A 70669-nucleotide genomic window follows, 5' to 3' on the forward strand; every position below is an offset into this window, starting at 1 on the left:
TTTCTCTGGAATAAATTCCCAAGAGCACAAGTGCCAGGCTATAAGCAAAGCCATGCCTGGCCTTGAGAACAAGGCTGTGCTGCCTCAGGTCCTCGGTGACATGGAGGTGATGCGCCTGCTCCAGCTTTACCAGTACTTGTGCTGTTTCTGTTTCTCACTCTAACCTTTTCGACAGTCCTGCATGATATCTCGCTGAAGTCCTAGTCTGCATTTCTCTAAGGGCTAATGACGTGGAACATGGTGTTCCCACTTGTAAATCTGGCGTCTCTAGCTCCCCTTTGGTGAAATGACTGTCCAGGTCTTTTATTCATTTTCTAATTGGATCGTTTGTTTTCTTCCTGCTGAGTTTGAGAATTTAATGCATTCTAGATGTAAGCTTCTTGCCAGATACCTGATTTGAAAATATTTCCTGCCACCTGAAATTTGTCTCTTCACCCTTGTCAGGGGGTTATTCATACAGTGAAAGCTTTTAATGCTGGTAAGTACAATTTATCAATTTTTCCTTCTAACTGCATCCTTTTAGTGTCCAGTCTAATCTCTGCCCAGCTGCTACAGTCTGGGTCCTGAATGTCCCCAGAGGCCACGTGTTGAAAAGCCTGGTCCCAGCCCATGGATACTGGAGGTGCTGGGGCCTTTGGGAGGGGGGCCTGGTAGAGGTCCTTAGGTCACTGGGGGCGTGCCCTTGAGGGCACAGCTGGACACTGGTCCCCTCCTCTTCCTCTTTCACTTCCTGGCCATGAGGTGACTAGTGTGGGGCTTCCAATGGTGGCCAAGAACCTTGTGCTTCTGCCAGGGTGCTGCCTCCCTGCAGGCCAAGTCCAGAGCACCCATATTCAGGGGCTGGAACCTCTAAAACAATGGGCCAAAGAAGCCTTCCTCTCCTCTCCCTCTGTGTTTTAAAATAGGGTCTAAGTTTCTAAGGCTGACCTTGGCTTGCAATCCTCCTGTCTCAGCCTCCTGTGCTACTGGGATAGCAGGACTGTGCCACTGTTCCTGGCTAAACTTTTCTCTTTTTAAGTTGATTATCTTAGACATTTCATTATAGTGATGGAAAGTTGACTCTCATAAACTAACAGAGCCTTGTTCTAGATACTGAAGATTTTCTTACATTCTTTTCTAGTCCATGAAATATTTTGAGTTAAGTTTTTGGAAGGCATAAGGTTTAAGTAAAAGTTTTGTCTTGTTTTGTTTGTGTTTTTTCCCAATAGATATCCTATTATCTGCTGGCTTTTTAGTCGATCTTATATCAGGTAAATTTGCAGAACTCTGTTACTAGTTATTAGTTGTTGCTTCTGGTGCCTTTTCTACAAAATATTATTATCTGCAAATAAGATTTCTATCTTGGCCAATACTTATGTATGTCCGTGGGGCTTTTCCTTGTAGCCCTGGCTGGGACTGCCACCCTACACTGAATGGTCACAATGTGAACAGGCAGCTTGGTCACACCTCTGCTGCTAAAGGGACTAGATCTGAGGCTCTCTGTTCAGAATGGTATTTGCTGTAGGGTTTGACACATGCCTGCATAGTCAGGTAGTTCCTTCAATCCCTAACTTACTGAAACATTTTATTAAATTTTAAATAAGCATTAAACTTTATTCAGTGTGTTTTCTGGGTCAATTGAGATCATTATGCCATTTTTCTCCATTAATATTTTGTGTGATGTACTGCACTCAACAGACTTTGTGATGCAGCTTGTCCCTGCATTACTGAAGCTGAAGCCACTTAAACATGAAGTACTCTGGTTCAGACAGCTGGATTTGGCTTGTGATATTTTATTTAAGATTTTCAACTTCATCAGTGAAATGAGTCTTTAATTTTCCTGCATTTCTTTTATTTGATTTGGAAAACATTTCAATGGTCTCACAAAAAAATTGAGCAACTTAGCTTCTTTTCATTTTCTATAATAATTCAAATAAGAAATTGTTTTTCTTTAAAAATTAGCAGAAGTCATCTATAAAAATTGTTAGGTTGGAAATTAGGCGACTGTAGGGGGCAAAGCTGAGCAGCTAGAACAAAGACCAGCCCACCAAATGTGACCAGAAAGTTCGCAGCAAGGTGGATGGAAAGTTCCACTGACCCTTTTTCCACTGACCCTTTACACCCACCTGTCACTCAACAGAACCCCCTCCCATCCCAGTCTATAAAATCCTGGGCAGCCGGGGCCACGTGTGATTTTCTCCGGGTCCCTATACCCCCTGGGGTCTGGGAATTTCACCTGAGAGCCAAATTCCAATAAAGCTTGCTTCGGCCACTTTCTGTCCCACTTTATTTGGCTGCTAACTGTGCCCACCAAGCCCGCCGAGTTTACATTTGGTCCTGCCATAGAGCCCCCCGAGCCCGCCAGACCTTACAAAAATATCTGAGTTTGAGATGTCTTGATTCTAATTTCAATTTGTTTCACACTTATTAATCAACTGAAGATTATTTTTTCTTTCTTTTTTTAAAAACTTTGATGACCTCTCTTCTGCAAGAATGTTCCTCAGATTCAGTCTGTTATTCAATGTGGTCAACTCATGGGAAGGCCAGTTCTTCTAGGTCTCGATGGGATTATAGAAAACATAAGAAGAATATGCCCCATTTGTTCTTCCAGGGCTACAGAGTCATCGTCCAGAGCCTGCTCAGGGACATGGGGGTTTACCTGGATCAGACATGCTCATCAGACCCACAGAGTCTGCTGCCCTCAGTGGAGGAAGCAAGTGGTTGATGGGCAGAGTGAGGCATGCTTCCCTGCCATTGCTCTGTGTTCCTCTACTGTAGTGTGCCGGTCATTTTTCTGTCTCTGTAACTTATACCTGATAAAATAAGCTCATAGAGAGCACAGGTTTATTTTGGAGGTTTCAGTCCATGGTCAGCTGGCCCTGTTGCTTTGGGGCCTGTGATGAGGCAGCAGCCCATGGCGAGAGCAGGGGGTGAGGCAAAGCTCCTCATTCTGTGGCTGGGACACAGAAGAGAAGAGGAAGGGGCTGGAGTCCCACAGTCCCCCTGAAGGGCACACCTGCAGGAGGTGACCTGTGCTCTCCTAGTAGCCCTACCTCTCAGGCACCCAGCCAGGGACCAAACCTTCATCACAGGGTCCTTTGGGGACATTCTGGACCCCAACTCCAGCATGCAGCGTGTCCTTCTTCTCGCCTTTCCCCGATGGTTTCCAGCCTTCTTTCCCACCCACACTTGCCTGTCCTGGCTTGTAGTTTCTCTTGTGCTAGGCTAGCTCATACGTGAGGTAAGGGCACGGGATCCAGACTCTGGGAGTTGGGTGGAAGCAGGCTTGTGGCAAGCAGCCTGCAAACTCATTTATTCCGGAAAAACTATACATTTTATAGGTTTCTTGCTCAATCACAATGTGCCACAGGGGATCAGACCACCAGGTTCCTATATAGATTCCCTTGAAAACACCAACGTTTAAGTATGTTACCCCCTGGAATTTAAGGAGTTAACAGTTATTTAATAATTAGCATTTTAACTTTGCAAATTAATGAGATGTCTCTAACAAACACATTTGAGTAATCTTGTATATGTTGTCTAATTTATTTATTTTACTGTAAAACCAAGATATCAGACAAGTGTATTGAACAGTATCTGCCAGCTCTTTCCTGTTGAAGAAAAGTCCTAGAAACAATTGATATTAGACATTTTATAAACATCAACATTTTATTAGTTTGACCGCCTCAAGACTTGTGAGTTAATTTTAAAGACATTTACTTTGTTATTAGTGTACCCAATTTAAATTGAACCTTTTTAAATCACGGGAATTAAGAGTATTTGGATCCATTTTTTTAATTTTTATTTTTTAAGCACTTGTTATTCATGTCAATTTCATTATCAGGTACATACATAGATAAAATGACATTAGACAACACAATATGCACATAACACAAAAGCTAAGGCCTTGAAATGTTTATCTCCATTGCAATATAACAGATGTTCAAATATAACTCGAGTTGAATTAAAAAAATAGAACTGATCAAAAAAGTCAGGAGCTGAAAAACATATAGAATTTAAGGGAAAAAACAAGAGTCCTGGAAAAATAACATGGCTGTTAATTATTACAGTAAACTAGTGAAGTACCATACAATTTACTTTTGCTGGAGTTCAGGTAAGGCTCTGTTTGCCTTTTTTTTTCTTTTTTTTCCGGGGGTGCGGGGTTTGAGACTGGTCTTTCCCTGGGCCCTCTGGCTTCCTCCATTTACATTTCAATGTAAGCCTTGACAGATCTGAAAGGAGCTCAGGTAATAGGCTCTAGCAGAAACTTGATGCCCAGGGCATTTTAACCATTTCTCTCAGGACAGGTTTGAATGTCAAAGAAAATTATGAGACCTTATGTTTCATTACTTTTGAGAATGAAATTACTATGCTAAACTCCTCACTGAGATATGCCATTGGCTATTGAGCTACCTATGGCTGCCTATCCAGGATTTATTTTCCTCTCAGTGACAAACAGTTTAAATCTTGCTTCATAGGTAAGCTGAGGACAGAAGCTTGAAGTAAGCTCCATTTTTTATATTCCTGAGGCAGAGGATATTGTCCTATGGTGGTTATTTTCCTGCCCTAGTTTGTGGGTTCCTTGAGACAGTTGCAATCCTTAGTATTGAACCTGTTGGCATAATTATGCTTTAATCTTTGAAATCTTATAAATCCTATCAGCTAAGAAGTTTATGAACCCTGTGATGGCCTTTTGATATTCCTCCTTCATAAGCAAATCTTTGACTTGGTCAAAAAACATAAGGTTACCAATTTACGAATGAGCTTGTAGGCTAACGTAAGCATCACACCCCATAAGCATGTGCAACGTTAAGGGCATATTACAAGCCAAATTATTTCGTGCTGTTTGTTCTGCTTCCTCCTATATAGGAGGCTTTCCATTGCAAAAAATGTAAGCAAGTTAAACAGGCTTTAAGAACATTAAGCCGACTGAAGGGAGTTTGAGATTAGCAGCCCATTGGTTGAGTACTTCTTCAAAGTAAGGGGAGTCGGGACCAGAATCCTGTGATGCCTTCCTAGGAGGGCTAGGTCTGGGGGTGGGGTGGGGATCCCAGGCCTTCACCCACCTAAGGGCCCAAATTGACGGGGTGTGCTGCTAATGGGTTCTTGAAAGAGAAAGAAAACCTTTTAAAGTTCCCGGCTTCACAGAGGTAACTCTGGAGGGAGTGGGAGAGGGCAGTTCATTCCAAGAGGGGCAGAGGGGCAGGGGCAGATGGTGGGAGGCCTTGGCTATTATCAGTTTCCTGCTCCTCGTCCTCAGAAGTCACAAGGCTTGAAGCGGGGGCTTGGAGGGTCATGTTCTTGTCATTGAGAGAATCACTGTGATTCTTGCTATCTTCTGCTGAGGAGCCCTGAAGGCTGGCGATGATCGCTAGGAGGACTGGGATGGAGGACACTGGCGGGAAATGACCATCATGGGCTTCTCTTTTCCTAGCAAGGTAAAGAACCCTCATCCAAATATGGGGGTCCCACATGTTTTCGGGGCTGATCCACCGAGCGATGACTACCGATTCATCCCCAAACAGTCGAGGTCTTTGGTTTCTCTTTAAGCCCGTGCTGCAGAGAAGTGCCTCTCAGGTGAGTCGTGTGCTCGCTGCAGGGGCAGGTTTCCCACTGTTCCGGAGCGGAGTTAGGTGAAGGGGTGGTGCTGAGTTGGGGAGTGGAGTAACGGATCTCTCAGGACAAAGAGAAGGACTGTAAGGCAACCCGATGAGCATCCCTAGGCCTGAGACAGGACCAGCGGGAGGACAAAGGGAGCCTGTCTTCCACACACAGAGAGGTGTTTAGGACCCAGTGTCCTTGTGCTTAGTGGGGACGTCGTGAGTCGTTAGGTCACAGCCGGATGCCCACACGGTGTCTCCGGTACCATCTCCACAGAGGGAGATGTGGTTCCAAACTCAGGGGGATCAATGACTTATGTGAATTCGCCGGGAGAACCAAAAGTGAAAGTGGAGCCACGGGTGGGAAGGCGCCCAGTATGAGTGGCGGTGTGTGCCTATTCTCGGGGTCAGGGCGGTACAAGGAAGGAAGCGGGGAGGGGACCTGTGCGCACCCTCACTGTACCGTCCGCACACCAAACACAAAGGGGCCCTTAGGAATCGGGGACTCCCAATCCCAAATGTAATGTATAAAGCCGCGCCCCCCACCCACCAGGTACAGCCATTTTGCCCGCCTCCCCACCACCTGTCAGTCTGCACTGTGCCCGCCTCTTACCTTATGGGAATTTCCGGCTTACGCTGCCGCCATCTTCCTGCCTCCCACTTAACGTCCTAACATGCTATTGGTTCATCAGTCAGCTTGCAAGAATTCTCCTCCGCTATTGGTTCCTTCCAGCCCGGAGATTCCAATATCTGGGAGAAGCCACAGCCATCTTTCTCTTTTGCCCTTCTTTTCGACCAGAGCGGACGTGTTAATCGCCGCATAAATAAAGTCTCTTGGGTGAGACCTCTTGTCTGCGGAGCATTTTTTCTGGGAGCTTTGGGCGAGCTGCAACTGAGACAAGCAAGCTCCCGAGATGTAAGGCAGCCGCCGCTGTGGGATCCCGCTGAACTGCCGCTTGCTCGCTTGGTTCGGTTGCAACTCGCCCATAGCTCCCAGAAAAAATGCTCCGCAGACAAGAGGTCTCACGCAAGAGACTTTATTTATGCGGTGATTAACACGTCCGCTCCGGTCGAAAAGAAGGGCAAAAGAGAAAGATGGCGTGTGGCTTCTCCCAGATATTGGAATCTCCGGGCTGGAAGGAACCAATAGCGGAGGAGAATTCTTGCAAGCTGACTGATGAACCAATAGCATGTTAGGACGTTAAGTGGGAGGCAGGAAGATGGCGGCAGCGTAAGCCGGAAATTCCCGTAATGTCAGAGGCGGGCAGAGCGCAGACTGACAGGTGGTGGGGACACGCGGGCAAAATGGCTGTACCTGATGGGAAGCGGGGCAGCTTTATACATTACAATCAGACCACCAGGTTCCTATATGGGTTCCCTTGATAACACTGAATCAGTTTGGGGCAGTTGTTTACTTCCTGGGTGGCTGAAGCAGAATGCTCCTCCCCAGAGGTTTACACACTTGAGATGTTCACTGCTGCCAGCCAAGAACTAGAATTTCTCCCAACACTGGCTGGCATGGATAACTTCTGTGGCTTTATAGGCATTATGTACTGCTGGCAAACAAAAACTTCTCTTCAGACTTTAAATGTCTCCTGCCTCTGCGTGCGTCTCGGCAGAGGCTGTGTGGCTCGCTGGAGACGCTCAGCTGGAGAAGAGTGACATTGCTGCTTCAGGTTCCTGGCCCGTCGCCTGGGCATTGTCCCCAGCTTCACTCACTGAGCCACAAACAGTGGAGGAAGACATGTTGCTCCAAACAAAATGTCTCTTTACACTTCCACTGTTTCTGGTAGGAGAATTTAATACCACAGTAATTGTTCTGCCTACGTGAAAACGTGACTTTAGTTCATTATTTGTAATCTGAAATCAGGCATTTTTCCCTGAGATTCCCACTGACAAGAAGTCATGTGCAGTTCATGTAATTTGGGGGTATACACATTTACTTGATTTGTTTTACAGTAAACAAAATTATATGCAAAAAAATTATAAGCAAACAAAAAATTATGAGTAAACAAAATTATAAGCAAATTTTGTTACCTTATAATTTGCTTTGGCATTGAACCTTACCAAATTGCTATTCAACTCCATATATGTACATATATACACATATAGAGAGCGAAGGCATCTGTAGAGAGCTTAATGGAGAAGGATATACAGTAGAGTGCTTGTAACTTTAATTTTCTGCTTTTGACCTCCTGAAGAGACTCTCCCTGAATAGACATTAATAAATAAACAGATCTAGAATATACAACATTATTAATTTGTTCAAAAAAGTCTAAATATTGCTTATTCTCAATCATAAAATCTACTATAAAGTATACGATTATGCTGATAATCATTCAATCAAAACTTCATCGAATTCCCTTACTGATGGCCCTGTGTCAAGTCTAGAAACTCAGATGAGGGAGCGCTGCCCCAGCCACCAAAAAGCCTGCAGCCTGATTCAGCAGGAGGTTGAGGAATAGTAGGTGTGATCGTGTGTTGTGTCGGAAGGGGAATGAAGTGGCGGAGCCTCTGACCTCATGTCCTCATGGACACGGGAGTTGGGGACAATGAGCTGCCCGCTGTGTTTCCCAATCACCCGCTGCCATGCCAGAGCAGGGCCACACTATGGCTGCTGCCCCAGCCCTGAGGTCCTGTCCTGCCCCCGCAGACGTGCCTCGCCGCCTGCATGGTGAGCCTTGCTTCCCAGGGTCGTAAAAACAAGGTGATGTGGACTGAAGTTTGTGACCCCCAAGTTTATATGTCGGGCTCCTGACCCCATGGTGGTGGGGTCGCAAGGCTGGCGCCCGTTTCTCGAAGCCCTGGCTGCGTTTCAGGCACGTACAGTGCCGCGGGGTTTCGTAAAAGCCTCGAGCTGCCTTCCCCAGAGGAAGCCGCGGGGTTCCCACCAGCGCCAGCCAATGCCTCCACCCTGCGGCCCGCTCACATGGCAACGGCAGCCGAGCATCGACCCTGTCTACCAGGTACCCGCACAGTGTTCACACTTAGAGTTCTAGGAAATGTTAACGGCTAAGCCAAATGTGAACCTTCTCTGATGTGAGAGTGGACAAAGCTGATACGCGTGCCAGGACGGGCGTGTTACACTTCCAGGTTCAGGGTGCGTTCACGCGCTCCTTGTATCTTCCCAGGGCTATATAAGTATGTGAACTCCTTTCAACAAGAAGGCGTTGCATTTTCACTCAGGGAAACTATCCATTTCCTCTGAGGCAGAATTCACTACGACAAGAGACTGAGGAGAATAAAGAAGGACAGCAGCAGATGAATCGGGAAAGAGCTCTGAGTATAAAAATCACCTGATGAGAAAGGGGCCACACAAGAGGCCACAGAATCAAGGAACCCTCTGCATGCTCTGCAAGTTCCATTGACATTCGGAGAGCCCAGCAGCCATTCCCAGCACCACAATGTCCATAAATAACAGTGTTCTGGAGACTCCTGAGTCTGGATAGCCTTCCAAACAAGAGAAGGTCCTCAGACCTCCACAGGACGGTCCCACGCATGAGTGGAGAGCAGGCCCTCCTGGACAGGAAGGAGCGCTGGAGCAGCTGTGTGGCTCTTTACATCCAATCTGAGCATTACATGCCTATTCAGCCCCCTGTGGTACTGGCAAGAGAACAGGGGGTCCCCTCCGCCACCCAGAGCTTCTCAGCCTGTGAGCTTATGAATCCTGTCACACACTGCACTTCTTTGTGAAGAAATGTTGCCTAATGTCCTTCTCTTAGGTTGCAAAAGATTTCCTGTAGAAGGAGAGGGCAAAGGCCAAACGAGGGTGGACCGTGAGCTAAGTGCAAAGCAGCAGAGACTTTACGGTGGAGTCCAAGGATAGGGACACAGGGCCCCTCCAGTGGCCAGTCAGCCAGGAGCACTCAGTCTTCAGGGGAAGCACCAGCAACATCCTCCCCCAAGATGAAGAAAGCACCCAGCACACTGCACCTGAGGTGCTCACTCCCCACCCACCCGCTGTGCAAGCCAAGCAGAATTGACGGGCAGCAGCAAGTCATCCAGGGACCAGCCCGGCAAGCCAGGCCAGGGCCAGCACCAGCACAGTCTTGTCCTCCGAAGGCCTGCTAATGGCCAGCTCCAAGGACATGGCCAGGAGTGCATAGGCCCACGATTGACAGGAAGAGGCTCCAGGAGGTGACAGCCAGCACTCTGGGCTCAGAGGACAGGAAGAGGCTCCAGGAGGGGACAGCCAGCACTCTAGGCTCAGAGGACAGGAAGAGGCTCCAGGAGATGACAGCCAGCACTCTGGTCAGAGGACAGGAAGAGGCTCCAGAGATGACAGCCAGCACTCTGGTCAGAGGACAGGAAGAGGCTCCAGGAGGTGACAGCCAGCACTCTAGGCTCAGAGGACAGGAAGAGGCTCCAGGAGGTGACAGCGAGCACTCTAGGCTCAGAGGACAGGAAGAGGCTCCAGAGATGACAGCCAGCACTCTGGTCAGAGGACAGGAAGAGGCTCCAGGAGGTGACAGCCAGCACTCTGGTCAGAGGACAGGAAGAGGCTCCAGGAGGTGACAGCCAGCACTCTGGTCAGAGGACAGGAAGAGGCTCCCGGAGATGACAGCCAGCACTCTGGGCTCAGAGGACAGGAAGAGGCTCCAGGAGATGACAGCCAGCGCTCTGGTTAGAGGACAGGAAGAGGCTCCTGGAAGTGACAGCCAGCGCTCTGGTCAGAGGACAGGAAGAGGCTCCCGGAGATGACAGCCAGCACTGGGCTCAGAGGACAGGAAGAGGCTCCAGGAGATGACAGCCAGCACTCTGGTCACAGGACAGGAAGAGGCTCCAGGAGGTGACAGCCAGCACTCTGGGCTCAGATGACAGGAAGAGGCTCCAGGAGATGACAGCCAGCACTCTGGTCAGAGGACAGGAAGAGGCTCCAGGAGGTGACAGCCAGCACTCTGGTCAGAGGACAGGAAGAGGCTCCAGGAGGTGACAGCCAGCACTCTGGTCAGAGGACAGGAAGAGGCTCCAGGAGGTGACAGCCAGCACTCTGGTCAGAGGACAGGAAGAGGCTCCAGGAGGTGACAGCCAGCACTCTGGTCAGAGGACAGGAAGAGGCTCCAGGAGGTGACAGCCAGCACTCTGGTCAGAGGACAGGAAGGGGCTCCAGGAGGTGACAGCCAGCACTCTGGTCAGAGGACAGGAAGGGGCTCCAGGAGGTGACAGCCAGCACTCTGGTCAGAGGACAGGAAGGGGCTCCAGGAGGTGACAGCCAGCACTCTGGTCAGAGGACAGGAAGGGGCTCCAGGAGGTGACAGCCAGCACTCTGGTCAGAGGACAGGAAGGGGCTCCAGGAGGTGACAGCCAGCACTCTGGTCAGAGGACAGGAAGGGGCTCCAGGAGGTGACAGCCAGCACTCTGGTCAGAGGACAGGAAGGGGCTCCAGAGATGACAGCCAGCACTGTTTCCAATCTTAGTAAGGTGCTCCCATCACCTGGACTCAAATGTTGGACGGGACCCTGGACTGGCATCCATGCGCCCAGGTCAGCGTAGCCCCAGCTGGAGGAGCCCGGCGGTGTGCACCTGACTTCTAGCTGGTCGCCCAGGGCTCACTGCCGGTGTCTCCAGGGCAGGTCCAGTTGCGTCCTTGAGGGCTGTAGAGTCTGCCAGCTGGACTCATCGGCTGTAAGGATGTGGCTCTGTGTGGCGGAAGAAAGAGACCTGTGTCGTTCCCCTCGGATCCCGGGTGGTAGCTCACAGAAGGACCTCCCGCCTCCCGTGTCCTCTGCTTCACACTTCCCTCCCGTCCCCCGTTGTCAGGGTATACGAAATGGCGAGCAAAGAGAGCCTATGTGCAAACGCCGTCCTAGCTCTGCAGGGCAGATGGCGGGATCGGCCCTGGGCAGTGCTCTCGACCCTGCGGACCCACCGCTGGCACTCTGCGTCCACGTGCATCTGGCCTTGCGCACAGCAGAGGCCGCCTTCTGCACACTTCCTGTCCTGCGGCTCTCCTGTAGAGGGGCGGGCGTCCTCCTCCTCTCCCCAGGACACAGCGCACGGCCTGGACCTCATGGCAGCCCCTGGGCTACTGACGAGCCTGCAACCAGCCATGGCCGCCTGCAGCAGTCAGTGGTCTGAAGAGTGCAGGTATGAGCGGGCCTGCTGAATCCCACTGTCACGATAAAATGCACCGATAAAAATCAAAGCACCTTTTAAAAAGAATGAAGACTATGTCGTGAAGTCGACCTCTAATAAAGTTGGGCCAGAGTGCGAACAAGAGGAAGTAAGGAGGCTGTACGTGTGCAGAGAGAGGGAGGGCGGAGGGCGCCCTCTTGGCCGTGGGGGTCACGCTCAGGCCCCAGAGGCATCACTGGCAGAGGGGAGGACCGTGCCCGGGTTGCTTTGCTGTGAGATGGCTGCTTAGCCACAGAACACAGACTCTAAGTCGCCTGAGCCTGGCACCCAGGCTGGTCACGCAAATCCACCTGGAAGGCGGGCAGGTGCCCGGCCATGGTGGGGACTCCATCAAAGGAGAGCATTCAGTGTCCCCTGGGATAGGATCCCTTAGTATTGTCCACTTGAGTCTCATCACAAGTTATCGTTCAGTCAACTCGGCTTCAAACTTGGGCTCACAACCCCAGCAAAACAGGAAGCAGGTGACACATGAGCACTCTGTAAAATGACTCGCAGTGAGCAACGCGGCGAAGGGTGCTTTTAAAAGATGTCCGCACTCAAATGTCAGCGGCGGTCGCTTCTGACTGACATGATTTCTAATGTCTTATTTTTTATTTTGCTCTGCCTCCCCTCATTTGCTTGTTTCTCAAACACCCTGCCCTAAAACGTGTTTTTAAAGAAGTTGATGGAAGTTACTGACGTCACGTGCTTAAGCCATAGGACTGGAAGTACCAGAAGGACAGAGCCCAGAGCCACCAGGACAGCCGGCTCCACAGAGTGCCCTGGAGTAGAGGGTTCTCGCCGGAGGCCACTGAGGACTCAAGGGAGAAGCCTTCCTGGGAAGCCAAGTGGACTGCAGAGGACTCAGCGCAGGACCTGCACTCAGGACACCAGGAGCTCGGCATAGGGTAAAAGCACCACCACTGCAGGAAGAACTGACAGATCGCAGGTCGCCCGGGGCTTCGGGCCATGCCCTGCCTGGTCCAGCCGTGGCAGACATCACTGTGCTCCTAGTGCTGCCCCACCCCAGCGCTGCCCCTGCCAGCAGAACACGGGGCACCGCCTCCCCGAGTCCAGGCTGCCGTGGCGCAGGAAGACCCAGAGCTGGTCGCTCCCCGGTCCCCGGCTCTGAGAGGGCTTGGCTCTCTGTCCCTGACACGCGACTGGGTCTGCCCCGTCAGGGAGACTTTCCCGAGGATAAGCCTCTCCCCGAGTTCCCGAGCTTGCCCTCAGGCTTGCCCGGAGGAAGGGCCACAGGAACACCGTGGGCGGCCTGTTCTCCCCCTTCCTTCCAGAGGGAACCCTAGGGACTGATGCGGCACCCCAGAAACACCTGGCCAGAGTTCACTCGGTGGTTGGTGGTGACGGCTCATGGGCTCAGCACCAGCGGGAATGGAGGCTGTGGAGCTGCCGTTTCCTTCCTTGACCTTCCCCTGGAGAGGGCAGTCCTGAGTTGGCAGGAACGAGATTTAAAAGTCCCCTGAGAACAACAGTCACATAAAACCCGGCCTTCTCCCTGAGGCCAGAATGCAAGTCCTCCATGGGAAAGGTACAGGTGGCGTAAAGAAGCCACGTTCTGAAATCAAATGGCAAGAGAAGAAAGAGCAAGAGAGGACCACAGAGAAAGCAAGGATCCAGCAAGACTTGCAACTCACGCTGGAAGAAGAAAAGATCAGAATCAGCATCACAGACTCTGGGGACATGAGAGGGCAAACTCGGACTTTCCAAAGCACAGAGGAAAAGCAGGCCAGTGAGCACGGAGAGGAGAGTCGACCGCGAATCATGATCATACTGCTGCCTCAGGAAGAAACCAAAGTAATTGGAAAAAGTCAGACATATAATTAAAGAACTATTTAAAAGAACTATTTAAGTTTTTTTGTTTTGTTTTGTTTTTTAAGTCTTGAGGTCACAGACTAAAGTTCTTCACTTTATTCTGGAAAAAAAACAACCAAAAGAGATCTGTAAGTAAGCATATTTTGATTTTTTTTAAGGTCATGATAAAAAAAGAACAAAACTTCATGAATTTCCAGGGGTGGGGTAGAGGGGCAGGAAGCTCACAGACTGGCCTCGTATTCTTCCTCCACAGGACTGATCAGAGAGAATCGTGGACAGCTTTCAACAGAATTAAACTTCACAACCAACCAAGTTGCCTTTCGTGAGGGAAAACAATAAAAAGATCCTCACAGATGCACACACTTGGAAAATACCTCACAAATATCTGTGTCCACAGAACTCACTGAAAGCCAGGCGTGGTGGCCCACACCTGTAATGCCAGTGGCTCCAAAGCCTGAGGCAGGAGGATCTCAAGCCCCAGGCCAGCCTGCACCAAGAGCAAGACCCATCCCCAAATAGAAAGTAAGAAATAAAGAAGGAGTGGGAGTGTGGTCAGGGCTGAGCAGCCTGCAGTGAATCCACAGCACCAAAACGCTCACTGAACATGCACTGTCCAGGTGAATCAAGACAATAAACTTTGGCATCTGGAAATCATATTCAAAGAGATCAAAGACCCCAAGACTGGAATATTTTAACTCAATTTTCTTTCTCTCCTACACTTGAATTGCAGGTTATTCTAGGTAAATAAATGAAATAGAAATGCAGAACAGTACGCAGTCTTCCAGTACTTATGTAAAATAATACTTCAGAGATAGAAAGGTTATGTTAAAGTTTGACTCAACTCCACCAATTTCTTTTCTTATTACATTAATTACTCACTGCCCAAATATTTTTGTGCTGAGTTTCAAGTCCATAGATTGTGTCTAATCTACCCCCAGAAGAAATATTCTGCTGCTATTAAGATCTCTGCCTGGAACTTGCAGTGGTATGGAAATTCAGAAGGCTGGTTACGTGGGCTGTGAGGGGAACTGTCAAAGTCAGGCTTGACTGGAGGAGCAGAGCATAGGAAGTCCACCCAGGACGTATTTACCACGGGGACTGTACCTGCACATTGGCAGGATCTGGATAAACAATCCATTTGAGTCTCTGGTCTCCATGCCTGGTGACTGAAACCCAGGGAGCAAGCTGTGACAAAGGGAGGACGGGCAGAGGGACAGCAGAATGAGCCGGCAGACCAGGGCTTTACCTGACTCACACTCAGGCACAAAGGTCAACAGAAGAGGCAGACTCTCCAGAAGAGGCAAAGCACCTCAGAGCCACCCTGTATATCCAGTTCCTGCTGAGCTCCAGGGTCCCTGGGGGTCTGGAGAAGCCCCAGCTGATGCCGCTGCGCAGTGAATCTGCACTGAGTAGGGACCCACCTGCCGGCCCCCCAAGCCAGCAAGCCTGCAGGACATCCACAGGCGCCTCCGTGCTCACAACCCTGGGGAGGCCCAGGCGACGAGTCAGGTGTCCATGGCGGGCTCAGCAGAAGGTGCAGGGCTCTCCAGCCCTGGGCGGGAGCCTCTGCCAGTGCTTGGGGGGCTGAGCCCAGGCCACTGAGGACGGGCCAGGCCTCCATCTCCCACACTGCCAGCCTCCCCCTTGGTGACAACTGTGTCCTGCAGGAGACACCAGTGGACCCATCTTGGGGAGACACGTGTGGGGCTCAGGAGCAGCAGGCAGAAGGAAAAGGAGAAAGGACTTGGGCTGAGGCAGGCCGGGCCCTGCACCGTGCGCCCAGGAGAGCCGCAGAAGGAGCCGGTGCCCCACCTGCAGCAGCGCCTCAGTGGACTCAGGGGAGGAGCAGGTGCCTGTTCAACCCGCTTTCCAACAGAGGGCATGTGCCTCCTCAGCCCGCCCTGCCAGGGCAGCAGAGGGAGACTGGACCCAGCCACCCCGAGCCCACCCTGCCAGGGCAGCAGAGGGAGACACAGACCCAGCCACCCCAAGCCCACCCTGCCAGGGCAGCAGAGGGAGACACAGACCCAGCCACCCCGAGCCCACCCTGCCAGGGCAGCAGAGGGAGACACAGACCCAGCCACCCGAGCCCACCCTGCCAGGGCAGCAGAGGGAGACACAGACCCAGCCACCCCGAGCCCACCCTGCCAGGGCAGCAGAGGGAGACTCAGACCCAGCCACCCCGAGCCCACCCTGCCAGGGCAGCAGAGGGAGACACAGACCCAGCCACCCCAAGCCCACCCTGCCAGCAGGAGAATGGGACTGGAGACCATGGTGTTAAGTGAGATCAGCCAAACTCAGAAGGTCAAGGGTGGTGTTTTCTCTCATGTGGAAGCTAGAGAGGAAACAGGAAAGAAAGTGGGGAGGGTTTCATGAAGATCAGAGGGAGGTCAGCAGAGGAAGGGGCTGGGGAGCAGGGAGGGGAGGAGAGAGGTAAGTGCTGGGGAGCGACACTGGCCAGATTACACTGCCACACTGTGTCATGTGTGAATACGTAACTACAAATTCTGCCATTGTGCACAACTGTGATGCACCAATAAAAATGTGGAAAAAAGAAATTGAAAACTGCTCATGGTTGCTGTTTAGCTGACTGGATGCTACGCTGTGTGTGTTTTAGTTGGAGTCCACACCTCTCCATGAGGAGAGTCGGGGACGGGGAGGGGTCACAGAAGCCAGGACAGAGCTTCTGAGGGGCTTCCACGTGGCACCGGGAGTCGGGCCAGACTAAGACCCAGCTGCTGGCGGAAGGCAAGGGGACAGCTGGGCCGCAGCTGCCCCTTCAAGGGGGCTTGCCAGCTACACACAAGGCAGCAGCCTGGCCCCCAGGGAGCACGTCTCCTGGGTTGTGCACCTTAAAACTGCACATTTACAGAGCAACAACTGTCATCAAAAAGAGGCCACTTAGAGCTGGGATGTAGCTCGGTGGTGGAGGCTTGCCTAGGTCAATCCCCAGCACCAAAAAAAAAGGATTTTTTAAATCTTTCTTTTAGGTCCAACTTTGGCTAATTTGCAGCTGAACTGAATGCTATGGATAAAAGGCAGAAATTTCAACTGCAGTGTTCTCTTCTACTTACGTCATTGGACCTGAATCTAAACCCCTCATCTTTCATGTTAGTGAGATCTCCAGCTTCATCGTGCTTGGGAGCCTCTCTGCCTCTGCTGATGCCACACAAGAAACTGGTAGGGCTTAGGAATAAAAATGGAGGAGGAGGAGGAGGAGGAGGAGGGGGAGGAGGAGGAAGGGGGAGGAGGGGAGGAGGAGGGGGAGAGAGGGGGAGGGGGAGGAGGAGGAAAGAGGGGGCGAGGGAGGAGGAGGAGAAGATGGGGAGGAGGAGGGAGAAGAGGAAGAGACAAGATGGGGAGCAGGAGGAGGAGAAGGAAACTCAAGGGCTCTGGGTAGAACCGTGACGCTCTTTCTCCTGGAAGGTGACCACGTGGGGTCATGTGAAGGAGCAGTTCTGGGCACCCCTGCTGTGGGACCCCTACTCCTCCAGTGGCTGCCCCATCAAAGGTCCCGCACCTGCCTGGCTCCTCAAGGGAACGGGTAGTGGGGGACAGGCCAGCACCTCAGGAAGGGACCCCTGTTCCCCATGACCCACCCCACTCCATCGGCCCTGCATAGCTCCCCACATTCCACCCCCACCACCCCAACCTCGTGAACCAGGGCTCCCCCAGCTCCACTGCTCCAGTCTGGAGGAGCCCGCGGGCCCCCGCCCCTCCCCTCTCAGCAGGGAGGTGACATCTCTGTTCCCTCGGCTGAGGCCTCAGCAGCGTGGTGTGAACAGCGGCAGGACAAGCAAGAGAGCATCAGGAGGCCCCTTGCAGGCCACGCCACATACCCACGAAACCCAGCAATGGACGCCAGCAAACCAAAACCGCTGTCTGGCTTAGGACTGCGTTTCCATGGAGAGATGCCGGCAGCAGGGCCTTTCCTCCTGGCGCCCGGACCACCGCAGGGGAGCTGGTTGGCTCCCTCACCCAGGGCACATTGATCATTCAGCAAAGAGCGGCCACATGCTCCCTCGTGCCTCCCATGCACCGCTAGTGGCCCCTGGGGTGGGGACATAAAAGCCCGTGCCCAGCACCTCCTCTGCCCAAGGCGTCTTCCGAGTCTGGCGCTCATACTTCTCAATGAGGGGCGCCCATGCCATCTTACATACAAAGGGACCGACATCAAGCCAGCGGCTCAGAGCACGCACTAGTGATTGACGGGGAAGGGACCCCCACTTGCGCAGTCTGGCTCAAGAGCCATGCTCCCAATTGGTACCCCAAGGGGATTCGTGTGTGTCTCCCCGCACAGCATCCACACAAGCAGGTGGCTCCTCAGCCCCAGCCAGCCCTGCTGCTGGCCCCTGGCATGTCCCTTGCACCTAACTCAGATGCACCAGCACCTGGGCCCCTCTAAGACCCTGGTCCTCGCTCCCCCAGGTGAGGCAAAGGCCTTTAGCATGCAAAGCACTGTAAGATTTGGGTGGGCGTCCACACCCCAAATATGCTGGGAAACACAACTTTATTTTTCAAAATGATCGAAATTTAGCTAAGCTTAGAAAACTGATCTGCTCTAAAGTCTCAGACAGAGGGGTGGAGATGTGACTGCGGGTCGAACACCTGCCCAGCAGGCACAAGACCCAGGCTCAGGCCGCAGAATGGCGACAAATAAGTTTTCAGACATGACAATCCCACCAAAGCGTAGTGAAGCCCAGGGGACATCTCCGCTCTCCTCCAGCACACACAAGCTTAATCCTCGTGTGGGTATCTAGACCTGTACCAAAAGTGACCCGAAAGGTCTTCAGGCAGCCCGCCAGTGGCTCCCCCATCAGACCAAAGTCCCTCTCAGGCAGCAATGGTCCTGGTGCCGACGGGTATTGGAAACGCCCTGGGACTGCTATGCTCTCTAAAATCCTACTTGGCTCTTACAACAGACAAAAGCAGTCTTCTTCGCTGTTATCATCTATTGTTTTTAATAAGGAGAAGTGGAAATACCATGACCTTACGGTTCCTATAATTTGGGCTCAGGTCTGCAAAATACTGAGTTCTGCTTAATGATAAATGTACTCATTATCTTAATTGGAAGATAAGCAGGGCTGGGGTTGTGGCTCAGGGGTACAGCACATGCCTGGCATGCGTGAGCCATTGGGTTTGATTCCCAGGACCACATTAAAAAAAAAACTAAATAAACAAAATAAACATTTTAAAAAGATAAGGGATTATACTTCATAAACCACATGTATCTATTCTTTTCACCATCAACAAAATTTTTGCCACTGTCTTTCTCCAATACATGTGCTGGAGCTTATTATTAATCAAAATTGAATTAAATCAACTACCAAAATTAGCAGTGCCAACTGCACAAGGACTATTTTAGGTAGAGAGGGGCACACGGCCCATAAATGCCCCTGAAGGAGGATCAGAAAGATGATTCAAAGTGCAGAGTACAAGTTCCCTCCACTGCAGGCAGGCGGGAGCTACCTGGAAGAGAGGGCCGTCTCCTCTGGCTGGGAAGCACAACGAGGCTGGATTCTGAACGCTGAGTGGGTTTTCCTAGGGAAAGAGCAGAGTCCCTGGAGGACGTTGAGCAGCAGGCTGAACAGCGGAGACCAGGCGAGACCCTGAGGAGCCGTTCAGCCAGGCTGCGAGATCTTCAAGGGAGGAGAAACCAGGGCTCCGGAGGCTCAGAGGGGGACAGACGTGCAGAGCTTTAAGCCACAGGGATGGGGCCTACAGGTTGAGCAAGGGTGCACCAGGCGTTTCTGGGAGTGGAAGGAAAGTGGTGTCTGGGGTAGGTGGCAGACAGCAGCAACGCTTTCCAGGTTGTCTTTACCGTTGGCACCTGCCCGTGTTAGTCAGGGTTCCCCGGAGGAAGAACCGGCAGGAAGGGAGGATGGAGAGAGAGGAAGGGAGGGAAGGAGAGAGAGAGAGGGAGAGATAGAGCTAGACAGAGATAGGGAGATGGATGAAAGGATAGAAACACAGGTGGATAGAGAGAGAGAGCGAGGGATGGATGGACAGGTAGATAATAGATGATAGATGGACAGATAGAGAGATGATAAATAGAGATGGATGGGTGGATGGATAGATAGACTAATAGTCAAATGGATAGACAGATGAACAGACAGAGGAATAGGTAAACAGACAGGCAGACAGATGGACAGACGAATGGACAGAGAGACAGACAAGGACACAGACAGACAGAGAGATGGACACAGAGACAGAGAGACAGAAGAGGTGAATAGACAGACAGGCAGGCAGGCAGGCAGACAGACAGACAGATGGACAGATAGGCAGACAGACGGACAGGCAGACAGATGTTTGATTATAAAAAGGGGACTACTGAACTGGTTCGCAGGTCCAGAAGCTGCAGAGTCCCACGGTGGCCCTCTGCAAGCTGGAGCTCTGAGGACCAGCAGCTGTGCAGTCCAGGAAGCCAGACAAGAGGGACCCTGGTGCGGCCCCAGGCCTGAGCGCAGGCCTGGAACGCCCTGGAGAGGCAGCGGTGGGAGTCTGCTCGGGAAGAGGAAGGAGCGTCCCTGGAGATCACCGCAGTAATGGAAGCACCTGCTCAAAAAGAATGGAGCTAGTGTCTGCACTGCCTCCTAGTTCCCTGCGTGCTCCGTCCAGGCCCCGACCCACTGCACTGTGCTGCCCCCACCTGGGGCGGGACCCCTCGGGGTGCTGTGCCACATGCCAGTCATTCCTAGAATCACCCTGGCGAGAGCTCTTCATCCAAGTTGACAACTCAGGTAACCATCAGCCCCCTGAACACTCAGGCATTTTCTCCTAATGGTCACCCCCCCCCAAACTTTAATCCTGCAAATAAGCCATGCATCTGTCCACAGACTGGGCGTGTACATGTCTGTTTTATAAACGAGAGAGGAAGACGCTTTCCAATCCTCAAGACAACTTCTCCCTCCTCGGTGTGATGCGCGACAAGGGTGGCAGAGTGTGGGATGGGGAGAACTGGAGGGTATCCTGTCCACCCAGCAGCCAAAACAAAGTACCAAACAGCACCACAGGGGAAGATGTTGGCAGGCTGGGGTTCTGCTGAGGGCTGACTGCAGAGGCTGGCGGGCCACAGGTGGGTGGCCGGTCATTCCCTCAGTCCTCACTACGGCCCACACGAGCGAGGGAGAAGCTGCCTGACCAAGGAGGTCACGTCAGGTGGGGAACCCCGGAGACAGAGGGACCGCAAACAGCAGGGAGGTCGCCGGGAAGGCTGGAGTCAGGAGGCATCCCTCTGGGTAGTCAGGCGATAAAGTCCCCAAATGCCAGCCAGAGCAGGGTCACAGGGAACCTGGAGGGGTGCCACACCATGAGACTGCCACAGCAAGGTGGCCGCGCAGCTGTCCCTGAGCAAACTCTCCCAAGGAGCAGCTGAGTCCTGGAGCCCAGGCCCCATGGGGAAGAGGCAGTAGCTGAGCACTGACCAGGACCAGAGATGACAGCAGGACCTGGCCTCAGCCAGCAGGACAGCAGCTGATCATCCCCAGTGAGGGAGGCCCGGGTGGCTCAGATCCCGCCTTTGTCCTGTCCAGCTGAAGTGGCCAGCCACAGGAACAGGGCTGAGTCTTCCAGAAAGGAGACGCCCTTGTCACACAAAGGGAGGGGAAGCAGGACCCAGGGGAGGCCCTAGGCTGCAGGACACTGGAGCCAGTTCGGAGCACTCTGCCCAGGCCCTGACTGAGAGCCCACCCTAGACACCTCCCCGGGGACGGGAGGGCAGCCAACCCCACCGGCACTGAGACGTCATCGGGGTTCCCAGGAGGGCGTGCAGAAGGCACAGTCCCTCATGAAGGCCTGGCCAGAACCACACAGCAAGGGGCTGCTGGTGCAGAGGGGGCCAGGCAGCCCTACCAGAGCCCAGGCGGCCTGGAACAAGGAACTCCAGCTGCCCCCTTCTGCCAGCTCCCAGCCAGCGAGGAGAGGAAGCAGGGCAAGTCCCTTGGAAGGCTCCAGGTCCTCCCACACTAGGTGGCTCTCCTGACTGAGGCACCGCATGCTGACAGGGGACCTAGTGTGGTGGCCTCAGCAGGCAGAGAAGAACATCGGCCCCATGGAGGCAGGAAGGGAATCCCAGGAAGAAAAATGTGGGGCAGGCACCACCGATGTCCCATGAGGCTCAGGTCTCACAGACACCCAGGAAACAGGGAGTGCAGGTGCCACCAGGTGGGAGCAGTAGGCAGGAAGGAAAGGAAGCCATGGACGCAGCTGCCCATCCAGCAAGGACTGAGTTTCTAATTCCCAAACACAACACCAACCTGGGACCAAAGCACTTGCAGAATGGATGCCAACTGTGGGCAAGCAAACAGCAGTGGAGGAGCTGGAGGCGGAGGCCAGAGAGGGAGGGCAGTCTCTGTGAAGTCCCGGATGCCCTGGCCTCTCAGACCCAGATCCAGAGAGGCTTCCGTGCTCACCAGAGCCCGGAACAAAGCTCTGACGACACTTTACTGTGGCACTGGAGAGGTGCTCAGAAAAGCCACCAGTCTGCCGGGGAGGGAAGGAAGATGGGGGCGCACTCACACACGGAGGGCAGAACCACCAAGAAAGCAAAACCCTGAAAATAATTAAAAGGTTAAAAATCCTTGGCAACTTTTCCCACGGGGAAGTGGGAAGTGAGAGGACAATTCCTGGGAAGACGTCCATGCCATTTGACCCTTAAACCTGGATCCTCATTCATTGCCTTATAAAGATAAGGGGACTGTTCTCTTGAAGGGGGTCATTTACAGTCCAGGCGCAGGGATCGTATCCAGACTCAGGGAAGCTGGCGCTGCCACACCGGGAACTGCTCTGGTTCTGTCCGCAGCCTCCCAGGAAGGCCACTCCAGACTGAGGCAGTCACCCCAGTTCCGGAGAGCAGGGGACAGGCGGGGAGCCTGAGAGGCTGTGCAGCAGAAGGGGCAGCAGGCAGAGCTGGGCTCAGGGTTTCCTCATCCATGTGTCTACCTGCCAAGAGGCCAGGGCACGCGCAGGAAGGTTTTCCCCACGTGCGCCCAGGGCGCGGCGCTCACCGCTGCCAAAAGGAGCCGCCCCGCCTGCAGAGCACCCGCAGGACCGCCCCGGCGCAGGGGCAGCGCAGCGCCGGTAGAGCCGGCGGGGAGCACCGCCCATGGGCTGGACCTGCTGGGCGCCCACCCGCCCTTGCCCGCGCTGCAGGGAGCACCGAGCTCGGGCGTGACAGGTGGCAAATCGGTGCCTGTACAAGCGCGGCCTGAAGGTGCCAGAGGTACGTGAGTGCTGCCAGCGCCACCCCGTGGGCGGACAGCAGATTGCCCGACCTGTGCGGAGGGTGCAGGGAATGGCCACCAGGGGACGCGCGCGGGCACACGCACACCGCTCTGCGCGCGCGCGCGCGCACACACACGCACACACACACCAATGCCTACACTACACACACCACTGACCACACTACACACACCACTATGCACACACAGGAGGTGAGCACTGGGACTCCTGCAGACGTGTGATGGGCATTCCGGTCCCCTTGGGGGGTCCCAGTCACCACTGAAGCCTTAGAGGGAGAGGGAGGCTTCGTGGGGAGGAGGGAGGAGACGTCCAGAGGTCGGGAAGAAGGCTGGTTGGCCTCCAGGCGGGGAGGCCCAGGGCCGAGGGGCCTGAGGAGCTGGGCCAGCTGGCCCAGCCTGGCTTCGGGCTCTGACCCCAGAACACCTGGGCTGTGAGCCCCAGCACGACTCCAGTCTGCAGGGGCTGCTTATTCGGTGTGTGCAGAGGAGACCACACATGCACACGGGCAGCGAAGGCCCCCGTCAGTTCGAGCTGGGTGTTTCCACAAAACACAGATGACCACAGGACCCAGCAGTCCCCTCCTTAGTCACCCAAGGAAGAACGGTCTGACCCCATAAAGCTGTGCGTGTCTGTGCGTGACCTCATTCGTAACTGCCTGAGGACGGTCCCCACTGGCTCCAGCCAGCCCAGGAGGCCGGCTCAGGACACTCCAGCCTGACCTGGCTGAAGCGACCCGTGCAGAGCCTCCTGCCCAGGGCTGATCCGACTCTGCTTCCTGGAATGTCGTCTATGTTCCCAGAGCTCCCGACGACTCGAACTGGCCCCTCCCCGTCCTCGAGCGGCCTCACCTCCGTGACCTGTTGGACTTTCTCAGTACCAGGCAGCTCCGCACGGTCTACACCCCTGAGCGCAGGCATTTCTCCGGAGGTGACCGCCTTCCCCTTGAATTGCCTGCTGTGGGCAAGTCACCTTTCCAAGGTCAGCCTGCCCACCAAAGGACTCTGTTCCCTCCAGCTCCCCTGCGGCTGCACGGAGCCAGCTGAGTCCCCATCCCTACAGCAGCCCTGGGCCCAGTGGCGCTGCCCACCTCTGCCAGGACGATGGGCCTAACAGGCTCTGCCTTGGGCCAGCGGGTAGGTGGTCTCCTTCCCACAGCCGAGTGCTGCCCTTCATGTGCCACATGTCTTCTGCCCATGGCCTCCAGCTGTTCAGACCCGGGGAGGGACCCCAGCATGCTGCTCTGCGCCTGGCTCCTGTCACGGGGGTGCGACTGGGAGGCCCTCCCGCCACCCAGGGAAGAAGCCCCACGCTGTGGCAGCGTGCCTCCACGTGTGTACTGCAGGATGTGACACCGCCCCCTCCCCAGGTCACCCCCATGCTGCCGACACTGTCGTGGTAACCACCCCGGGCATGCGTCACTTCGTAGTGCAGGCCCTGGAAGAACGAATGCAGAGTGCCATCGCCCAGTCAGAGGTCACTGCGTCTGTGCTTCTGATCGTGCTGCCAAGGGACACTCTGCAGGGCGCGGGTCACAGGCCACCTTCCAGCCCTGTCGAGTTCTGGCCAAAGGCCACTTGGGGCCCGACATCTGGATTTTTGACAACCTGATGGGCAAAGAGGAACCTCAGGGTGGCTTGAGGGTGCCTTCCCTGCGTTACAAGCAAGTCCGAGCACCTCCGCTGTTAGAGGCCTCGTGCCCCGTGTCCGAGCAGTCTCTCTCGCCTGGGCGCCTGGAGGGACTGAGGGGACGCTCTATCGTGCACGCGTCTTCCACCTTAGGCCTGCTGGTCCTCCGGCTCCCCTCCTCCTCCTCCCTTCCCTCTTGGATCAGGCGATGGTTCTGCATCTTACAGTCAGGAATACCCACCTTGGCTCTGTGGCCTCTGGACCTGGAAGACCGGCCCCTCGCCTTAAGGTCATTGTGGTAGGAAAGGCGGCCCTCGCAGAGCCCCTCCAGCCGTCACCCCCCAGGTGCACCATGCTTCTCCAGGAGGCCCCTGGACAGGAGCAGTCCAGGGCGGCCCGAGCTGCTCTCCCAGGCACCTGCCCAGGCTCCATGCCGCCTGGCCCGTGGTCAGCTCTCAAGGCAGCCTGAGCGAGGACACTGCCCATCCTGCTACTGCGGCTCCCCTTCCACAAGCCTTCCACGTCCCTGAGGCACATCAGCTTCCCCGGAGCCTAACGGGTATCGCCGTGAAAAAGTCCTCCCCGATCCTTCCTGTCTAGGTTCCATTTTTAAGTCTGGTCCGTTTGGAGGAGGACCTCATCAACACCTGAGTTATGTCTAACTTTGTCTTCTTCTCAATGGCTACCAATTGTCTTCACACCTTTTAAAACAGAACTCCTTCACACAGCAAACCGAGACCAGTCTCTGTCACGTGAGGTCCACCTGTGTGTCCACAACTGGACCTGCTGCTTCGCGGTCTGCGGGTGCCATCAGCTCTGCACGGCTGAACTCAGGCCTCAGGGTCCGTCACCACGTGTGAAAGGACCGTTGCTGAGTTTCACTAACAATTCTTTTTCACATGAAATCCAGAATCAGCTCATCTAGTTCCAACAGCAGCTCACTGGCTTCACAGGGAGTTCGCAGGAAGAGCCCGGCAGAGGCTCACCTGGTGCAGCCTCACGTGGGCAAGCTCATGAAAGCATGGAACGTCATCCAGGGCCCCGAGGTGGAGCCAGGGAGCTAGCCGAGGTCTTAAAGACCTCCTAAACACCCCCGCTTCCCGGGAGAAGGCTGGAGAGGGCCCGCCCAGGGGCTGTGGGGCAAACTGCTGCCACACACATGGTACGGTTCCCCAAGCTCCCCCAAGCCCCGAAGGCAGGGAAGAGAACATCATTACCACTTTCAAGCTTTCAAAGGGACACTGTCCATTTGTCTGTTTTATTTAAAAATGTCTTAATGGCAGTCGCTTTGCTTTAAAAAAAAAAAAAAAAAAAAAAAAACGCATCCATCAGGGCTTAAGCACAAAAAGGAAAATGTTGATGAAATGGGAAAGAACCAAAGTCATGCCGTTCTGTTCTGACCCGATTCCACTGTGTGCGTACCTTGTTTTCCTTTCGGCCTCCTGAAGCTGTGTCTGTGTTGACAGTACAGTGGGCCTTCCCGCCCCCCCCGACTATGACCAATGTACAGAAATGTCATCAAAACTGTTCTCTGATGTAATTAAAATATGTCTCAATAAGGTCTTGTCTGACCTACCTGTGCCTCAATCATCCTTGTGGGTTTTGTTGACTTTGCGTTTATAAATTCTGTACATCCAAAATTCGGGGCGATAGCCTGCTCCCAGCTGCTTGCCTGGCGTGCTAACTAAAGGGCCCTCTTTCCCTTTCAGTGTGGCTCGGTACGCGTGGTGGTTTGTGATTCTCCCGCACTAACAGTTGACAGCGGGAGAGGCAGCTCGAGAGCAACGAGCGGGAGGTAAATGCTGGAAGACATAAAACCTTTCTAAATGGGTTGTTTATTCTGATCTCACAGGTGGTATTGGTAAACGGAAAACGAGCCCCGGGTTTGGCACAGAGAGCCAGTCCCCTGTATTCTGGGTCAGGCCCTAGAGTCAGCCTTTCTGCTGAGCAAGTGGCAGCAGGCCCTTGCCTCACCAGTGCCCCCAGAGACCGGCTGCAACGCGCCCCACGCCCGAGCAGCTCCGGCGCATGCCGCGCTTCCGCCAGCAACGGCAGGTCCGGTTCTCGGCCTGTGAAGGACGGCTCCCTTCAACAGACTCGTCAGCTTCCTAACACAGCCACACACTCGGGAAGGACGTCTTTATTTCTCATCTGTGGAACACACCACCATGATTCTGCAGGTGTAATCAGTCGTACACTTGATGAGCAGCGCTTCTAGGGGTTCTCAATTTCAAGGCTAAGGTTCTGATTACGGTAGTGGGTTATCAAATGAATATAAATGAAGCTATAAAACAGGGTAAAAGCAACGTGGCCTCCCAGGGGAAGATCCGAGCGACTCAGACACTGGACCAGGGCCCTAGGAACACGCAGGACTGCAGACGGCTCGCAAGGGAGGACCAGCGGGGAGCTCGGCTGTCCGCATGTGGTCACGGGCTCCAAGCGCAGGGCCGGCAGGTGCTGGGCAGGGTGCGGCTGGACGGGCTGCAGCAGGCTAGGTGGTCAGTCGTCCTCCCCACCACAGAGCAGCAGCAGGGCCTTCTTATAGTCCCCAGAGGTGTCGCCCTGAAACCAAGGACTCCATTGGCCTCCACCATGGGGAAGGCCAGGACGCCTGGCAGGGAGTCCTGCTCCTGCGAGGCTCGGCAGGCGATTTCCCTGCGGGACTCACATGGGGAATGGTAACAGAGTTTCCTACCATGGTGACCGTGTTTGACCTTCCGACTTAACTCCCTAAAGGCAGGTTTCCAAAGACAGTGAACCATGTCTCTCTAGCAACACAGAGAACAGGGAAGCTTTTCGACTACACTGAAGTCAAGCTTTCCAGAGGTTCCCCGTCTGCCCTCATACTCCTGCCTCCAGAGGCCCAACGCCGAGGCAGCCCGGACGTGAAGGACCAATGTCTCATGCTACCAGAGCGTGGGCAAGCTCCCCATCCTCCTCTGCACAGCCTCCCCACACTCGTTACCCAGAGCTTTGTGGTCAGTTGAAATTCTGCTCGGCTCATGGCCAGTTCATCTTTATCCAAAAGGGGAGCAAGGACAGGGAGTGGGAAGACCTGGGGACAAATCTGATGAGAGGCCACAAAGTGCCTTTCTTTCACAGAAGGGAACATAAGCCCAGGCTGCTCAGTACTCCAGGCGTGACCTGCCTGTTCTTTCCTGGACTTCAAACCAACACCAGAGACAAGGAGATGGCAGACGAGAGCGGAAGGAAGAACTGGATTGAAGAGAGGAGGGACCAGACGGGGGAGACGCAGGAACTGAGGAAGGATGGAAAACACCCCGACAGGCGAGGGGCTGGGCTTGCTGAGCCACCTGTTTCCACCACCAAATCATGCTCTGAGGTCGCAGCCATCCGGTCTGCGAGGGCCACGCCACACCCAGGCACCCAGGGCGGCCCTTGGGACCCCACCCCCAGGCACCCTTCTGAGCTTCTGCCAGGGATTCTGGACTAAACACAGCAGCCCGACTCCCCTTCCTGTCCGGCACACGCCCTGCGGGTCTACTACGGACTCTGACACGTGAGGCAAAGGGCAGTTCCCCTACCTTGATCATGGAATAAAGCGAGGTGGCGAAATTCTTGCGGAACTCCTTCCTGATGTTGAACAGATCGATCTCGCTCCTGGACACCACAACCCTGATGAGGGTGTGGTCATCTGTCCCCGCTCCCTTTGGGAAGGAAACAGAGCAGAAGGCATGTTACCTAAAACCTGAAGCCCAGCACTGAGCCTGAGTCAGACACCTGCACGAAGCCCGGCAGTCTGGCAGCGCTGGCCAAGGAGTCCTAGGACGAAGCTCCTGAGGCCTGTGCCTGAGACACGCTCAGAGGTGAGGAAGGTACTGGAGAGGGTGGGCATCAGAGGCGCAGCCTCCGCTCACCTTCATGGCGTAGTAGAGGGTCTCTGCAAGGTAGGCAGGGATGCTGCGAATCGACTTCACTGGAAAACAAAGGACGCCAGGTCAGAGCTGCCCAGCACGCACAGGCTGGGGTGAGCTCAAGCTGCTGGTGCGCAGCTGCTTCCAGAGCAGCTGGGGCAGCAGGGCCGGGCTCATCTCACCACAGCGGCCCTCAGAGACAGCCGCTGGGGTCTCCCTGGGAGCCGGCTCTAGGAAAGGCACATGGACAGGAGAGGCTTCCTGTGGCCCTTTGTTCTGTGAGCACCGCTAGGCAGAGCAATCTGGGTCGCAATCACGCCAGAACCTTCATCACCGAAAGTTACCTAAACAGCATGGAGGTTTTCTTTTCAAGACATTCAGGCAAACGTCTCTCATCTTTGGAAAGCCCTGGCCTCTCTTCCTGCATGGTCTACGTATTCACATGAGCAGCCCGAGGTTCGTTCAGTTCTGGCCACTCGGACACTCTGACGCTGGGATCTTCTCTGAACGCGCCACAGCTGACGCAGAGGCTGCTTGGCCCAGGGTCCACTCTGCCTCTGGAGAGCTGGCCTATGGAAACTCCTTAACGTTCCAAAGTAACAGTCCTTGAACGCAAGGTTTATAAACGCTCCCTTTCCCAATGCTTCCAAAAGACGGCCTCTAGTAACTAAAAGGGAAAATTCTATGTGTATTCTAACGATGAAGGAGATGTCCGAGTTTTCAATAGAAGTTCATGAAGTGCACCTCAAAGGAAAGGCTACTCAGGGCTCCTGCAGGCCACCTCTCCTCCAGAACAGGACAGCCTGACCTCAACACCAACAGCAGACAGAGGCTCCCTGCAAACCCGTGTGGAACCAGGACCCTGGGAACCACTCACAGCTGGGTCTCCCGGCCTGGAGGGATGTGATACTACTGTCAACTGCACAAACTCAGCACCTCAATTTTCCAGATCATTCTGAACATTTGGTTGAAATAAAACTCCAAAATTTTTAATAGGGAAACCACATCTTCTATTACGTCATGAGTCTTTTTTCTAACAGACGGTGGTTTCCAGTCAGCCTCAAGGCTGTGAGCATTGTATTTGGGAGAATTCTAAAATTCCACAGGTATCAGAACACCGACAAGCCTCTGAGACCCGCCCTCAGCGCACCAGCTTCCCCAGGAAAGAGGGAAGTTTCCGCTGTGGCTTCTACGGACTTCGTAACCATTTCCCCAGCATCCCTGAGAACAGGCCAACAGGCCGGAGTCAACACGGACTGCTGAATGGGAAACGAAGACTCTGCCTCTCCTGGCACCACGTCAGGCTCCTCTCCATGAAGAATGCGCTGCTTCCAGGTGCAGCCAAGTGGGCAGAATCCATGAGCTCTCAGCACCGCTATGCCGCACACTGGAAGTCACCTACCAACAGCCAGGAGCAGCTGCTCCAGGTTGCCAGAAGTCTCCCGGTCGATGGTCTCCTCGATCTGAAACCCTGATATGGTCATGTACTTGTCAAACACTGGAAAAAATGAAAAGGACTTTTTAATCACACGAGCATGGATCCTTCCAGAAATCAGAGATCTCTGCGGCATGGGCATTCTCCTACTCAGCCCTCCTCCTGACAGCACCTGTGCTCGGGCTCAGGCGCCAAGCCCGAAGCGACAGTTCACAGCGCTTCTGCCCACTCATTTCCCAGCCCCACTGCCAGTCACAACCACAGGGACCTCAAGGTGAATCTGCTGCAGGGAACTCTGAGAATCCCTCCTCGTCTTTATAAAACGTGACGGAAACGACTGGTTCACCCCTTCCTTTCCTCCTGCTGTAAAAATGATTACTTTAGAGTTACTGCAACCGTCTTGTGATGACGAGCGGAGGGCATGAGAAAGGAAACCAAGACACTAGGACAGTGGAACAGGAAGCAGGGCGATCCCGGGTCCTGCCAAACCCCTCGGAACCACCTACAGAAATAAAGCCCAACACTTGAAGCCGCCATCCAGCTCCGTCACTGCCCCTGAGCACTCTCAAACTAGCTCAAGTCCCATGACATCCCAGAGAGGGGCCTCGGGTCCACTGGAAACACCCCAAGTGAGTCGCCACTCTTGGTCTGTGACAGAGAAACCTTCCAGAACCCACCCCTCACCACCCTTGGCTGAGCAGCTGGGCTCAAGGCCTATGGTCTGGAAGGCACAGCGGTGGTACAGAGAGCCAGGAGAGCCGACCAGTCACCGCGCGTCAGGAGCCCCAGCAAAGCCACACAGCCTTCCTCACTCACCCCTCCTCAGGTGCGACACGCTCCGTGTTCCGAAAATGGTGATGAACTTCTCTTCGTCCGTGCCCCACTTGAGCTCCCCAGCCTGAAACAGCGCCTGCAAGCATGCCCACAGGATCAGGAGGGATTCTTCACCCCAGGCCTGGCCCACCCAGGCTGCTTCCTGCAGAGCACACACCTGGCCCACCCAGGCTGCTGCCTGCAGAGCACATACACCTGGCCCACCCAGGCTGCTGCCTGCAGAGCACACACCTGGCCCACCCAGGCTGCTGCCTGCAGAGCACACACCTGGCCCACCCAGGCTGCTGCCTGCAGAGCACATACACCTGGCCCACCCAGGCTGCTGCCTGCAGAGCACACACCTGGCCCACCCAGGCTGCTGCCTGCAGAGCACACACCTGGCCCACCCCAGGTTGCTGCCTGCAGAGCACACACCTGGCCCACCCAGGCTGCTGCCTGCAGAGCACACACCTGGCCCACCCAGGCTGCTGCCTGCAGAGCACACACCTGGCCCACCCAGGCTGCTGCCTGCAGAGTACATACACCTGGCCCACCCCAGGCTGCTGCCTGCAGAGCACATACACCTGGCCCACCCCAGGCTGCTGCCTGCAGAGCACACTCCTGGCCCACCCAGGCTGCTGCTGAAAGAATGGACATTTTTTTAAGCTGTCTGTTTTATCTCAACTCCCTAAGGTTTCCCTCCCAGTAATGGGAACAAAGCCCTTAAAGCTGTTCCAGGAAACAGCCCCAAACAGAGAATAAAAGAGTAAATTGAGCCAGATAGCTAGATAGTGCTCAAACAGTAGGATTACCAGAAACTATTGACCAGAATCTACACCTGTTGTAAAACATTGTGAAACATGTTGTCAGCAAACCCAGACCCCCTTTGAAATTTCCTGGCAGCTTTGTTCCCCCTTTTCCCCCTTTCGTGTGTGACCCCTCCCGATGTGTGGTTTCTGCCTTTATAAACCTACAAGATTTTCTGCTAGGGACTCGACTCCTCGAGTTGGGTCCCAGCGCGCTGGAATAAACACCTCTTGCGGTTTGCATCAAGTGACGCCTCCTGCGGCTGATTGGGGTTGCCGTCCATCCATGGGACAGAGTTGGGGTTTCCTTTTTGGGGGCCTTACACTGCCTGCAGAGCACACACACCTGGTCCACCCAGGCTGCTTCCTGCAGAGCACACACCTGGCCCACCCCAGGCTGCTTCCTGCAGAGCACATACCTGGCCCACCCCAGACTGCTGCTTGCAGAGCACACACCTGGCCCATCCAGGCTGCTGCCTGCAGAGCACATACACCTGGCCCACCCAGGCTGCTTCCTGCAGAGCACATACACCTGGCCCACCCAGGCTGCTTCCTGCAGAGCACACACACCTGGCCCACCCCAGACTGCTGCTTGCAGAGCACACACCTGGCCCACCCAGGCTGCTTCCTGCAGAGCACATACACCTGGCCCACCCCATGCTGCTTCCTGCAGAGCACATACACCTGGCCCACCCCAGGCTGTTTCCTGCAGAGCACATACACCTGGCCCACCCAGGCTGCTTCCTGCAGAGCACATACACCTGGCCCACCCCATGCTGCTTCCTGCAGAGCACACACCTGGCCCACCCCATGCTGCTTCCTGCAGAGCACATACACCTGGCCCACCCAGGCTGCTTCCTGCAGAGCAGGGCACCTCCCACGTCTGGCCCTCTTCATTCTTCCTGGCTCCAACTCTACACTGGCCTCTGGGACTTGGAGCTCTGGTGGAGCTTGGTAGAGACTCACAGGTCAGGCAACAAAACCCAGCACCAGGCAAGATTAAGTCTCCCCAAAATGCCTACCCTAACTTCCAATTGTTTGAGAGGAGCAAATTTCTGATGGTCTCACTGCAGTACATCCACTTACAGACTGGGAAATCGTTAGACAGGTGCTCAGGCATCTGCACCTCCTATCTGGCTTGCACTAGGCTGTTCAACCACCCGACAGAGGCAGGCTACGTACCTTCTCTTCACCACTGAGTTAACCAGGGCTGGCTAAGAAAAGCTTTCATATTTCCAAAGACCACAACAATAGATCCTTCAAGGCTGCAGGAGTGGCATAGTGCTTGGCATGTGCCACGCACTTAATAAACACTCCTTGAATCATCTAAGGGCCCACATTTATTTTGTGACAAAATAAGGCTCTTTCCAGGGTTTATATAACTCTTCAAAAAAGGTACAGAAACATTTCATTAAGTCCGAGTCCACGTACTGAGTGGACCTGAAGGGTGGATTCCTGCCACCTGCCCGTGCTGCCCTCCTGGCCGCCTAGTCCCTCCCCGAGCTGGCTACACCAAGGCAAGGCCACCTGCAAGCCGCCAGGAGTGTGTCGGCTGACATCGGATGCAAGTCCAGGCCAGCGTGCTAAGATGGAAACCATAGTGGTCTAGACTATTCCTTATCCTATTTCCAGAGAATTAAAAATAGGCTCACACATCTTTACCCTCAATTTTTCATTTATTTTAATGATAGAAATAATACCAGGCTGGCAGTGGTAGAGACTTGCCTAGCACACATGAGGCCCAGGCTTGATCCCCAGCACCATAAAAAATTAGGTGAAAAATAAACTTCAAGATTATAAAACTAACCAGTATCAATTCTGGTCATGTGAGCACGCTCTTCAAGACCAAAATCAGAGATAATCGCTTTGAAAGCCATACCTGTATCTAAATTTTAGAACTACATAAACCTGCCTTAACTTTTTAAATCTACAACAACACGTTCTTTGAGAAATTCTACAAAATGGAAATCCCATATAAGAAAATATAAGCATATGAACACCACCAGCTCAGGACGCAGGACTGCCCTAGTGCCTTCTGCGTGCAGTCAGGACTCGGGGCACACTCACACCAGGCGCTGGCCCTGCGAACACTGGAGGACTCGCCGCGGCCCCGGCCTGGGTGCTCCCAGCAGGCAGAGCAGCTAGGCTGTCACCCGGGACAACTTGTGAGACACCAGCTACTCTATGCTACGATCTCGATTTCCCTGGGAGAATGACGTCTGGGATCAATGTCCACACAAAAGTGCCAACAAGTCGAGCAATAACATCTTCATTCAGCGCAGTGATGGTCAAGGGTCTCTTCTGCTTTGATCTGAGTGTCCTCTCCTCCAAGTGGAGGTGCCCGGGACCCTGGGCACTGCTCAGGATGAGGAGCCTCCACACCCACCCCCTTGCCCCTCTCTACAGCTCCCGCTGAGCAGCCTGCTGCCCGAGTCAGAGAACACCTGGCGTGTTCTTATCTGTGAGGTCTCAGATGAACGGGGGTCTCTTCTGCAGCCCAGTACCCTCACCTCAGGAGCACCGTCCTGCAAGGGCGTTAATGGAGGTCATGTCACTTACGTGACACAAACACCTTGTAGTGAGCACAGGCGCTCGGGCAGTACCGTTCCCTTCCCTTCCCTGAGAGTCCAGCTCTCCCTCCAGAAAAAGCACAGAACAAGGATCTGAAAGGGAAGGAGATAAAAACAATTCTGCCACTTTGAAAGTCAAGGGCTTGCCGGAGGCCCTTTCAGCCACCTCCTCTTGCGCTCAGGGAAGAAATCCTGGATTCCCATTAGTGACCATGGGCCACGCGCTTGACCAGGTACACGTGGGTCTCCTCTCCCCAACATCCGGAGCACGACGGTCTCCACGGGGCTGAACTAACACTAATGATTTTAAAGAATCAAACCCAGGCAGTGTGGCGTGTGCTCTGGTGTCCTTGTCACGGGAAGGTTAAGAGGAGCCTGACCTGCTGCGTGGCAGGTCAGCTCCGCCCACACAGCTGGCTGCTCCAACTGAGGTCAAGGAGGAGCAGCCGCATCCCAGGGAGCCTGTGAACCACAGACCCCCGGGCCCCACGCAGACGGTCGTCAGGACCTGAAGTCTAGGGGACCCCCAGGTGATCCACCTGCCCGGTCACGAGGCCCACCACTGCTGGCCCTCCTGGGTCCCCGACAGTCCTCTGAGAAGACCCGCGCCTGCTTCTGACGCCAGCACTGAAAAGCTTCCAGAACTCCCACTCGCGGAGTCGGGACGTGAGTCGGCCCTGGCTTCTGCCAGACCACAAGGAATCAATGCTGGGAAAGCAAGAGGGCCTCCCAGTCCCGAGCAGAGCCTCACAGAAGGGAGAGCGACTCTGGAGCGGCGGCTCCCAGCACGTGTGATCCACCGGCAGACGGCAGAGGAAGCGAGGAGCCAGGCCGGGAACTGGCCAGTTCAGAGAAGGCGGGCAGGGCTCCCAGCTGCTCTTCAGGAGGCCCGCGGGCTTGCCTCCTACCCACAGCAGGGAAACTGCCCCTGCCAGAGTGGACCACCCACGCACCGTCACCTACGCCCTGTGGGCCCACTACGTGCTACAATGGGGATGCACTGAACCAATGGCTCTGCGTGCCCCAGAGGGTGGGCAGGGGGCTTCACCATGAGGGGCAGCTCAGTAACAGAAGGCCTGGGGTGCTGCGGGGCTCCCTGTGAGGGTCACCTGCCCCCTGGAGGGTGAGACGGGGCTACCTGGAAAGTACCACGCTGGGTGACCACGCAGAAGAGCCTGCCAGGAGAGGCGGGCGTGGGGTGCAGGGAGAGTGCCCAGAGGAAGCTGGGGCAGGAGGCGCCCACGTCCATGTTTAGGGACAGGGCTGCACCCTGAAGGCCGAGGACCTGGGGGGTCTGAGAGCTTCAGCAGGAACACGGCAAGCACACCTGAGTGTGGCCAGGGGGTGGGCACATCGACACATAGCCAAGCGCCCCCCTCCTCCCTGCAGCTGGCCATCCTGCCATCAGCCACCCCAGAGGAGGGTGCTGCTCCCTCCCACCACAGCCACTGCAGGAGGCCCTGGGAGGGTGCCCACAGCCCTGCCTGCCTCCCTGAGGACCAAGAATACTGCAGGAGGGGCAGGGCCACGCCGGGCGACCCCTGGGTTCCCAGCCCAGCCCAGGCTTCCTGACACTGTCCTGCCCTGAATACCTCATAAACACATGAGAGCACACAGGGATGGAAGTCCCCCAAGGGCAAAGGAACCTCGGGGAATCACCAGAACCAGCTGACAGGACACCATTGCAGCCGGCATGCCGCCGGCACAGGAGGCGGAGCCCGGAGGGCTGCAGGTTCCAGGCCAGTCTGGGCAACTGGTGGGCCCTGACCCAAAATGAAAAAGGGGTCTTGGGGTGCAGCTCAGTGGGATGCAGCCTAGCAAGTGTGAGGTCCCAGCACCACAAAGAAAAAAAAGGAGGGGGACAATATTGTTTAGAATTCTTTCAAAGGAAACGCAGAAAAACTGCATAATGCTAAATAACTTGCCACCATTCGTGTGAGAAAACAACACACACCTTCCAACACAGTCCTCTCACCCCAACCTAAGAACTCTACTGCACTGTTACCAGTGGGATCAATAACACGGCATGGTTGCTTTCTGTTTTTTTCCCAAAATTCTCTATTTTCTGAATGTTTCGTAATCACAAAAAATGAACACTATGTCTAGGTGAAGCTCACCACATTACTACATTACTTCACTTCAGGTTTCGGATGAAATATTTTGTCACCAGACCAGCATGAGAGAACCCTGTCTCGGCATGCCTTGTGACCTGTAACAGACACATGACCTGGGCCGTCTCTAGAGATGCCCACAGCATACGCGGTGATCTCCTTACGACATCCCCTCCTCTCCAGATCCCAACAAAGCCGCCGCATGGTAGGCCTCACTCACCTGAGCATCCTGTTCGACCTGAGCTTCGTCAATTCCAGCGTCGGGATCTCTGTTGGCCTGCAAGGTAGGAGGTCCCCTTACTGACAGCATAGCACCTCATTCAAGAGGAAAAAGCTCCACCTGGCGGGTGTGCACAGAAAGCTTTTCCTCGGAAGAACGGATGACTTTTCAAGGTCGCCTCCATCCCTCAATGCATCACCCGCCACACAGCACGGTGCAGACCCTCCTGATCTTAAACACGGTCAAAGAGGAGGAGGCAGACTGCCAAGGGATGAGGTCCCCATTCGGAGTTTAGGTCACATGTTCTGAAACTAAACAGCACAGAGGGCATACGCCCACCAAGCAGGAATCAACAAGTACCAGAAAGCATCACAAGAATTTCAAGCGACCTCACCAGATAATCAGGCCACTCCACGTTCAGACTTTCTCCCCCACCCCCAAAGCACTGGGCATTGAGCCCAAGGGCGCTCTATCACTCAGCTATGTCCCCAGTCCTTTTGCTTTTTATCTTTGAGACAGGGTCTCACAAAATTGCAGAAGCTGGCCTTGAACTAGCAATCCTGCCGCAGCCTCCCAAGCTGTGGGGATCACAGGTGTGCCACTGTGCCCGGCCAACTTCAGACTGTTTAGATCAAGCTAGGGTCAGTCTCCACCCAATACCTGAAGGAGGACCACCAACATCCTCTGGTAGTACCCCGAGGTATCCCCCACCACGTCGTCTTCCAGGCTTGAGCCATACTCTGCAACAGAAGTGTTTCACACGTATTTACAGCTGCTTTCAAACAGAAAAAGAGACCCTGCCCCATGCATCAGAGGAAAGAGACACAAAGTAAGAAATACTGTGTTGACTGACAAATTCTCTCTATTCTAACTCTGAGTGCTCTAAGACTGGAGGCAGATGCTTGAGTGGCTGAAAGAAAGAAATTAAAGCCTCCCCAAAGCACATGATCAGGCTGAACCGTGACTCACCACCCGGAAATGCTCTGGAAAGCCTCAAGTACTATCGACCGTAAGACTGAACTTCGTCTTGCTTTCTCGCCAATGCTGCACATGACTGGTTTCTCAGCGTCTTCCCTCCTGAGTCCCTTTCTTTGTGCATGGCCATATCCCCCACACCCAATAAGATATTTTGTCTCTGCAGCAAAGTTACCTGACAGCCATGATGTATGCAGGTATGCCCCCCCCGCCTCTAGACCACAGGAAAGGGGAGCAGCAGGATCTGCAGAGGTCACAGCCCAAGCACCCTCGAGCCGCTGCTCTTGAAGGACATGGGGAGGGTAAGTGCCGAGGACTGAAATGAAAGCTCAGCCACATGCACTTACGCACGTCCCCAAGCCCACTACCACGTACGACTGCAACGTGCTGATATGTTCACAGAAGGAGAAAGGAAGGAGGGTCACACTAAGGCCTTAAAATGTCCGATCCCTGCTTGAAAGCAGGCAAACTTTAAAAGCCCAAACTTCTACATTAAAAGACCCCAAAAATTATGTTTATTTCAACCAGTGACCCAAATACAAAACCTGGCAGGAATCCTCAATTTCGTCCTCTATTTCAACACCCATGGATAACTAGCCATCAAATCCAACCACAGGCCTGGACCTCTCTGATACCCCTCCCACCTCCTATCACTTGCAAGGCTGAGTCCCAAACCCTGGCTCACCTCCCCATGAGCAGCTGGGGTCACACCAGGCTCACCTCCCCACACCAGCTGGGGTCACACCAGGCCCACCTCCCCATGAGCAGCTGGGGTCACACCAGGCCCACCTCCCCATGAGCAGCTGGGGTCACACCAGTCCCACCTCCCCATGAGCAGCTGGGGTCACACGAGGCTCACCTCCCACACCAGCTGGCGTCACACCAGCCTCACCTCCCCACACCAGCTGTCGTCACACCAGCCTCACCTCCCCACACCAGCTGGGGTCACACCAGGCCCACCTCCCCATGAGCAGCTGGGGTCACACCAGCCTCACCTCCCACACCAGCTGGCGTCACACCAGCCTCACCTCCCCACACCAGGTGGGGTCACACCAGCCTCACCTCCCCACACCAGCTGTCGTCACACCAGCCTCACCTCCCCACACCAGGTGGGGTCACACCAGGCTCACCTCCCACACCAGCTGGGGTCACACCAGGCTCACCTCCCACACCAGCTGGGGTCACACCAGCCTCACCTCCCCACACCAGCTGGGGTCACACCAGGCCCACCTCCCCATGAGCAGCTGGGGTCACACCAGCCTCACCTCCCACACCAGCTGTCGTCACACCAGCCTCACCTCCCACACCAGCTGGGGTCACACCAGGCTCACCTCCCACACCAGCTGGGGTCACACCAGCCTCACCTCCCCACACCAGCTGGGGTCAACCCCTTCCTCAGCAGCTGTGCCCTCAATGTGCTGGGACCTGAAGCAAGCCTGGATCTATAACCTGCCACACAAGCCCCCCAACCTTGCCCAACTCGCCTGTCGATTGCCCCCTCCGTGGACATGCCCCCTTCACGGTGGCAGGCTCTTCCTGCGCTCCTGCTTCCAGTGGCCGTGCCCAAGGACAGTGGCCCTGATCCTAAGACACCTATCTACCAGTCCACCACGCCTGGTACCCTGCTCTACTGAGTGACGGGGCAAGAGCAACCACACCTTTAACGTGTTCTGATATTCAAGGCGATGTCCTGATACACGTGGTGAAATGACCGCCACGCTGACCACAGCCACCCCTCGCCCAGCTTCCCGCGTGGTGAGGACACTTCTTCCTCAGAAGATCTCAGGTCCGCGGCAGGGCTCTACTCAGTCACCACCCACCCCACGCGGAGAGGTGCCCTTGGCCGCCCTCCACCCAGCCCTCCATGCCCCGGGCTCCGAGCCTCTGCGTGTTCCTCGCGGGCGCCCACAACCGCTGCCTGCCTGCACCTGGCTTGTTTCATTAGCACAAAGGGCCCAGGGTCACCAGTGCTGCCACAGCGGGCAGCAGTTCCTCTTCCAAGGCTGAATGGAGTTCGTGTGTGTGTGTGTGTGTGTGTGTGTGTGTGTGTGTCAAGGCTGAATGGAGTTCCTGTGTGTGTGTGCACGTTTTCTTGAATTGCTCAGCAGCAGCGTAAGGCTGCCTAGCCGTGAACCTCAGAGCGTCTGGAGCCTCCCTAACATCCAACATGGAGGACCCTCGCTTGTGGCCCTGGTTTCAAAGAGACTACCCTGTAACAATCGCGGTTGCTCTGAGTCACCTGGGGCCTGAGGCTGCATGCAATCTCCCTGAGGACAGCAGCTGGGTCAGGCACACCCCTTGTGCCCCTGGTGACAGTCAGTGCCCCTGGTCCAGCTGGGTAGCTCAGGCCACACAGTCACTGTCCCCTTCCAGCATCTCACTTGTCATTCGCAACACAAAGGCTCAACAGTCACTGTCAATACCCAGACGGAGAGCTGGATACCACATCAGGCAGAGCTGCAGGCCCCCCCGCCACCTCTGCCTCTGTGACCAACACACCTCACTGTGAGAGAAGCAGGAGACCAGCGCTTTGGAAAGGTGAGTGTTCCGCTGCCCCACATTTCTCACCACTGACTCGGTAGAGAACGAAGTCACCTCCAAGACCAACAAACTAACCAAGATGGCACTGCACTTCCCTCGCCCAGGGCAGTCTGAGAACTTTGCTGACCGCCTGGAGGCCTGGCCCTCCTCTCCTGGGTCAGGGGAAGATCTGCCCCAAGGAATAAACAACGCTCTGCCTTGACTTCCATTCTCTGAATTCCACTTACAGATACTCTAGACTGGAATACAGACTTTCTCCCAAAAAAGTAAGGCACACTAAAAAGAAAAATCGAAACAGAGTATTTTATCCCAGCACTGCCATTAGCTAAAACAAAATACGTTTACTCAAACATTTTTATTAACTCTGACCGAGAAAGGGGTTTGGGTTTCTTTTCCCGGGTCCCCAAAAGGTCTTTGAGATAACTCCACTTCCACTAACACAGAACTGAATGTACGTGAAGAAAATTATTCATACATAACCGAAAGTTAATGTAAGAGAAAGACAACCTGTATAATTCCCATATTAGCTGCAAATCGTATGCAAACCATCAGCAGCTTTTCCTGAACTACTGAAACAGCTAGGGGTGAAAAGGCAGGATTTCCAACTGAAGGAGGCAGCTGGGTGCAAGGTCCCCTCACCCGCTCACTCACAGCCCTGAGCACCGGCCTGCCCGCAGCATCTGTGAAGGCTGCAATCGTGGCACAGGGATGGGGCGGGGACAGTGGAGACAGGCAAGATGCACATCAAACTACGCACCTTCTTCATAAACTTGCTTTATGGCTCTTAGTTCTTCAGGTGTCCTTGAAGCAATGATTTCTGTCAGTACTTTTTCATCTGTACCAGCTCCCTATTTAGAGATTTATTTTTAATAGAAAAAACATGTCAGCAGTAAGATTAAAAAGGAAGTTATTCTGCCAGAATAGATGTTACCCAAATTCCATAACTACATAAATATTCTCCAGCATAACACGACTTCTCTATACACAAACTCTACGAGTTATAGAGATAAGAAATTTCAAGTTAACTTTTTCTCCAAAGACAATCTTATTCTTTTCTTTTATTCTATTTGTCTAGTGTAGAACAAGATCCGTTTGTATATATGTGTGCATACGTGTTTACATTCACACAAAAGGTTATAGAAATTTGCAATTTATAAATTGATCAGCTAATTCTAGTTTAAGGTGAAATATTTTAATGGAACTGAAATAGTAGAAAACATAAATAAATGTGGAAGATAATTTATACTCTATCTGCACCTCAAAGATCAACTTCTGCTCCGGAGTCACATTTCTCATGGAGCCACATGGAAATTCCGCATTAAAGGCAGTGCTGTGGTTTGGAGCTTAAATGTCCCCAATCCCCTGTGCTAAATAAAGGCTCTGCTCCCGCAGATGCACTCTTGGTGGAACGTCCAGGAGGCAGGCCCACGGGAGACTGTAGGTCACTGAGCACACCCTTAAGGGGGACAGGAGGCCCCACCAGCCCCTCTCTGCCCGCTGGCCTCAGGGTGAGTGGCTTCACTCCACCACAAGCTCCCAGGATGCACTGCCTGGACACAGATCAAGATCACAGATCAAGAGAGACTTTAACACCGTTAGCCAAACAAACCTCTTCAGATTGCCTGTCTCGGCCCCGGGGAGCCAACTAACACAGGTAACCACGAACACAGCACTCAGTGTTTGGGAATTATATCTGCGTAAAGGAACTGGAAATTGCTTCTGTATTTTTCAAAAATAATGTTTCCTTTTTCTGCTTTTAAAAGTCATATTTATGCCACTAAATTAGAGCTATAAGCAACAATTGGCTGAAATTAAGTTTTCTTAATACTTTGGCATTATGTTCTTTTTACTTCTGTTTCTTTACCAAAGATCAAGCCCTGCTGTCCCCTGGAAGAATGTCAGCTGCTGCCGACACTGAGGCCCACTCTCAACAGCCCACGGCTCTGCCTGCACCAAACAAATCTTACGGAGATGAAGAGAATCAGAGCAAACGAGCTACTAACTCAACAAGTCTCCTCCTCCCACTCCAAGTTAGAATCCCTGGGCCACCTTATCTGCTGTGGCGGAATCTCAATTTCCCACTCAAAATCAAACTGCTAAGTGAACTCTTTCTTGTCCCAGGAGTGTACCCAAAGGTCCCCAGGCAGCCACATGACGCCGTATCCCAAACCCCAGTCACGGGAACACGCGTCTGGTTTCCGCCATCACTGAAGTATAGCAAGTTTACCAGCGACCTTGTTATTCCCTAATCAAGCAGTGTTTTGTTTAGAGAGTTAAAATATTTCATCCAATTTTAAAACACTTCTCAAAATTAGAAGACAGGCATGGAAATAAAAAGTAATAATTTGAATTTTAAAAAGCCAGTACTGGTGAGCTTAGGCATGCAGTGATGGGAGGTCACGCTGGTCCCTGCCCCTCTCCTGAGCACGGCCCAGAGCCGCTCTCAAACCCAAGCCAGACAAGAGGAGTGACGCACACGGGGCAGCCACAACTTCACCTTCAGAGCGTGCTTCAGCTCGTAGGCGTCGTAGAGCCGCGAGGGCTTCATCAGAGCCACGATCAGCTTTTCAAATTTTCCAGTCAGTTCTGATTTCAGGTCATCCAGAAGATCCTGACTCACAGAAAACAGAAGCGTTGAGATTCTTCCTACGTATGAACGGCAGCCTCCGCCCTCGTGCATTCCCTACATTGCTGCCTCCAGGTAGGCGCGTGGGACCCGCAGACCTGCAGCCTCCCCACACTCTAAAGGCTGGCCTCAACCCTAGGGTGAGGCCACACAGGGACCAAGTTCACTTCCTCATTTCTGGAGTCTTTTTTTTAAAGCAGATTAAAAGTATTTTATTTAAAGAATAGTATTGAGAAACACATGTATCTTTATAAAAATTCCAAAAGAAAATCATAAATGTGTTTTTAACATTGTAATACATAGTATATTATGGCACTTCATGCTTCTGACTACTGCAAGACACCAGTGCAGGGATCCTGGGCCTCATTATGGAAAACGGCACGTCCTCCGGTCAGGGTCTGCACGGCAGGGACCGGATGCGGTTACCAGAATACCTTCTCAGGGCTGGGGTGCAGCTCAGGGCAGATCTGGGTCCACCACTAGCCTGCTTCCATCGCTAGCCCCAGAAAAAGGGGGAAGGGGGACAATACTTTCCTTTTTGCTCTGCGTCACGTTTCTCAATGAATGTGAATTTTCAGAATAACATGACTACAGTATACACTCATTTGTTTGTAAGGAATCTAAAAATCTTCACTATAAGATGTTAATTGAATAAGAGCACTTAGACCAATTAATCAAAAGTTCCCTTATTAACACTGTGCTATTGCAGCAGAGCTCACGGCATGAGGGGCTCCTGCCAGGCAAGGGTGACAGGGCGGCCTAGTGGGAGGCGCTGAGGGGAGGGGAGTCCCACCGTGGTGCCACAGCCCCCACGGGAGAATGGGCCACAGCACGTGGGCCTTCAGAAGGCAGCAGGGACGGGTCGGGAGGACGTTGTCACGGAGAAGGCCACGCATCCCTCGCACCAGCACCGCCCTCCTCACCCTGCGGGCCCAGCCGACCTCGCGGGAAATCCTCAGGAGGAAACCGCGCAGCGCTGACATGCACGGGCTCCGCTGGCAAGGTCTCCTGAACGTCGGCGTGTCCACTGACACCCCACCTGCCGCAGGAGGCCGCAGAGCTACCTCCACCACCCGGGAGGAGGCAGCAGGCTGTGCTGTGTCGCATGCACGAGGAGCCGAGACCGGCAGCTGGCACCTGCACGGTCCCAGGGAAGGCTGCCAGACTGCCACACCGAGCGCTCTCGCTCCACCTGGGGACCAGCGCCACTCACCCTGCCAAACAGAGTCTTGAAGGCCTCCGCGATCTCCTGGCGCTGCGCGTTGCTCCGAGACGTCAGCAGAGTCAGGATGCTCTCCTCGTCGGTGCCTGCGAGTCAAGGTCAGGGTCAGGCTGGGCTCCCTTGGCGGCCTTCGGCCCAGCTCCCAACCGCCTCCCGTCCCTCCTCTGTCTGAGCGTGTGTAAGATGTTTCATACATTTTAATGAACAACTGATTGAGTGATATTGATGATATATAAAATGCCCCATTTCCTGTACACGTTACTCCCCATTCCCAACACATTTTGAAGTAGACAGAAAAATACTCCTGACTTCTTAAAAACTGGATGGAGTTTTTCAGACAACAGACAGTCACTCGAATATCAGCTGTTCCCAGGGTACAGTTTACGGCAGATAGAGAGCAGAGCCCTGGCTGGGAGCCACATGTAGTCTAGGGTGGACTGTGCCCACCCTCAGCAGCGGCGGCAGGCGGCACGGCCGCCCGAGGCCCGCCCAGCGCCAGGCGGGCGAGGGACCCTGGCAGGCAGGGCCAGGAGCAGGACAGCAAGGGAAACGCAGCAAGGGAAAGCTGGGTGACCGGATGAGACACGGGGCTCCCGCGGACAGCAGACCCACCAGGCTGGGCAGGGAGCACACCAAGCGCAACGGGGACGCATCTGAAAGGGGCTGGGGGGACAGAAGACCCGCAAGGCCAGAAAGCAGTGGCCCTGGCGAGGAGGAGCCTCAGCCACGCAGGGAGGCCCTGAGATGAGGGCTGCCTCCGCGGCCAGGAAGAGGCTGCGGCAAGGGCAGAGGGTCTCGGAGACAGCGCCTGCCGGGAACTGGAGTCCGCAGGGCACCCGAGTGTTGGGTTCCGTTAATTACCGTTCCTTCTATCAATTTCGGATGTTTTCCTTTTTTAGAATAAAAGGCAGGACCTACCCAGGCCCTTCATGGCCTTCCGCAGAGTCTCCGCGTCAGCCCGGTCGTCGAATCCGGGGAAGTCGGTCACCGTGCCTCTGAGGGCCTGAGGGGAAGCACAGTGGCGTTATTCACGTGGCACCAACGTGCAGAGCAGCACGGCCCTGGCAGGGCACGCTCGGCCTCTGAGCGCCTCTCACCTGGCAAGATCGGGCGCCACCTGAAATGGGAAACAGGCCGGTGCGTGGGCCACCTGGCCGGCCGCATCACCGCGAGGCTGGCTCTCCTTCCCTGGGCGCCCACCCACCCTCCTGCGGTGCGCGCCTACCCCGCTGCTTCCCCTCAAGGTCACCAGGGGCAGGTGGGCCTGCACCCACTTGGCCCTGAGCAAGGCTCCCTCCAGGTCTTCACCGCGTCTGCTTCCCCGCACCTCAGGGGTTCTCAGAGAACTCAGCAGGCCCGAGAAGACATGAGGCCATCCACGCGCCAGAGGAACACGCTGGGGGACCTTCTCCACCAGGCTGCCCGCTCCACAGGACTTTGTCACACACACAACCCAGTTAATGTTCATATTTTCAAAAAGAGTTCATGGTATAATTAGGCCCTTCAGACCTAATCAGAGTCGGAGGCTTCACTACCACTGAGCCCCAGAGCTGATCTGATGGTGAAGGAGTCTCCCGGCATGAATTTTACCAATATTTTTTTACCATGTTTTTTTAAATTTCCTTAAAACTCTGGTAAGGTACCATCTAAACAGGAACAAAGAGCTGCAAGGAGGGAGGGCAGAGAATACCTAGTCTGATTCACAAGGTATTTTATTATGAATGCACAAAAATTCAATTACCTACAGGAGGAAAAGTTCCCTTATGCCAACAATACCATGATATCAGTTAAATTTCAAAAGATGACGACAGAGTGTGCGCACCATGAGCAAGAGCCTTCACGGCACCCAGCCCCAAAGGCCAGCTGGGGGCACTAGACAAGCTTCCCAAAACAGTGGCTCTCGTGGGTCCAGGAAGTGACCAGGGCGCTCCTCGGCCACGGCGTGGACAGGTTCCTCTAGACCCTCTTCTCCTCAGGCTGGTCCTCAGGCCTCCTCTGCCTTCTGCTGTGGCAAGGACCCTGCTAAGGCAATTTAGGGGGACCCACCCTCGACTTCAGACTGAACATCCCAGATTTTTGCAAGGAGCCCTACTCCGCAAAGGAAGGAAGGCCTTTATGACTAGGTGAGGGACTGTTGCGAGGGCCCAGGTGATGGGGTGGGTCCCCACAGGAGTCTGCGCAGAGCTGGCTTCTCTGTCTTCAGCAGGACGTGCAGCAAGCGCATCACCTGCAGCAGGAACGCCCGGAGGCTGACCTCGCCCCGCCTGGACCTCAGGCTTGCAGCCTCCGTACCTGTGAGGACAGACTCTGTGCCCCTCTAAGCCACAGCCTGCAGCATCCTGGCACAGCGACCCAGAAGCTCAGGGAGGCCCTCACCTGACCCACCTCCCCAGCCGCCCTCAACCCAGGACCAGGCTGGCCTGCCTCAGCATGAATCCCCTCCACCTGGCGTCTCCTCCAGCTACTTCTCACCACCGACCCTGCTGCTCCTGTGCTCACGGCTCAGCCCGACACAGCAGGGTGGGGAGCACAGCAGGGCAGTCACGAGTCAGCCTCCTCCACAGTTCCTAACAGCAGTCCCTCCTCTCATCCAAGGAGAGGCACTGCTCTTCCCTCAGAACAGACGGCCACGAGGAAACCTCCAGGAAAACCTGACCTCGTGACCTGACCCGCCCCAAGCAAAGAGCTATGATCACAGGGCCAAAGACTGCAGTGAGCCAGGAGGACGTCCCCAGGGCGAGGGCCCGCCCGCACCTGCACGCCCTCCACCCCTGGCTAAGCAAGACTGGCCAGCCAGGAAGAGGGCAAGGGGCAGAAAGCCCCCTCCCCATCTCGGAGGAGGTCCAGAGACGAAGCCAGAGCTGTCCATCCCACCGAGAGGGCGGTGGCCGTGGCCAGGCTGACCTCACTTGCGCCCCACTGAGGAGCGTGGGCATGGCAGCTGGTAAGTCCCCCTCCACCAGTTCCGAGTCTAACATCATGTGACACCGAGTGGCTGGACCGTGCAATTCCACAGGGCTCAACGTGACTACTGGGAGCTGCAGGGAGGAGAGAAACCGCTCAGAGCTAAGGAGGTGCCCATCAAGCAGCCTGGCTAGAGGGGCACTTCTCTCAAGTCACACTGTCGTCTGGTCTGGTGGGAGTATTTCAAACGGATCAAAGACACCATCAGGATGACCACACGAATGAATGTCGGTGTCCACTGCCAGAGCTTGGCACTGACCGTCCCTGCCGTCCACCTGCTCAGGCACTCAACCCAACAGCCAATTTTGATACCGTCCACGTGCCAAGTGCTACACGGATCACGGAGGGGGGAGTCACGATGCCCAAAGCCAGGTGTGTAAGTGAGTGCGGCAGAGTGCGTCCACGCCGAGGCAGGAGCGGTGACGTGAGTACACCGGTGGGCTGGAAGAGTCCAAGAGAATACACCAGAAAAAAAAACCAAATGTCTGGAAAGTTGCCAGGATCAGAAAAGCAGAGGCCTGCAGGGGTAGGTTTCAGGAGGCACAGACGCACAGGAGAATGAGGTGGCCCCGCTCAGACGCGGGCGACGTCAACAGACCACAGTGAGCAGTCGGGTGCGAAGCGAAGTCAGCAAGGGGCAGCACCTGGTGAGGGGAGAGGGGCCCAAAAACCCCCAAGACACAGGCTCCAGCTGGGACCACAGCAAGCCACTGGAAGACCAACCAGCCCTGCTCGGTGCCAAGCCTCCAGCAGCATCAGGAACATGGAATGGACTGGGCGAGATGGAGACGGGAGAGCAGGTCAAACCCACCCACACAAACGCAGTGCCAGCGGAATCGGACAGGAGGCAGCAGGACCAGAGGCAGAGGGAACTCCGGAGGGGGATTCTGGCGTGGGATGGGGAAGCTGGGTGGCTCAGAAAGGTTGGCAAAGCAGCCGGGGAGCACCAGTGAGCACGCGGCGTTGCTGGGACTTGGCTCAGGCCACGCTGCACCACCTCCCCAGGCCAGGGGAAGCTGCCCGGGGAGTGCTGTGCAGTCACCACCGGCAACGTGTCCCCAGAGGAAGGGAGAGGCAGTGCCCACACCCCAGGGACGTCCAGGGAGGAGCTCAGTGAAAGGGACCGCTGGATTTGGCAAGGAGTCTGGGTGGCATAGAGCCTGACTGCAGGACACTGAGTAAAGGGACAGACTATCTCGGGGAAACCTCATTCTGCAACGTTTGTAAAAATGTGCTTTTAAAAACACACTTAAAAAAGAAAACTCCATGTGGTTTTTAGGTTATGTAGAAACTGCCAGTCGAGGGCAGGGGTTACAAGGGGAGAGGTTACATGCCTCCAAGAAAAAATAAAAAATATCTGACCCTAGGGAATGAAGGAAATGAGGTGAAAGAAAAAGAGGAAAAGGTCCTCATGAATCTCAGTCACGAGCTATGGAGAAATAAATAACTGCTGGCCACATTGTTTAAGAGCTTTCTAGAAATTGTGAAACACTTGTGCATTCCACACAATCGAAGTCACTGCCAAAGACATCGAGGCCACCTAGGGTACCAAGGAGCCAGACGTGAGTCACAGGCATGAGTCACTGGGCAGAACCTTGTTTGGACATCCTGTCTACACCCCACCACGGGGTCACAAACTATCTGCCAATGTGGCTCTGAAGGACCCCCATTCCAGAGGCTTGCCTGCTCCTGGAGCCCCACCCTGCAGGAGTTCTGCCCCCCACCCCCTGCTCCCCCGCTCCACCTCAGCTCAACCTCCACTCCCTCACCCCACCAGGGCCTCACAAAAGATGGCTGCAGCCTCCTAGACGACAAGAGGCCAAAACAAAATCCATTCTTCCTCTCTCAGCTTCAAAATGCCCATCTCAGTTCTGTAATTTTGATGGCTTTCTCCCCTCTAAATTAAAAAAGTTCTTTTATCCTCATAGCCCAATAAAATGAACAAAATCAACCAAAAAGCAAGTGAAGGACTACTTTTCCAGACACAGGAAGTAATGCATAAATAACAATTTCAAGTTTAAAGATGAGAACATGCTCACCTGTTTGGAACTTTCTAAATAAAGCTCCCTGAAGGTACAGAAGAGCCCTCGTTAAACCTGCCTTCCAGTCCTGGGTAATCACTGCTTACACCCCCACCCGACATCACGCATTCTGCCAATGAGGAGCCTGTGGAGAAAGTACTGGAGTGGAGCAGCTGAGCTTGGGTCAGAGCCTCGGGCTTCCAGGGGCCCATGCGGCTGCTGAGGCGGCGGGAAGACAGGGGCACTGCCTCCCCCGCCGGCCAGAGCAGCTCATGTCCCAGCTGTGAGACACACCAGAGGCCCCAGTGCCTCCTGTGATAATGGGTCCCACAGATGAAAAGTACATTTTGTAATCATGTACCACAAAGAAGTGAGACGAGCAGGAAAAGAGGCAAAGCCTCTTATTAGTCATAGAAGTTACAAGTGTTGGGCCACAAAGTGAAACGGACACCAGAAAACACAGAGGACTGTGGGAGGCGGACACAGCAGGTCCCAGCAGCGCCCCCTGTCCCTACCCTGCACCAATCCACTGGAAGGCTCACCTCGCTGCTGCCTCTCCCTCCGCCATTCTTCACACCTGCTTCTGCCTCTGCCCACTTGGGCCAACTGCCCTACTACCTTTGATCCCTTTCAAAGCTTAAGTCAGGGGAAAATGCATCACTGTAAAGCGAGCTACTCACATAGTAGTTGAAAAGGAGTGGTTGACAGCTAAGTAAAGATTAATAAGATTAAAATCTTTGTTGTGCATTTCTTCAACGCTGTGTTTCCCTAAGCCCCTGACAGTGTGAGAATGTCTTCCCTTGGCAAACCCCATGAACCGGAAAGGTAAGCTGTGTGCTCTCAAGGTTGTGCTGCAGGAAGGGCAGTGCCCTGAGCCACCACCACACCCACACACAACCGTGCCTACTTCTCCGACAGGACCATTCTATCTAAAGTCCAGGCAGCATCTAGTTCAAGTCCTGGGATCTCAGCAGGATCACAGCAGCAGATCCCTGCACGGTCTTCCTCTCCTTCTCCTCAACTCCCATCCCACTACCTGACCTCAACAGCCCCAGAGATGCAACCACCATGTTGGCACCAGGGCGATCTTTGCTAAATACAAACATGACGTGGCACGCCCCAAGGCACAACTCTTCCGCCGCTCTCCTTACCTACGAACAGTCCGCATGACCTGGTCTGGCTGCGGTCCCGCTGTCCAGCACCCTCCCTAAGAGAGGCCTCCATTCCGGCAGGCTCACATTCCCGGTTCCAGGTCAGCCGCACTCGGTGACACTCCCTACACGTTTGCATCTGCTGTTGCTGTCCCCATCTGTGCCCTCCCTCCTCTGCCCCACACCAAGGCAGCTAAGTGACCTCAATCTCCTCTTCTATGAAATGGAACAGTAATACTTATTTCCAAAATGTGTTATGGACACTAAATAATGCAAATAAAGGACTTGGCAATGTACCTACTCCATTAATGAATTTCAAGATATCTGTCCGAGATCAATTAATCCTTTCTAGTTAAATTCTCAGCAAGACAGTGATGTCCATGATTGCACAGACCACTGATTTCTGGATTTTTTTTTTTTTTTTGCATATTTTCTAGGCAGGGTGAACCCAACATAAATAAAAAGAAAAAGTAGTTGGCATTGAAGATATAGCTCATGAACATGAAGAATTAGAGAGATGGTCTACATTTTAACTCTTCAATAAATAAGAAACATTAATATTTAAATAACACATTTTCAACTGCGAGAACATGCACCTCTAGGACTCAGGTGTCCAATTCCATTACTCTAGAAGTTCCAGGCATGGAAGCCTCTGGTTCCAACCCCCACAGGTCACCCAAAGGTATTTCCATAGAAACAGACTGAAACCTCATCCTGAAGCTCCAGCTCACCTGCAATTACACTGGGGCACAGAGCAGATTTTAGACAGTAAAAATACAGTCGTGCACTGAGGGCATTTTGCACACCTACAAGTAACCAGAAAGAGCAAAACTCCGTCCTACCATGTGTCACCAAACAATTGTCACAGGTTTTATGCCAAATGTTCTTCTAAAAAGTGGGATGCGGCCACTATGTGAAGCTTTTCTTTTTAATCATGCCAATATTACTTAAAAATTGTGTGCTACTAAGCTGTCTTTGGTGCAAGATTAGGAAGACGAAATACAAAAGTGTGTTAATGCAGTGGTGATGATTACGCAGTGAAATACAGTAATTTTAAACAATTTAGCAGATGTTTTACTTCCAAGGTTTCTAAGGGTAACTATTAAAGTTACAGGCAAGTTCAACACTGCATCTTTTTTTAACATGACTTGTAGCTTCTATGACTAATAACCGATTTGGTCTAATAAACAGTCCTGGCATTGTACTGTGATAGGAATCACTCGTGTAATTTTATAATGCAGACCACCTTTCTCTCCAGCTTTGCATATTTGCATATTGATTGTTATCATTCTTTGAAATTACTACTGTCCACATTTGGAAAATGTGTTCATTCATTCTATCTTGGCTAGGGTCTACGTAATGAAAAGGAACTGAGTGAAAACTTCAGACATCACTAGGAAATGCACAAGAGATCTGAGAATCAGCCAAGTGAGCAGGGATGAAGGGAATTATTCTCTGATGCATCCCCACAATCAGGATAGGATGGATCCTCCTCAGGGAAGAAAAGCCAACTCCACATGAAAGTACCCTTTCTGTGTGAGGAACAAAAAGCAAACTTTCCACTTTCAGTAATTTGAGAATCGGTTCATAATAACACAAGTGCAAAAGAGGAAGCCACAATGGAAGCAGTGTATAAACTTAATAAAGTTACTAATTGGTCTTAATCCTCCCATTTTCTCTTGGAAAGCACCATGAAACTTAATTCAATTTTGATAAGTCGATCTGATAAAGAGTGAACTACAAATGAGAGAGAGCATTGTTTGGGCAGTTAAAACACTTGTCTGAAAAATTATCTGGGCTCTGACAAGCCAGTTAGATTGGCAAGATGTGTGAAATAGTTTGGGGGCAGAGTTTTTAAGAACTGATATCTTATTCACAAAAGATGTTATAACATGATCAATTTTAAAGACTGCTCTATAAATCACACTATCTTCTCGTTCCTACACTTTTGATAAATGTGAATAAGCGGAAGAGAAGCAGCAGCAGCCGGTATTAGGTAATCCGCTTCTGAACAGTCCCCAGGCAAATCCAGTGCAGAACTCGTTCCACGAGATCATTACTTAAGAAAAACAGCCCTTCTGTTTAAAATCAGCTCCTTTTAGTAAACTGGGTTTCCTAAACCAACAGTCCCTCTTAGTAAACTCGAGCTGAGCCGCTGGGGAAAAACTCCACCGAAGCTCTGCTGGAAAAAGCCAGGGCCCAGCCAGGGCCTCGGAATACGGGAAACTTTCCGAAAAAATCACGGAAGTCCAGGGAAAGCAGGTCTTCGCCTCACGTGACCGCCCAGCTGGGCTCCTCGGGTTTCAGCGACTCGGACGTGGGGAAGGGCCCGCGAAGCCCGCCACGTCACCGCCGCCGCGGCCTGGCCGGGACCCCGCGGGGCGCGGCGCAGGGGCGCGGGCGGGGAGAGGGCCCGGGCCCCCGGGATGCCCCGCTGGCTGACTCCCCTCGCGGCCAGTTCTGCAGCCCCGCCGCCGGCAGGGTCGCGGGCGCACCCTTACCTGTGCCATGGCGCGGCAGTTGGGAGAGGCGATGCTGCGCTGCGAAGAGAACAGAGATCGCAATCAGGGCTGCGCGGCCCGGGGACGGCCAGCCCCCCCACGAGCCCTGCGCGCCCGCCGCCTCCCGAGGGCGCCTCCCGGCCAGCCGGCCGCTCACCGGACGGGACCCTGGCCGGACCTCCGGGAGAGCGCGGGCAGCGTGCGGACAGGAGTGCGCACCGGGAACGCTCGGCTGCCACTCACGGCCCGCGCCCTGCAGCGGAAACGCCCGCCACGCCCCCGCCACGCCCAACCGGGCTCTCCCGCCCCGCCCGCCCCCGCGCGCCCCGGCCGGGTCTCAGCACGCCTGCGTGGGGCGCGGCTCGGCCGGTCCCGTCGCAGCTGCGCAAGATGAGCGGGTCCCGCGGGCCTGGGTGCGGCTCTGGGCAGCCGCGTTGGCACCTGCAGGGCCTCGGGACGGCCGGTCCGGGCTCAGCGGGAAGGCTTTGGGAGCGGCCCGGACGCGGGATTTGGGGCTCCCTGCCCCTCGCCGCCTCATTCCGCCGCTCCGACTTAGCAGTCCGCGGGCATCTCTTCGGAGGCATGGTCATAGCACAGCCAAGGACGGCGCGGTGGTTTCATGTGTTTTGTTGTTGTTTGCACTGTAGGTTGAACCCAGGGACTCCTAGACACTGAGCCACATCCCTCGCCCTTTTTATTTTTTGCTTTGAGACAGGTCTCCCTAAGTTGCTTAGGGCCTCGCCAAGTTGTTAAAGGACGGTGCGTCCTTGACCGTAGCCGAAGCCCGAAGCTTCGAAGGCCATTTCCCAAACTCTTTGGGGTTTGTTTTGTTTTGTGTGAAGGATTGCTTTTTAGACGACCTTCTCTTAAATTTATAGCCCTCTAGTAGTATATGTGGGCTACTTCAAACCTCTGCCCGAATCCCTTGCTACTTTCAAAACCAGCCTGTAACTTTGTGAGCCTTACGGTGCAGTCAAGCCCCCACCCCGTTGGTTAGACATGAAAGGTTTAAGCAAATGGCAAGGGCAGAGGGCAGGGAGAGGTCACACAGTGTCGCGACAGGGCCATGCTGGAGGAGCAAAGTAAAGACACTGCCCTGCCATGACTTGCGGGGGTGGGTTGCTGGGAGGCGCCCACAGGGGCCAGGAGATAAGGCCAGAGAACAAAAGCTGGCAACACTAGACAGTGTCCTGCACGGGTATTCTGGGATTTTAAGTGCAGCATGTGCAGAAGGCAGACAGCAGGAAGAATCTAGTCTTTGAGAACAAACGTGGCTCTTTGTACAAGTCCTCATTTTCTTCACATATGAGCCGTCTGCTTAATCTGTCCCTGACCAAGTCCCAGCAGAGAGGAGGTGCTCTGGAAGGGGAGGAAGTTTGCAAAGTCAGTGGAGCTTGCCACCTTCCTGCATCCAGACCCTCAGCTTGCCTTTCCTCTTCCCCAGGAGCCTCCTGTGTACCGAACCAAGTCTCTGCGAGGCGGTACCTCCTGTCCCATGACCCTTTTAAAGACACAGATCTGTCGCTCATGCTCCCCACTGTCTGCTCTTGGCCATGGCCGCTCCTTCAGTCCTTTGCCCATGTCACTCACTCAAACTCCATTTTCCTACTTTAACTTTCTACTCGGCCTGTAGTGGAATTAGAACCTAAGACAGCCCATAAGCTAACAATCACTGGTGTCACAGGAAAATGGTGCTCTAACTGGGTTCATGGCTTTGCTTTATGTCCTGCAGCTAAATAGTGACAGATAAGTTATTAGACCCAGAGTCTTGATAGGCCCCTGATGTCTGGAAATACGATCAGTACTTCTTTTACTACCAGTTTCACTGACTTATTCAACTGGGGCCAGCATAGCTCTAGGCTCTGGGAAAACACACTCAACAAAGCAAAATCCCTGCCCCCAGGGGTCAGACATCCAGGTGGAGCAAACAACAGCACAGAGCCAATATCCAGTGGGATGGGTGCTGTCTAGAAAAGAAAGCAGGGAACAAAAGGAGCCCTGCTTCCAAAGGTGGTCTGGAGGTGCTTCCAGAAGACTTGAGCAGACGCCCAACTAGTGCAATTTACTTATGTTGTCAACTATTTCCTGAGTACCTGTGGAAAAGGCATATGAAGATGTTACACCTTAATATTGTAGATGAGGCATTTATACAATGTACACTCAAATGAGAGATAGACTATAAGTCATGAAATGACTTATGAAATGCATAAAATGCAATTAAAATGTAACTTCTGAGGAGGAACAACTAATATTTTGTTAACAGATTTAAAATGATGTGGCATTTGAATTAGGATATGAGGGAGGATATTTTATCAGGTAATGAAGGGGAATAAAGTGTGCAGTTAAGTGAACTGCAAAACCAAAGGATCAGCCCGTTGTGGTGTGTGAGCTGAGCTTTCTCAGCACCGGAGTGGAAGGTGCACGGAGAGACTGCCACAGGAAGACTGCGTGCCACCGTGTGGCGGACTGGGGGCAACCGACACTTCTTAACTGCTGCATGGCATCAGTGAAGGGCACTGTGAATCTCCTTGCCTATCTCCTAAAAGCAAGCATTTGTCACTGATCCCCCAGAATTCCAGCCAGTGTCCAAAGGTCATGCTCAGAATCTCTTCCAGATTCTTGTTATCTTTCTCCTCCTACTCAGACTCCCTCCTGTGGGTTTCAGCCTGGTCCTTTCTCAGGGTGCTGTGTGTGTTGGTCAGTTAAAAGTGCTGCATAATAATTTTGTCCTCTCTATTGTACTGTCTTGTATTTTTTTGAATAATGGATCTCAGCTAGCTTTTATGAGACAATCAGATCACATCCATTTTCTTTGGGGGAAACACCAAATGTCACACAACTGATTTACAAACACACTGTTGAAACTCAATTTATTTGTAAACTCAGATTTTCCATTTCACTCTTTCCCTCAGTTTTTCAGATCATTCAGAAACTGGCCAGTTTATTCTAAACAAGTCACTGAGATACTCTATGTCTAATATTTTGATCATTGTCATGCTACTTCCCTTGATGACTGACTCATAAAGAGCAGAATGTTCTGGACTTTGTATGAGTTGGAACAGAGCAGCTTTCCTCTAATTCTAAAGGACCTGAACTTTTTTTCTTTAGAAAAACTGATTTTCTACCAGTCTACATTTTAAATTTTATTTAATAATTTTCTATTTATTGTGAATTGTGGTTAAAGAAAAAGACAAGACAGGAAAGTGAACTAAGAGGCAGAGGAAACAAGAGAATGGCAGAAGATCAGGGTACAGAGGGAAGGGAGGGGGCCCACGTCCTGTGGGAGCTGGAAGGAGCTGAAGCCAGAGAGAAGTGGATGCGCCTGCATCAGTGATGAAACTCGTACAAAGAATGTGCGTTCTCTGATCCTCGGTTTTCTTGTCTGCACTGGGGCTTGGGATTCAAGGAGCGCGTTCTGGGAAATGCCTAAGAAAGTGCAGACAGAGTGGTTCTTCCCCAAGGCTCCTCCCCTTTCAAACTCTCACTACCTTTTCAGCTCCTGTTCCGATGACCCAACAAAATCTCACATTAAAAGCAAAACCCACCTTGGCTGGACCCGGCGCTCCACTGCATCAGGAATATCCCGTCACCAGCCCATTCTCAGGGTCCACAGGTCAACTGTGGCGCCCACAGACCCTCCTGGAGCCATTTCCCTGCTATGTCCTCTTCTTCCTCAGGCCCTCAGTCACGGACCACTAGCCAGTGCGCTTGTTCTCCCTCTCGCTCTCGCCTCTCTCCTGTCCATGTGCTGGCCCACGCCCCTCCTCCTGCTGCCAAAAGCATCGCCTGCAATTTAACCCAGCCGCGGCCTTGGCCCATCTCAGCCATGCCTGAGGCCTCGACAAGAACAAAGGCGAGGCCACATTCCTCACCACCTCCACCCGGTCCCTGTCCATCATCACCTCTCCATCTGCAGGTTCTAGAATGCTGGCATCTGGCAGCGCCCCTTCGTTGCCTTTAGAGGTGAAGTGGTCGTGGCATCCTTGCACAGAACAGTGACAGCCTCTCCAGGCTGCTATAACCAAATGCCTTATGAACAACAGAAACTTACTTCTCACAGATCTGGAAGCTGAGCAGTTCAAGGCCAAGGCTGCAGGTTTGAGGTCTGGTGAGGCCTGCCTCCTCACTGTCAATCTCCTCACTTTGACTTCACATGGCAAAGGGAACTAGTCGCTCTGTGGGGTCTTCTCTCAAGGGCGCTAATCTGATCTTAAGGGTTAGCCTCCTCAACCCTCCCAAAGGCCCTGCCTCCTAATGCTGTCACCTTGATGGCCGGGATTTCAACACATCTGTTTGGGGGGGGCCCATTCAGACTACAGGTCTGGAGACACTTTCAGAGCCTCGTCCTGTGTGGTGTGCCACCTGCCCTTAGTAAGGTCCAGTGCTTACCAAGGAACTGACGTGGAGACCCTGCAGATGGTTAGCAGTCGCTGTCCTGTGGGGTTTTTATTCAAAACGTGTCTTCATCCAGTCCACTGTATATCAACTCGGGTAAATGACAAGGGCATCTCAGGGGAGTCTTTCAGATAGAAGGTCTTGGGTTCAGAGTCTCAAAGCTAAACATAAAAGTAGCAACAAAGACACTGTGCATACACACCAAAGGTCGAGCGCCCTGCAGATCAAGTTCACTGCCGACCCCAGCACCTGGCACAGCACCCAGTACTAGGAACCAGCGTGTCAGATGTTCTGAATGGATGAAGGAATGCATTGTGAAACAGGGATTGTTTTTTGTATTTTAACAACAGTTGCTACTTACCACAACTACAAATACTCAGAACAATCAGGAGATAGAAACACAAGTTCAAAGGAAAGTTCTCAAGGAAGAATTTTGCCAGATGGGGTTCTGAATTCTGGAGAAGACACACCAATTGACTAGTCTTGCTTGATGGCCTTGCTGATGAATTTTTCCTTATTTGGAGTGGTGGTTAGGATTAAAGGAGCTGACTTGTTTAATGTCTAAAAATAGCAGGAAGACTAGTTTCAAATTCTGGTCCCTTTCTCCTTCCAAAACCTCTCACCACCAAACCCCACCCTGACTCATCTCCAGGTCCCTCCCATCCCACTCAGAAACCACAGGGAAGTCCCCTAGACAGGTCACTGCTCTGCTCCAGTGGCCTCCTATGGCCAGCAGACTTCTCTCACACCCAGCCCAGCCCACCCCAACTCCAGGGGGCCATTTTAATTGTCCCCTGGACACTAGTATGTCTTTATCTGGAGTTTTTGTTGTGTATTGTATTGTGTCTCAAGCCCTATCATTGACACAGAACAAATTAAAAAAAATAAAAGTTCCCCTAAGTCCAGCAGAGCCCTCAGAGAGTCCTTGGAGAGCGCTGAGCTGACACACAGCAGGACATACTGCAGCTCAGACTTGCATGTACATTTCTCCTATTGGCTCTTGCTCTGGAGAATCCTGACCCTAAGGGGGAAAAGGACCTTGATGTAGACACGAAATGCTTCTCACCCCAGTGTGTGGCTCTCTGCTCACACCAGGCAATGCTCCCACTCTCCAGGCATCAGCTGGTATCCTACAACTCCACGTTGGCACTGCCTGGAGTCACTGCTATCCTGCAGGTTACAGGCTTCAGACCCCCACACGAGGTCCCAAGTCACCACCTGCACTCTTCTTGACCAACCAGCTGATTAGGGTTCTTCCTCAGGCTTGGCAATTCGCTATAGAGGTTCAAGGGACCAGGAAAGCACTGATCTAGGTTGACCATTTCATTATAAAGGATAGTACAAGATGAACACCCAGGGAAAGAGGGACACAGCTGGAGCCTCCAGGCCTTCCTGGGGCCTGCTGCCTGGCCAGGGACTCCCTGTGTTCCCTGCAGGGAGCTCTCTCCAAGGCCCCAGCTGGCTCCTGCTGAGCAAGGCTGGCACAACCAGGTGGCACCACGGTTGACATGGCAACACAGGTGGAGTTGTGGGTCTCCACAGGGTCCTCAGCATCTCTCACCAACTTCACTGTGTCCCTGCTCAGCAACTGTCCAGGACAATACTGCAGCCATTTAATGACCACAATGGGCTTTGTTTTCAGGTCTAGAATCCCCACGTTCCACTCCACGAACTGGCAGAAGAGCTCTGATGAGCAGAGAGGCTGGCTGCACAGGCAGAGCAGGCAGAAACCGGGAGCCGAAACCGGACTGGCCATTTCAAAGTCATCTCCTTGGAAGCTGGGGACACAGGGAGGGAACAGTGGAAAGTTACTGGTTGGTTGATATCAGGGTACGTTTTTGCAAGAACTTAAGGCAGAGGGGAGGAACTTCGTTGCCAGCTGAGAGGGGCCTCTCTGGGGATTTGGGCTGAGCCTCCTGGTTCCTGACTTCGGACCTAACAAGGCTTCTCCCTGGCCTCTCCTCCTCTACATGCAAGCTCACCTCTGCACAGGCCATTCTTATGGACGGCCTTGCTCAGGGGCCAGAGGCGCTGGCCCAGGTGCAGGGTGTGTCCTCCAGGGCTGTGACTGTGCTGTCACCTTGGTTACATCATTTCCCTCCTTACCTTTTCCTCAAGTCTGACAGTGAAACGGCGGGCAGCACTCTCCTAGCTGCTAGTGAAGAGAGCCCACTCAAGCTAGCTTAGATAAAAACAAGCGATTTTTTTCTCTTTGAAAGGCTCTGACAGGATCCTTAACCATAAACAGCAGAACCCATCCTAGCAAATTTGGGCAAAAACATTTTAAAGGGTCGCAGTACCTCATACCATATCCAGCAGGACAACGTTCAAAGCCCACTGCCAAGCTCCCTGGTGGAGAAGCTACATGGGCATCAATGACACTGGGAACAAACCGCTGGAGCCCCCAGTTCACTGTCCCCATCCAGGGACGCTCGCCTCTCACTGGTCCCTGCAACCTAACGGGGGTGGGAGGAGACTCCCCTGTGGAAGTGGTCACACCACGGTGACACTCACGTGCTCCTGGAACCTGGAGCCTCAGCATCCCAGCCACCTCTCTCTGCAGCTTTTGCTCTACCCTGAAGGAGCAGCCAGGAACAACATCTCCCAGAACCCCTTGTTGGAACCCGCCAGAGAGCAGCTCTGCAGAGAGCTGAGATCAGAGCACAGCCTGCCATTCCGAAAGCACCTGGGGAGCAGAAGGTCTCTGTGCCTTTGAGGCTGCAGAGTGAGACAGCAGCTGGACCTGGTGAGGGCTGAGCAGCTCCTGGCAGTCTCTAAAGAACCCCATGCCCCACAGCACTTCAGGTGCAGCTATTCGGCAGGTGTTCCCTGGCCTTTGCTCCTCAGGCTTTAGCAGCTGCTTAAGTCACTAATACACTATTTTAAAGTCTCTCATAACTGTATTAGGGTCAGTTGCTTCTATTTTTGTCACTGCACCCTGATGATTCAACAGAGTTGAAACCTTGGCAAAAATTAGCAGACCACCACATCAATCAGAAAGTCATGAAACTAATGAGAAGGAGACTTCATCAGCAAAGCATGCTGGGAGGTGTCAATCTGGGAGCTCCCTGTCAGGCGGTTTCTCCACGCCCCCAGGAGGCTCAGGAGACAGTCTTGGGGAGTGGGGTGGTGTTCCGTTGTTTAGATTGATCCAGTGACGTCCCTGTGAAACCATAGCACAATTTTAAGACCCTGGGTCTGATCCCCAGCGCCCAAAACAAGGGGAGGGGGTAGGTGGTGACAAATAGGTAAATAATGTGTGGTTTAGTCTTAGAATAGAATAGTATCCGCAACCTAAAAAAAAGACAGTCACATGGAATGATCTCAAAAACATGTTGAACAGAAGACACAAGACAGGCATATTCTATCTGGCTCCATTTACAAGAAGTTCAAGAACAGGAAAACTAGCTCTGGGGACAAAGCAGAACAGTAGCTTCTTAAGTGGGTGTCAAGGGTGAAGATGACTAAAAGGAAAGAACTTTCTGGAGGTGATGGAAAAATTCTAAAACTTGGTTTGGGTGATGATCACATGAACATACAAGATTTTCCAAAATTAATAAATTAACATATTTATGTTCATTTCACTTTTTGGCAATCTTATCTCAATCTGAAAGAGACAACATAGCAAAATAGTATGTAATACCAAAGTCGAATCGTGCATCCCTATTGGGAGGATAACCACTCTCTTAGAAGGTCCAAATAGAGCTTTCATACAGCAAAACAAAGCCAGCATTTCCAAATGTCTTTCAGAGCCTGCCTCTCTCACCAGTTGGACTTGGGAGGAAAATGCACATTCCACTTGCCAGTCTCTGAGGCTTCACTCCAGGCACAGCAAACTTGCACTGTGGGAAGGAGACCCTTCATGCTACAGAAAGGCCCAGGCAGAGCGGATACTGGGAAATGGAGAAGCCACAGAGGTGGCCCAGCGAAGTCGGAAAGTCCCCAGGTGACAAAGTGTCAGGAATTCCACGAGGCCAGAGACAGGGGGTTGGGGCATAGGAAGGAGACTAGAGGGGAAACATGCCAAGGGGTCCTGGCAGCGTGGCAGATGTGAGCTGCAGCTGGACAGAAAGGCTGCTGCTGACACACAGTCAGCGGGGAAGGCCAGGAGTGCGGCTGAAGAGAAAGCTCACGGGACAGAGGAACTGCGCGCCAGAGAAAGCACAAAGGGCGGCTCGGCGTGCCAGAGGTTCACATGCAGGAAAAGCTGAGCTCTGCCAGGTAGACCAGCCCGGGCTCCTCCCTGATCTTCAGCGTCCACCCCTGCCCTGTGCCCAATACCCTGGCCCTTCGCCTTTGGCTCAAGACAAGGTCCATCACAAGCAAGCTCATGTCGGCTACTTTATCCCAGTGCCCAGCTGTTTTTCCTTCACTGTCAGGGTTTGGATTTGGCCCCAGAGAGGCCTCCAGCCTTCTCCCACCTGAGCAGTGAAAACTGGGCACAGAGCTTCCCTCACATCTGGTGGCCTGCCCCCTCTCGGGGCTGCCCTCACCCACTGTGGGTTTCTGAATCTGCCTGGCACCCTGTACGTTACACCGTCTCCCCCACCTCCCCGGCGCCAGCTCTGGTCTCGGCTCACCCGCTGTCTGGTCCACTTCAGCACCCATCCTTCTCCCCAGCTCCCAGGACCCCTGCTGACACCTCCTCTCCCAGTAAGCATCTCACAGAAGTCTTCCATTTTTGTCTCTCTGTTTTTTCTTTATTTTAAAAAAGGTGCTTAAAACCAGGTGTGGTGGTGAAAGCTTGTTATGTCCAACTCAGGAGGCTGAGGCAGGAGGGTCACAATTTCAAGGATAGCCTGGGTAACTTAGGGAGACCCTGAAATTGAAAGGACTCATGGCAAAAACAAAAATATCAAGGCAAAACATCATGACGACATGATTAAGCCTACTTATATCATTCCTCTAAAGCCAGAAGACTGACCCAAAGGCAAGTCCCAGTTAGTCCCAGGAGGCAGCAGAGCACAGAAACGTTCAGCTAGTGTCTGGACAGCAGGGACCAGCTCCTCCCTCTAGAATGACTCAGGAGCAGCAGGACATTTCCTGCACCCTCAAGAGAAAGAGGAGGTCTAAAGGGACCCTACAGATAAGAATGTAGGTCCACAAGTGCCATAATGGACCCCTCCCTGGGGAGACAGGACATGTCCATGTCAGAGTGTGCACCTGGGGCAGATGACCCACAGCATTAGGTCCCTCCCCAACCCTGTTGCTCTGGAACCATTTACATCTGGTGCTTAAGCCCATCCAAGGGAATCTCCACATCACCTGCGATGACGTTCTTGCCGCCCAAGTAAATTGGGAGCTCAAGATTAGAATTGAAATTAGCTATTAAAAAATTACATTTCCCCAACATCTCCTGGTTAGTTTCGTTTCATATACACTATACGCTATATGGATCCTGATCACCACTCATTTTGAAAGTCATAAAATAATAAAGCAAGTATTTATACGGCAAATAAACAAATGTTTACATGGCAATGTGTTGAATTGCAGATTTACACTTGTGAATGACAAATCACCCATAAAATCTAACATGGTTAATAGAGTAGGTAGAGTTTATCAGGTCGACTGTTTATAGCATTCATCTCGACAGAATGGACCATTCTCAGGCCAGGGCTTCCCTCAGCGAGAGCCAGGCTGGTGCTGCCACTGGGACTTGGCCCTGGAGAGCTGCTGAGGAAGCCCACCTTTGAGCAGGATTCCAGGGAAGGAGAAAACTTGGAGAGAAAAGATGGGCTTCCTGTGGGCTTTTGCTGATTCTGAGCACTGGGTAAGAAGCCAAGAATCCAGGCAAGGGACATGGGCAGGCACCTCGAAGAGGCAGGGAAGGCGGCAGAGCTGTGGGCCTTCTGGAGGCCAGAAAATTGGAGTCTTGTGATCTTGTGAGGCTGGGATTCCATGAGAAGGCTGGGTGGAGACACAAGGCCTCCCACCAAAACGTCACCAAGCTCCTGTGCTGAACAGCGCAGCTCTTCAGAAGCCAGGGGCGCCTCCGAGTGGAGCAGAGACCCGCAGTCTCAAAGGCTCACCAAGGAGCCAGGGCCTCTGGACACCCGGGTCCTGGCGGCACCCTAGGAGGGTCACTCTCCAGAAGCAGGGTGCACAGAAACGCAAAGGGCCTCACACAAACAGCACACACTAAAGAACATTCTGGAAAAGGCAAAACCATGGCCACCATACACAGATCAACAGTTGCCAGGCATCTTTTGATTCCTTTTCTCTGCTGTGCCACCAGGAGGTGACTCAGCTTCTTGCTCACTCCTAAGAACCTGCTCTTATAGACCCAAAGGCTTCATCTCAAAATCATACTATCCAAGAGAAACGATGTGATCTATCAGCCCATCCGGCTCCAGCACAGTCTACCTCTAGGAAGAGCGCAGGACACGGCCACCTAGCCATGCAGAGGTAGCTGTGGGTCAGGCTCACATCCCTGGTCAAATTAGTTGTGGCCAGTGGACTGGTTTCACATGATACACACCTCTGGTGCTAACCGCCCCTCAGGAGGGTGGCTGTAGAAATGGCAGGCACAGAGACTTTCCTCGCTCCTCGCATTCCTAGGTACCTCTGAGAAGTGAGAGGATTCTCTGTTCTTTGCCACACTGTTTTTTCTTTCCTCATTAGCCCTCTCTCTCCCTGAGCTATCACATCCCCACCAGCCCCACCACCACAACACCCCACTCCAAAAGGAGGACCTTCCATGTGTTGTGTCTGCTCACTTTCACTCAGAAATCTAGACCCTGAGTATGGTTAATAAACGAGATTTCCTCCACCACCCAAAAAAAAAAAAAAAAAAAAAAAAAAAAAACCCAGTTGCCAAGAGCTGGAGAAAGGGGTCCCACAGCTGGAAGAAGGTCCCACACCTGGAGGAAGGGGTCCCACAGCTGGAGGAAGGTCCCACATCTGGAGGAAGGTCCCACAGCAGGAGGAAGTTCCCATAGCTGGAGGAAGGTCCCACAGCTGGAGGAAGGGGTCCCACAGCTGGAGGAAGGTCCCACAGCAGGAGGAAGGGGTCCCACAGCTGAAGGAAGGTCCCAAAGCTGGAGGAAGATCCCACAGCCGGAGGAAGGGGTCCCACAGCCGGAGGAAGGGATCCCACACCTGGAGGAAGGTCCCACAGCCAGAGGAAGGGGACAAACAGCTGGAAGAAGGGGTCACACAGCCGGAGGAAGGGGACACACAGCCGGAGGAAGGGGTCCCACAGCTGGAGGAGGTCCCACACATGGAGCAAGGTCCCACAGCAGGAGGAAGGTCCCAAAGCTAGAGGAAGGGGTCCCACAGCTGGAGGAAGGTCCCACAGCAGGAGGAAGGTCCCACAGCAGGAGGAAGGGGTCCCACAGCTGTAGGAAGGGGTCCCACAGCTGGAGGAAGGTCCCACAGCTGGAGGAAGGTCCCACACCTGGAGGAAGGTCCCACAGCTGGAGGAAGGTCCCACAGGAGGAGGAAAGGGTCCCACAGCTGGAGAAAGGTCCCACAGCAGGAGGAAGGTCCCACAGCAGGAGGAAGGGGTCCCACAGCTGGAGGAAGGTCCCACAGCAGGAGGAAGGTCCCAAAGCTGGAGGAAGGTCCCACAGCAGGAGGAAGGTCCCACAGCCGGAGGAAGGGGTCCCACAGCCGGAGGAAGGGGTCCCACAGCCGGAGGAAGGGGTCCCACAGCCGGAGGAAGGGGTCCCACAGCTGGAGGAAGGTCCCACAGCAGGAGGAAGGTCCCACAGCAGGAAGAAGGTCCCAAAGCTGGAGGAAGGTCCCACAACTGGAGGAAAGTCCCACAGCAGGAGGAAGGGGTCCCACAGCTGGAGGAAGGTCCCACAGCAGGAGGAAGGTCCCACAGCAGGAGGAAGGGGTCCCACAGCAGGAGGAAGGTCCCACAGCAGGAGGAAGGTCCCACAGCTCGAGGAAGGTCCCACAGCAGGAGGAAGGGGTCCCACAGCCGGAGGAAGGTCCCACAGCCAGAGGAAGGGGTCCCACAGCTGGAGGAAGGTCCCACAGCAGGAGGAAGGGGTCCCACAGCTGTAGGAAGGGGTCCCACAGCTGTAGGAAGGGGTCCCACAGCAGGAGGAAGGGGTCCCACAGCTGGAGGAAGGTCCCACAGCAGGAGGAAGGGGTCCCACAGCTGTAGGAAGGGGTCCCACAGCAGGAGGAAGGGGTCCCACAGCTGGAGGAAGGTCCCACAGCAGGAGGAAGGGGTCCCACAGTTGGAGGAAGGGGTCCCACAGCTGGAGGAAGGTCCCACAGCAGGAGGAAGGTCCCACAGCTGGAGGAAGGTCCCACAGCAGAAGGAAGGGGTCCCACAGCAGGAGGAAGGGGTCCCACAGCTGGAGGAAGGTCCCACAGCAGGAGGCAGGTCCCACAGCTGGAGGAAGGGGTCCCACAGCTGGAGGAAAGGGTTCCACAGCTGAAGGAACGGGTCCCACAGCTGGAGGAAGGTCCCACAGCTGGAGGAAGATCCCACAGCTGGCACAGGGTCCTCAGGCCATGAAACTGTTATGCTTTTTGTTGGCCACCAGGCACTGGCACTTGCCAACGCCCAGGGTTCAGGACACCAGGGGAGCCCACCTGCTGGGAGCTGGGCACTAGGGGAGGAGGACCCTCAGTGTCCTCTGCTCACCACCTGCAGCAGGCACTTTGACAGCCATTGGGGCGGTGGGAGAGGAGGGGGAGCCTGGAGACCTCCGCACTTTCTGCTCCCTTGTCCTGTGAACCTAAACTGCTCTGAGGAAGAAACCTCTTTTTAAAAAGCCTGTGATGCAGCTGGAGTTGCCCTGGTCTTGGAGCAAGGGATTGGGCTCTTTAACAGAGAGGGGCGGAGCTGCTCCAGGGCAGGGATCCCTGCAGAGCTGCCAGGACTGTTACAAGTCAGTTCTGGCTTTGCATCAGAAGGAGTTCCAGGAGTCAGAAACAGCTCTCCAACACTGAGAGGAGCGGGCACTGACCCGGAAGTCATGGTTATTAAAAAGCAGCTGATGTATGATGAACACATTCAGGAAAACTGGGTGGAGAGAGTGCGAGTCCCGCTGTGAATGCAGATCCCAGGGGTGGGGCACAAGGATGCCACATCAACAGGGCGACCCTCCTTCCGCAGGGAAGGCTCCCTGCACACAGGCAGGGTTCTAAGTGACTTGGCATGCTCACAACAATCCTGTGGCACAAGTACTTGTTTTTTTGGTGCCAGGATTGAAGCCAGGGCCATTTTACAACTAAGCTATGTCCCCAGCGTTTTTCACATTTTTGAGACAAGCCTTGCTAAGTTACTCAGGGCCTGGTGAAGTTGCTGAGGCTGGCTTTGAACTTGGAATCCTCCTGCCTCAGCCTCCTGAGCCACTGGGATGACAGGCCTTTGCCACCATGCCTGGCAAAACAAGTACTATTCACAATCCCCTCCTCACAAATAGGGAAACTGAGGTATGTGATTGTTAAATAAGTGTTTGTGACCAAGTGAGTAATACGTGGCACAGATGTCATTTGAACTCAGTGAGTCTGAACCCAGAGACCTCACTGTTAATCACAGGGCTACATCTATGTACACAGCCTGTCCACCTACGAGAGACACATGGAGGTGAAGTATGGGTTAAAGTCATGTGTGATGCCAGATAGCATTATTTTGGTCACTAAAATGTTTTCGGTTTTCTCCTGGCCCAGACCACAAGATGTGAGGGTTCAATGTGGCCTAACTGCATAGAATTTATTTTTCAATCCATGCTGTCCAATATTTGAGAATATGAAAGACTTAGAAGAAATATGTGTAATTTTAGGAAACTAAAAATAAATAAATAAATGCAAGCATGTGAAAACTGACCCCAAACAGTACCCAGTATTACCCACCATCTGAGTTACTCTGCTATCTCTTTCCTGGACAGGCTGTCATGGTGAAATCACATCTGTGGATTCTCAGCTGCAGAACTACAATTGACTGATTTTCCCACCTACGGTGGAAAACTCTGAACAAATCCTATCACTTCTTGGGTTTATGATCTTCCCAGCAGGATCCCCTGGACACAGTCTCCTGTCTGATAGACACAGTGCTTGTTGACAACCACAGACCTGCTCCATCTTCTTACCAGGTAGACCTTGAAGAAACGCACATAGAAGGACAGGGGACTCCAAGGCAGGAGTCACACCCAAGCTCACCCCTGCTCCTGTTCCCAACAGTCTTGCTAATGCCAGAAAAATATACCCTTTGGTATGATTTCTCCAAGTCTCTTCTATACAGATAAATCAAACATTGGTCACAATGCTCACCTTCCTGTGAGCTGGGAATCGACTCAATCTCAGGACAGCCAACTGTCATCAGAGATGAGGAAGTCAGAGCTTTGACTGGGATGCTGCAGCACAAGTCAGAGCAGTTTTATAACATGAACCAGGGCTGTGTGGGTTTTCTGCTTTTTCTTTTGGTGATTACAAAATTAAGATAATGATGTCACCTCCCCCAGAGGATCTCTATGAGAATAATGAGCATAAAAATGTTTAGGACTGTGGTAGGCACACAGTAGGCACTGAGTAAATGATGGCTTTCATGATTAATCATTATGACATGAACAATGATGGAAAATTCAAGGAATCAAGTAGGATTTTAAAGAGCTGGCAAGGGGAGGGCGAGAGCAGCTCGGCTTGCTTGGGTGGTGCCTGGAAGGCAGGCAGTTTAGTGCAGGCCTAAGGGCCCTGGATTCACTCACCTGTTTAAGAACTCGTGTGCATCAGAACGTGAAGAGCACAGCTGACCCCCCTTCATTCACTGAGTGACCCATTAACACTTCATCTCTCCATTTACCTTTACACAATGTAGCCACCTAACATAATGCCAGCCAGGTGAGCATAGGTGTGCTATTGATTTTCTGGTGTCTTCTGGGCTCAGTATCAGCAGGAGATGCCCACGGAGCTATTCTCCCAGTAACAGCAATGCACTGCACACATAACTGGCATTTTCTCACCAAGTTCACTTTGTGACCTGAAGCCAAGCTTTCCAAGGTTGTTAAAAGGTTTTATAGTTGCAGTTTGGCTGCAGATCAAAAATAAGCTACTGTCTCCAGGGATGCAAGAAGCTGGAGTGTACCTCATTAGCACCAGGTTCCAAACAGCCTGGCTTCTGGGAATGACTTCCCCTGGGTTTCTTTTCTGGTCAGCTTGTGGATGACACTACTTTTACTGTCACCTGAGGAGTCTGTGTAACTGAGAATGAGAGTGACTGCAGAGAGATTTGAAAAGACAGATGGTCTGCCGGATGAGGCTGAGGCCTAGCTGGAGTCCCAATGCCTTGCAGTCACTTACCTGCTGTTTGACACCTGACCTCGGTTTTTCTCAGGGATAGACCACACTGCTCAAGTCGAGGCTTCTAAGCTTCGAGTCTTTAACCTTAGGAAGAGGAAAAGGAAATTGAAGATTTTTTGTTTTGTATTAAAACAAAAGATGCATGTGTACAGAAAAAGATTTTGATAAAATTAAATTACACACCAGTGGAAATAAAACAAAAGTCAACTGACCAAGTTTGATGGTGTATCCTGGATAGACTCCTGGAGCAGCAGAGGGACATTAGATTAAAACCAAGAAACTCTGACCAAAGAAAGGACCTTTGTTAATAACAATGTGCCAGTGTGAGCCTGCTGATTATGTCACAGGTGCCACACACTAAGGCAAGACCTTAGCAACAGGGCACTCTGAGTGGAGGGTACATGGAACTCTGTATGTCAATGCAGTTTTCCTTAAATGATAAACTACTCTCAAATTAAAAGCTTGTTTTTAAAGAACAAAAGATCTTGTGTGTTCCAGACAGAATGTTCACACCAATACTATTGTTTGGAATTTTCTCCTTCCTCGCTTCACAGATGGTAAAATTGTGCATAATGTAATTCCACCCACTTCTTGATTCTCTAGGAACTTCAACTTTGGAAATAAGTAGCATCTAATGCATTACACCTTTGGAAGTAAAATACCACCAACCATAAGGGCCAGAGCAGCTCACATTTCGTGTGTGTGTTTCATGTGATGGCTCTGCACTGGGAATCACCTGATTCTGTTCCGCTACTGGCTTAGGGTGTTGAAATAGGCTGGAGACTCCCACCAGCTGGATTCGCTCTTCCTTACTCTTTGCTGCCTGTGAAATGTCCCCGAGTATGGGCCGGCACATGCCCTGCAACGCGTGTTCAGAAACTTGTTTCTGGGCCCAAATTTCACCCCATGGAGTGCGTGACGCGGAGCTTCCACATGTGAACTGGAATGAGCTGAAGCGGACTTGCACGGGCGCTTCCTGGGTTGCAGGGTGGGTCCTAAGGTGAGAGGCTGCAGATGAGCAAGTAAAGAACAGCAGAAGCTTCACCTAGGAAAGGGAGGACTGGGAGAGACCTGCTCCCATGGCAGTGACACGGGATGGACAGCAGGCGCATTCTGGGAAACTCCAGGGAGCCAGCATGACCAGCATGGCCTGCCCTTCCAGGGGCGGTGGCATCCATCAGCAGCATCCAGAGCGGGCTCTGGAGGCCAGGGGACTCCTCACAGCAGGGGAGGTGGAGTCCCGCTCGCCTTCTCTTCCTTCTCCCTTGCCCGCCTCCTCCCCGCTCCGCTGCTCCCACCCTCTCCAGGAGTTTCTGATACCCAGCTGGCAAATTGTTCATAGTACCAATATTTGTGTGGGTCAGGTGCAGCCCTGGCCTGGACATTCCCGTGTCAAGACCTTCCGAGCACCCACAGACCCTTCAGAAGCATGGGCTCTGCATGCTACCACACCTCCCACCGTACCGAGGAATCTCCTTCTCCTCTCAGAACACAGGCACAGTGTCACACAGAAGGCAGTTTCACCAGGCGTGGAATAAGCTCTCTTGGGCTTCTGCCTCGGCTCTTATAAATGAGAGAAACTCTGCCTACATGTTTTAACCCAGCTCCTGGGGGAGATCAGTGTCCCCCATGAATTCACAACCTGTGTGGGGGGAAGCTCGTTTTGGCACAATGCAAGAATAAATTCTAGGGAACTCATTCCTCCCCAGCTGGAAAGTCACAGACACTGAGTAGACTTGGATTTTCCATCGCTAAATGGGGCGTTGGTTGAAAGCCACATGCATTACAGACAGGCGTTCCCGGAACTTGTCTGAGACCACAGCTCACTTGCAGCCGGTGAATGGAAAGAGGAGAGGCACAGGACATGCTTGGCGGGCAGCCTGCTGGAGAGGGGCCTGCACTTCACTTCTCCCCCAGCCACTCAGAAAACAGTCATGCCACAGAGAAAGGGACCTCACAGAGAGAGGACAAAGGGAAGGTGTCTCCTTCCAACTTCTTCCTGCTCAGAACAGACCCTGGTCACCATCTTGAGTCCAAACCCAAGAGCACGCTCATCACAGAACGCAAACGTCACACTGCAGCAGTCCTCGTTCCCATCTGCCAGGCGCCTTGGTCAGCTTTCTCGCTGCTGTGACTGAAAGATCCCACCAGAACAATTGTAGAGGAGGAACAGTTTATTTGGGAGCTCACAGTTTAAGAGGCCTCAGTCCATAGACAGCAGGCTCCATTCCTCAGGGCTCCAGGTGAGGCTGAACATCATGACAGAAAAGTGTGGCAGAGGGAAGCTGCTCACCTGGTGATCGGAAGCAGAGACAGAGATACACTCACCAAATACAAATATGTACCTGGCAGCAAGGCCCCCAGGTTCACCTCCTCCAGCCACACCCCAGCTGCCTCCAGTTACCACTCAATCAATCCCATCAGAGGATTCGTTCAAGATTGGGTTAAGGCTCTCCAAACCCACTCAGTTCCCCTCTAGCCCAGACAAGGAAGACAGCAAGCTGGACGCTAACAACAACTGAATGACCTCTAAGCTGGCTTCCCACTGGGGTCAGCAGCAGCTGCCTGCATGGGCCCTGGTGCGCATTTCTGCAGGTCTCGTGCTGGGGGCTCCCTGAGCAGACCTTCTCTCTCAGGGGAGCCACCTGAGAATCCAGCACACAGGAGCTCTTGCCACACCTAACAGACCCCACTGTTCCCTGACAGCCCAGGAAGCCATTGCTCAAATGGCTGTCTGCCCTCTGAACACCAGAAGTGTGTCTTCTTCATTTCCAGAGTGTCCACAGTGA

At 53.3% G+C, this 70669-nt stretch overlaps 1 protein-coding gene and 1 long non-coding RNA gene across 3 annotated transcripts; both read right to left on the reverse strand.

Moving 5' to 3' along the window:
• Positions 1-26517: 26517 nt before the first annotated feature.
• Positions 26518-52515, reverse strand: ANXA5 (annexin A5). 2 transcript variants are annotated; one of them, XM_079152920.1, is made up of 13 exons: positions 52381-52515; positions 52224-52257; positions 44505-44589; positions 43578-43672; positions 42236-42349; positions 40496-40586; positions 36883-36962; positions 36223-36279; positions 30519-30612; positions 29670-29765; positions 28271-28329; positions 27938-28060; positions 26518-26954 (listed from the first exon to the last, which is right to left on the reverse strand). In XM_079152920.1, the coding sequence occupies exons 2-13, from the start codon at positions 52230-52232 to the stop codon at positions 26892-26894; spliced, it is 966 nt and encodes a 321-aa protein (XP_079009046.1). In that variant the 5' UTR covers positions 52233-52257; positions 52381-52515; the 3' UTR covers positions 26518-26891. The 2 variants fall into 2 exon arrangements, with proteins under 2 accessions (XP_079009046.1, XP_079009045.1); XM_079152919.1 differs by having other exon boundaries at positions 52224-52262.
• LOC306669088 lies at positions 37748-38583 on the reverse strand. The gene is made up of 3 exons (XR_013766023.1): positions 38562-38583; positions 37918-38462; positions 37748-37882 (listed from the first exon to the last, which is right to left on the reverse strand). It is a non-coding gene; the product is annotated as an uncharacterized lncRNA (long non-coding RNA).
• Positions 52516-70669: the final 18154 nt, after the last annotated feature.

This window comes from Sciurus vulgaris (assembly GCF_902686455.1).
Source record: "Sciurus vulgaris genome assembly, chromosome: 9".
Classification (NCBI taxonomy): domain Eukaryota; kingdom Metazoa; phylum Chordata; class Mammalia; order Rodentia; family Sciuridae; genus Sciurus; species Sciurus vulgaris.

Excerpts from the sequence above, each read along its gene's own strand:
- ANXA5 (XM_079152920.1), bottom strand. Across the intron at positions 43,673-44,504 it reads GAAGGCCATGAAGGGCCTGG|GCACCGACGAGGAGAGCATC; the intron begins GTAGGTCCTGCC and ends CTTGACTCGCAG. Across the intron at positions 36,963-40,495 it reads AAAGCAAGTTTATGAAGAAG|AGTATGGCTCAAGCCTGGAA; the intron begins GTGCGTAGTTTG and ends CTTCTGTTGCAG.